Genomic DNA, 61,163 nt, shown 5'->3' with positions numbered 1-61,163 from the left:
TTTTCAACAAATTACATTTACATTATCTAGTTTTTTATACGCCCACATTGAAATGTGGTCGTATATTGTCGTCACCCCCGTCCGTCCGGCGTCCACAATTGCTTGTGGACGCTCTAGAGGCTAAAGTTAATATCTGATTGACTTTAAATTTATACACAGTGTTTAAGGTCTTGAGACAAAGAAGCCTATTGATTTTCAGCGATTTCCGATAATTACTGCCAGAGTTATGGCCCTTGATCACTTCAAAAAATCTTGTGGATGCTCTAATGGCCAAAGTTAATATCCATTTGACGTTAAATTTATACACAATGTTTAAGGTCATGAGACGAAGAAACCTATTGATTTTCAACGATTTCCGATAATTACTGCCAGAGTTATGGCCCTTGATCACTTCAAAAAATCTTGTGGATGCTCTAGAGGCTAAAGTTAACATCCGATTGACATTAAATTTGTACACAGTGTTTAAGGTCATAAGATGATGAAGACTATTGGTTTTCAGCGATTTCTGATAATTACTGCCAGAGTTATGGCCCTTGATCACCCTGAAAAATCTTGTGGATGCTCTAGAAGCGAAAGTTAATATTCGATTGACTTTAAATTTATACACAGTGTTTAAGGTCATGAGACGAAGAAGCCTATTGATTTTCAGCGATTTCCAATATTTGCTGCCAGAGTTATGGCCCTTGATCACTTTGAAAAATCTTGTGGATGCTCTAGAGGCCAAAGTTAATATCCGATTGACTTTCAATTTATACACAGTGTTAAAGGTCATGAGACGAAGAAGCCTATTGATTTTCAGCGATTTCCGATAATTACTGCCAGAGTTATGGCCCTTGATCACTGCAAAAAATCTTGTGATGCTCTTGAGGCTCAAGTTAATATCCGATTGAGTTTAAATTTATACACAGTGTTTGAGGTCATGAGACGAAGATTCCTATTGATTTTCAACGATTTCCGATAATTACTGCCAAAGTTATGGCCCTTAAGTTATCATCCGATTGACTTCAGATTGATACACAGAGTTTAAGATCTTGAGACGAACAAGTATATTGATTTTCAATGAATTTTTATAACTTGAACAGTTAAATCTATGATATTAAAAGCTTTGCATACAAAACGTTAGCATGAGGCAGAACTTTATAAAAACCAAACAAATTCTAATAGTTTTCTGATAATTACTTCGTGAGTTGTTGCTCTTAATCAGATTTTAGTGTATTATAAATGTTTCATTACCGAAAAAAGTAAAAATATGTGACAACCCTTGTTGACTGCCCGGACGATTTAGTTGCTGTGGGCATATGTTTCGTTGCCTGGCAACCTATCTTAACTATTATAGCGAGAACTGTCAGCTCTTTATCTAATCTCCCATAATGTATCTTTAATATATGCGTTGTGACCCATTTGTGTCAATTTCTAGGTCCCAATATTAATGTCCTGATGCACCAGGCATCACTTCGAATATTGTGAACGGTGAATCTCTAAAGCCAGGCCCATACCGCTACGACTACACACAAGCCGACAGGACTCGGCGTCTTGGGTAGTTGTAAAAAAAAAAAATCGGGTCGCGCCATTACTTCACTTGTCTACGACGGTACCAGTCCACACAGGCCCGACTCTCACAGATTATGCGTCGTGAGTTACGCCACTTCCCTCTAGCGAGTGATTCCAAAAGTAAACCGGAAGCATAAAAGTGACATTATATTTTGCCATTTTGCCATATTTTGCCAGTTAAACTAGGAGCACATGACCTGCACAGTCACATGACTAAATGCTACTCTCTGATTGGCTAAACATCAGTAAGACAATCGATCGTGTCGTGTGAGTGTCCACACAAACACGATAAGTTATGACTGCAACCAACTGCATCCGACTACGATTGAACATGTTCAATCGGGTCTACGGGCCACGACGCGACGGAAATCGATTGAATCGTGGTCGTGGGACTGTCCACACTGCACTGATTATCTGAGACAAGACGTTGCGTTGGGTAGAGTCTGTATATATCAGATTCCTATCAAAAATATTCAGCTGTTGGTTTTGCCAAGAAATTGAAATATATAAATATTTACTGATGAACAAATATAATTACATTCTGATATTATGATTGTTGTATCTGTAACTATTTACTGTAAGAACCCTGGTAAAATATTTAGGAAATGAAATGAAATGAGGTTTAACGTCCTAATGTTCTGCTCCAACTGGGCTAATGAAGACAGGCATACGCCATACAGTGTGCTATGAGGGAAATTTTGCCTGGGCAGCGGCGCTACGGCCTACTCTTATATCGAATTCCAACTGCCAAGGGATCTTTTACGTGCACGTTAATTTGTACAAGGAACCTTGGTTTTTCGTCCCATCCGAACGACAAGACAACTGTCCTTGTCAGGCCCTCCATCCTGCGTCACTGACAAGGGGAAACCACGCTGGAAAATCTGAATGAACTTTCTCAGCCAATGCAGGGATCGAACACCAAATATTTAGGAACCCTGATGTGCTTCTTTGAGTGGCATTTCGCAGACAATTACTATTTTAATTAGAGAACACTCAACATTACCTGGTTTTAATTAAAATAGTAAATGTGTTTCATATTATGATTTTGTAACATCCACGCGACCCAAACTAGGTCATTTTGGGACTAACATATGGTTCAATTTTATTTCAATAATTTGCTTGCACGTAGGGATATATAGCAGTGGGAGGAACCCGGAGAAAACCCACGAGTTTGGACAGACGTCCTTGTCACGTATAACTGGAGATTCGAAAATACTCCAGGTGGCTCAATAACAGACCTTATGATATAACGCGCACGTGCTAACCATTCGGACACTGATGTTGACTTTAAACGAATATTAATGTATTCGTCAGGATTCCCCAGTTGTATGTGACAAGACAAGGAGTAGGGTCGTGGGTTTTCTACGGGTCGTCCGGTTTCCTCCCACTGCTAAAGACCCCTAAGGACAAGCGAAAAATTGAAATTAAATTGAACCATATGTTAGTCCCAAAATGACCAGTTTATGTCAAGTGAACGTTAAACCCCATTTCTCTCCCTGTATTCTTGAGGTGATTTATCTTATACATATATGCCAGTCGTAACAGCTTATGTTAAAAATGGACAGATGTGTTTATCTCCTAATAGAATAATAAAGTTAATTGAGAATCTTATCCAATGACCAGAATAGGTCCATTGTTTTGTTATTCTGTATTTGAACACCCTTGTATTCTCATTTTCTAGAACAAAGTGTATACAGAGAGAGAAATGGGGTTTAACATTCATTCAACACAAACTAGGTCATTTCGGGACTAACATTTGGTTCAATTTTATTTCAATAACTCGCTTGTGCATTAGGGGTCTTTAGCAGTGGCAGGAGTCTGGGCAGGACCCGGAGAAAACCCATGAGATTTGACAGGCGACCCTACTCTTTGTGACATACAAACAGGAAATAAAGTGTATAAAAGAGATTAATTTGATTTAGGGATAAGAATTACTACTTGTCGACTCAACTATGGTATCAAGATAACTTAAAGACAAAATAATGGGAGATAACCCCATTTTTTGCTGGCTACCTGCACTCCTCACATTTATTCCTCCTTATAAAATGAAATCAAATTGAACTTCCTCCTTTTCTGAACCAACTTGGCTAATCACGAGGGGCATACAGTGTGTCGGGAGGTAAATTTTGTCCAAGTAGCGGCACAATGGTCTACTCTTATTTTGAATTCCAACTGTCAAAGATTCTTTTAAGACTAGATGTTGACCTTCGTCTTGCATCCTGGGAACCAGGCTGGAAAATCTTGAGGAACTTTCTAGGTCAACTCCAGGATCGCTCCTGTTTAGTGAGCCAGCGACTTACTCACACAAACCACATCCGTGGTCGTATATTGCTGTCCGCCCGTCTGTCGGTCGGTCCGTCGTCCACAATTTCTTGTGAACACTCTACAGACCACATTTATCATCTGATTGTTTTGAAATTGATATATGTTGTTTGCATTAGTGAGATGAAAATGCCTATTTAATTTCAATAATTTCCGTTAATTACATCTAGAGTTATGGCCCTTGTTTCACTTTGTTGAATCTTGTGAATGCTCTAATGATAACAGTTATCATCCGATCTGTTTGAAATCTATATGCATCATTTAAATTAGTGCAACGAAGAAGCCTATTGAATTTCAGCAATTTCCGTTAATTACATCTAGAGTTATGGCCCTTGTTTCACTTTGTTGAATCTTGTGAATGCTCTAACGACAAAAGTTATTATCCGATCTGTTTGAAATTTATATGTATCGTTTGAATTAGTATATCAAACAAGCCCACTGAGTTTCAGCAAATTTCCGTTCCTTACATCTAGAGGTATGGCCCATGTTTCACCTTGTTGCGTCTTGTGAACGCTTGAATGACAAAAGTCACCCAATCTGTATGAAATTCATATGCATGATTTAAATTAGTGGAATGAAGAATCCTATTGAATATCAGCAATTTCCGTCAATTACTTCTAGAGTTATGGCCCTTGTTTTACTTTGTTGAACCTTGTGAATGTTCGAATGACAAAAGTTATCATCCAATCTGTATGAAATTTAGTTGCATTATTTGAATTTGTAAAACGAAAAAGCCTGTCAAATTTCAACAATTTCTGTATATTACTTTCAAAGTTAAAGCCCTTGTTTTAGTTTTTAGAACCTTGTGAACCTTCAAACGATGAAAAAATCATGTCATCTGTATGAAATTGTCTATTAAATGCCCCTAATTACCTACAAAAGAATAAATATGCGACAACCCTTGTCGACCGCTCGGACAATTTAGCTGCTGTGGGTGTATGTTTTGTTGCCTGGCAACCTATCTTTGAAGGAATTCTAATTGGCTACAATCTGTAATCACGCCCATGCAAGGGCCGTGAAGACTCATAACTTGTCAGGGGTATTGTCTAGTCGTTTGTTGGAGGCAATAAAACAAGGTCAGTGAGTACACACTGCATGTATAACAGCCCTAGACAGTTGGAATTCGATAAAAAAAAAAATCGGTGGAAACATTTATGTACTGTGTTGACAAGACCGGATTCCATTCCCATTATGTCGGAGATATAAATATTGTATAATTATTCTGATGAGAGAGAAGGAGAGAGAAATGGGATATAACATCCAATCGACACATACTTGGTAATTTTGTGTAGGTGTCTTTAGCAGTGGGTGGAAACCGGTGGACCTGGAGAAAACCCACGAGGTTGGAAAGGCGACCCTACTCCTAGTCATGTGAAACTGGGGAATCGAAACTATGTCAGTTGACTCAATGACAGACCTTATGATACAGTGCGCACGCGCTAACCATTTGGCCATCCAACCTCTAATGAAATAACTCCAACACAAATTGAAGATAAAATATTTTTATTTTATAGAAATTTGTTTTGTATTTTTTTGTTTAATGTCATCAATAGAAATGCAACTATTTTACACAAAATATATACAATGTTTGTTTCAACTTCTAGTACACAATTACACTGGTGGGTTGATGTAACAAGGTATTATATAGATAGATAGATGTCACCCACAGCCATATATAGACAGAGTCTGTCAACACAGCCATATATAGACAGAGTAATATATAGACAGGTGTCACCATAGCGATATATAAATAGGTGTCACCATAACCATATATTGACAGTGCCATATATAGGATACCACAACCATATATAGACACTATACAGTGTCTGGGGCCTAAATCACCAATACTTCAAGCCAATTATTTTAAGAATGCAATCATTTTATTGGTTGAGACTTAAGATCCTGACCAATAAAATTATTGAATTCTTAAAAAAAAAAAAAATTTTGTGAATAATGTCTAAGACTGTGATGAATTAACTCCTTACTGCGGGTACAGATGATGGAAGGAAGAATCTATTGATTAGCTAACAAAATAGGCTGTTTTGGTCTGGGCTCTGTTTCTCGAAATCTTAACTAAAGATAAAATCCAAATTTTAGTAGATACTTCAATTTTGTATGGCTAATCACTAAAATCAATCTAATATTATCCAATCAAATTACTAAAATTTGTATTTTATCTTAGTTAAAATTTTGTGAAACAGGACCCAGATCTATATTTCGTTTCATTTTTTTTTATACTTTTGATGGCCTACACTACATGAAGATCTGACCGGTTGTAGTGGAAAGTCATGTCAGGGGTTGCACAAGTGGCTTTTGACCCTATGATGTCAGACATTGATTAATCAATCAGCGTTGAGGTTTCTATTTGTTTACCCACAGTTATGTGCAATCGCACACCAAGAACTCACCGTAATAGACCGTTTTACTGGCTAATCACTCATTTCAACCAGAATGCCGATAAAATAACAACTCTTGCAGATCCTAGGTGCAGTAAAGAAAAGTAAAATGAAATTTTGAACTATAAAAAACGAATCGAAATAGGATCTGTGTTTTAATCAGCTTGATACAAAACTATCATTTATATAGTTCTAATGTTGATGTATTAGAACTACACACCAACAGAATGGCGACCATGACTGAAATTGGCCATACTCTCTTTATATATGGCTGTGAATGTCACAAGTGTGATGAAATAAAACTTACAACTAATTCAAGTCGTACACAAAAGGTGAAAAAGTGGAAGTGAAATTTTTTTATAAATCGGGAGGTACCGATGTGGGTGGGGAGGGAGCCTGGTGTACCAAGCTTCCAAAAAGGGTGGGGGAGGGAGCCTAGTGTACCAAGCTTCTAAAACGTGTTGCAAGTGAGCTGAAGAGACATAAAAAAAAATATCTATCTAAAATGGGGTACATGATTTGATAGGGGCTGGGGAGAGTCAACAACCTTCCAAAAGTGTGATACATTGTAACTGCGATGTTCAAACATATCATTATGGAAGGGCAAGCACTCGTGTGGTATATTGTAACTTGGATGTTCAAGTCTATAATTATGGAAGGGCAAGCCTTCAGTGTGGTACATGTATATTATAACTTGGATGTTCACGTCTATCATTATGAAAGAATAAGCACTCAGTATGGTTTATTGTAACTTGGACGTTCAAGTCTATAATTATGAAAGAGTAAGCACTCAGTGTGGTATATTGTAAATTGGATGTTCAAGTCTATCATTATGAAACAGTAAGCACTCAGTGTGATACATTGTAACTTGGATGTTCAAGTCTATCATTATAAAAGGGCAAGTACTCTGTCTCAAAAAGATGTCTGCGATATCACTTTAGTGGAAGCTGATGTTAAATAAAGCTATTTCACAGGTCTCAAAAAGTGATGCTCCCAAAGTCAAAGGAGTAGGAGAGATAATTCATGTCTCAAGGCAAGCAATGAAATTCTTGTGTTTAATTATGGGGAGCTTGTTTGTTTATACATTTATAGGGTCCAGTTGGTTACTCTTATGTAGGCAGTTACATATGGGGACCGTTTTTTTATACATTTATAGGATCCATTTGGTAAAACTTTAACTAAGTATAAATAAAACATTAAATGCTATTCTTCATTCACATGCATCACAATAATAAAATGCATAAATTCCATCACAAGTTTCACAATAGTCACAAAAATAAATTCTGATCAAAAGACAATTTATGTTTAAAGAATTTAAAGAATGATATCAGATTAATGTGAGAAATACTAATATTCTCAACAACATTGTGCTTATTTCCAGGTCAATTTCACAAAATTCCATCCATAAAAAATCAAGAGCTATACCATGTGTGTATCCTTTGAACAATTCATACATTATTTGTCAAATGACTGGTTGCATTCGTCTTTTAATACCCAAGTCAAGATCACCAGGCCTCATTAAAACAGCAAATCGGAACAAGCGTATCACATAGATGTAAATCAAGACAAACACTAATGGCAACTGCCACAGATCACATGTGCAGAACCAATCATTCTAGCGATATTATAAGGTTTCGCAAGTCACAGATGCGGAACCAATCATGTCCAAGTTATTATAAGGTTCCGTAAGTCACAGATGTGGAACCAATCATATCCGAGATATTATAAGGTTCCGCAAGTCACAGATGCGGAACCAATCATGTCCCAGATATTATAAGGTTCCACAAGTCACAGATGTAGATCCAATCACATCTGAGATATTATAAGGTTTTGCAAGTCACAGATGTGGATCCAATCACGTCTGAGATATTATAAGGTAACAGATGTGGAACAAATCCTGACAACAGAAATGTCATGAATTTTACAATGGCTACCCTATAAAACAGCCCTGGTTTATGATGATGGATAATTTTGCGATGATTATCAACTAGAATGAAATAATTGTTTTTGCCATACAAACAAATTGTATAGAAGATATAATATCCATGGTTTCAAAGAGAGCTATAGTAAATTTATTATAATTAAATTTCAAATTAATTTAGCAATGACTTTATAGATTCTGGAGCTGCCCTGACAAAATTCTTTCCCACTATTATATATATATGTTTTGATGGAACATGTTTTAATCCACTTTGCGTATATAAAAATACAAAGTAAAAATCCGAGACTAACAGATCTCTACCAACAAGCAATCTACACGAACATCTAACACCAACAAATCGTGACACGGGGGAAAGGGGAGACAACCAGTTGATCACTCACTGTCTCACCTTCCTTTATATAAAACCTAACACTATAACCTGGGTATCATTTCATCTTGCGTATTTAGTCCTAATTTCTTTCACATTCATTCAATTTCAAATCTTGTAAAAATCATCATAAATCACCCAATTAACCAGTCAGCTTTAATCTAGATGATTTTACAAAGATTTGACAAATGAAAAAATGTTATGCTCCGACTGGGCATTTTGTCTTATATTGAATTCAAACTGCCAAGGGATCTTTAACGTGTATGCTAATGTGTAAACGGGATCTCGGTTTTTCGTCAAACCGTATAACTAGACATTGTCCCTTGTCAGGCCCTCTATCCTGCACCACTGACAGAAAATCCCAATGAACTTTCTGGGCCAAAGTTGGGATCGAACACGGGACCTCCAGGTTAGCGAGCCACCGTCATACCCACTGAGCCACAATGGCTCTACAACGATTTGATTAAATGATACCCAGGTTAAAGTGTAATATCCTTAAATGACATTTAGAAGTAGAGATATAACATTTACAATAACACAACTTTCTGGATTTACTACTTCTTGGTTTATTACATGCAACGTTTCAATTTCAAATTGAATACTCGTACAAAGATACAAGTACCTGTTACAGTACTGAAACGTTAATCCATTTCAAATCCATAAACTTGTGTTATTATTAATATATAACATCTACATCAAAGAGAAAGTCTGTTTGTGGGTTCTCTATCGGAAATCAAATGCTTGAACTTATAAAAGATAACTTTATAGTAACCATTTCTTTACAAGGACTATAATGGTGCTATTTATTTTATATTTGGTGCTGTTTTTCCACGATGAAATTGACAATTAATGATTATATAACATGGACATTAAAAATATTCTAGAACATATTTTTCTTTACTGACCTATTATCTTCTAGCAAATTCTGAACTCCAAATCAAAATTATATAAAGCAGACACAAAAGTTCAACAGCAGGGCCCTGTTTCTCGAAATCTTAACTAAAGATAAGATCCCAATTTTAGTAGATACTTCAATTTTGATTGGCTAAGTACTAAAATCAATCTAATATTATCCAATCAAACTACTAAAATTTGGATTTTATCTTAGTTATAATTTCGTGAAACAGGCCCCTGGTAATTAAGCCAGGTACATGTACACAAAAATAGTGCAATAAGGCCGGTGGGTAAGATTACCAAAGGTAAAATCATTTGTTATTATTTTATTCCTCAATGAAATTTCATCAACATGGTAGCCATAGTCAATTTGATAATTAATAACTCGGAAGATCACACACACACACAATTCCCACGCCCATTTTAGTGAAGTTGCCAAAGAAGTGATTTAGTTTATGCTACGTTCCCACTGTTGTCCGATGCGTTACGATAGGATTGTCCCGAATGAGTCCAAGATCTGCTACGGGCAGGTACGTTCGGATACGTTCAACGCGAGTGCTACGACTGACCTCAATATATAAGACATGATAGGATCACCACGATTACTTCATGATTTCAATCATATCACGAATCGTGATAGTGGAAGCCTAGCATTAAGTAGGACAGAAATGGAGTTAAATGTCTCCTCAACGAAATAGTTCCATCATTTTCAGACTAAACAAAAAGTTAAAATAGCATTATGAAAAATTTAGATATAAAGCTGGCCATTCTTGCTATAATAGTTCCAAAATAGGTCATTCAAAATTAATATATTGAAAATTTAATTCTAATTACTTTATTTTGAGCGATGTTATCACTGTTTGAAGTTTACATCTGCGCCATCCGATGGCCTAAAGGGTTGATTATAGGTTGTCATGTTAATAAATGTCGAAATAATAATTTATATAACATTTGAAGTCAAAATAAAACCCTGTAATAGACAGATTTAGCTCTTACAGATTTATGCATCTTTAATTTTTTTCTACCTTCAAGTGTGTAATGCTAGGAAGGAGAAATTTGCCAAGGCAGCAAGTGGACCACGAATTTCTATCCCTTCCCAATGATTAGGCAACACCATCCGAATTTGCTTTCCTTATCAGGCCCCCAGTCGCTTTCCTTAGCAGGCCTGCAGTCCCTTTCATTATCAGGCCAGCAGTAGCTTTCCCGCACAAGTGGGAACTTGGCTTGAAAAATCCCAATTCTAATGAATAATTCAGTGTCTAAACAATCAACTATCACAGTATCATGTTCATCTCATGTATCTATCAAGAGTTGTCTTTTCATTCTTTATCTTACGAAACAAAAGTTGTCTTTCCGTGGAAACGGTTCCAACCCATAAAAGTATGTCTGATAAAATGGTTGACCCATCCGGGTGGAAAAGGCTTCATTAAAAACCGCCATTTTGATTTTTATCTCACTGTCGCATTCCAGTGAACCAGGAAAAGTTTATAAAAGCCGTCTTATGACGGCAGACGCATAAAGTTTATCTAAGGATGAGGTCAGAATCACACACAATATAAAACATTAAAAAAAAAAAAAAAAAAAAAAAATCAAAATAATTTACAAGACGTCACAACGATAAAGCTGCTTCTGGTGAGACCTGACATATATTTCGTTACATGAACAGAAAATGGCGTAGCATAACGTCGCCGTTAGATGAATGATTTTCACAAGGATGATTACTATATAACATAATGAACAACATTATAATCAAATAAAGAAACCAAAATCACCATGACAACCAGATATAGTCGCGCTAGATTTATACAGTTTATAGCTGATACCGTTATTTATCTTCTCAAAATAATCTGAACAAAGTCGACACCGCTGGAGGACATATTGCTTAATGATTTTTCAGTTAGAATTGACTAAACTTTTCCAGATATTTCAAGCAGCTATTGGCATTTGCTTGACTTAGATTTGATATCGGCAATTTGTGCTCTTAGAGAAATGGGGTTTAACGTCCACTCGACACAAACTAGGTCATATCAGGACTAACATATGGTTCAATTTTATTTCAATATTTCACTTGCGCGTAGGGGTCTTTAGCAGTGCGACCCTACCCCTTGTCTCGTACAACCGGACAATCAAAACTACGCCAGTTGACTCAATGACAGACCTTATGATACAGCGCGCGCACGTGCTAACCATTCAGTCATCCGTGCTCTCACAGATCTCGGCAAATTTATGTGTTGGTTGTTTTTTTGTTCTGTATTTGTGTCTTTTGGGGTGAAGTTCTATATCGTTTAATTCTTAAAATAATTATGTTTACACAACATGATCTCCAGCGGTGACGCCACCGACAGTTAAATGCACTCATGAGTACCTTTTTTGGCAGTTGTTAAAAAAAATAACAAAAACAACATCAAACAGATTATTTTGAAGTGATAAATAAAAAGATAAGCTATAATGAAATAAATCTCTTTTTTCTGTACATATAAACATGTGGACCTATTATTCAGACATAGGGTCAAAGGTCACTCTCTACTGTATATATATATATATCAGATTGTCTTTAAGCTTATAGATAAACACACATCAGTTATTAAAATTAAACAAGGGGCAGAACTGTAGGTAGTCATGGTTTCTATCTTTATAACAATTAATTTGATTGGTTGACTTGACGACCATTCTGTACATCTTGGTGATATGAGAGATAACTCTAATTTAAGCCCACATCCTGAAAGTAATTAAACAAAAAGGTGTTTAAAATTATCGCCTAATCTTTTGGTTGTATTACGCCATTTCTCGCTTCCAACAGATTCACTTTTCTGTGAAAGGATATTCAATTACCAGTACTTCACGTTAAAGATGCGCTTTTGCTCCTGTTCCTTTCAACACACCTTCGCGGGATAGTCAGGGCTATTAAAATACTGAATGTTGAGCTTTATACAAATCTTCTCCAGCTATACAAATGAAATGAAATGGGGTTTAACGTCCTACTGGTCTGACGGAACTCGGCAAATAAAGAGGGGCATACGCCATACAGTGTGCTATGAGGGAAACTTTGCCCTGACAGCGGCACTACAGTCTACTCTTATATTGACTTCCAACTGCCAAGGGATCTTTTATGTGCACGCCAATCTGTACACAGGGCCTTGGGGTTTTCTTCCCGTCCTATCCGAACAATTAGACAGCTGTTCTTGTCAGGCCCTCTGTCCTGCATCACTGACAAGGGGTAACTTTGTCAACCAATGCAGGGATCGAACACCCGACATCCAGGCTAGCGAGCCAGTGTCTTACCCACTTAGCCACCGTGATCCCCTCAGCGTTATAGAATACGATTATTATTATTATAGATCTCATACAGAAGGAAGAGTTAGTGCAGGAAGTGGCAGAGAGTTTTGTAAAGACTTGACAATGAAGCCAATATGCCAATTCTAGATTAACCAGACCTTTTAGATACAAAATGCTTGTCAATAAAGAAACGAAACTCTCTACCACATTCTGCATTAACCTACCTGATTAAAATATAGATTGATATTTCGTTTTGTTTTTTCATACTTTCGATGGCCTACACTACATGAAGATCTGACCAGTTGTACTGGAATGTCGTGTCGGGTCATACGAGTTGCGCTTGACCCTATGACGTCAGACATTGATTAATCAATCAGCGCTGACGTTTCTAGTGGTTTACCCACAGTTCCCTGCATAGCATGCCAAGAAGTCGCTATAACAGACCGTTTCATTGGCTAATCCCTCACTTCAACCAGAACGCCGGTAATATGTTATAGATCATAGTGTAGTAAAGACAAGTAAAACGAAATTTTGAATTATAAAAAAACAAAACTAAATAGGATCTGTGTTTTAATCAGATTAGTCCCGAAATGAGTGGACATTAAACTTTCTCTCTCTGAAATTTAAACTTACTCCAATTTATTTACACGATGAGATCTGTATTGACTGTTATCTCAGTGAACACTATTCTCACTAGTAGTACGACTACGAGTTGTTTCCACTACTTCCTCGTCTCCTTCTCGTCTTTCACGTGGTTTCCCTACACCAAATATACTAGAATTACGCTCACTATGTACCACTTCGTTAATAGGAGCGGGTTTACTTCTTGGTAATAATTTAAGTTTAGGTCGAGCCGCTGCAGATTCTGTAATAAACCATCAAAATGTTAAAGATACATTATGGGAGATTCGATAACGAGTTGGCAGTTCTCACTATAATAGTTAAAGATAGGTTGCCAGGCAACGAAACATACGCCCACAGCAACTAAATCGTCCGGGCAGTCAACAAGGGTTGTCGCATATTTTTACTTTTTTCGGTAATGAAACATTTATAATACACTAAAATCTGATTAAGAGCAACAACTCACGAAGTAATTCTCAGAAAACTATTAGAATTTGTTTGGTTTTATAAAGTTCTGCCCCATGCTAACGTTTTGTATGCAAAGCTTTTAATATCATGGATTTAACTGTTTAAGTCATAAAAATTCATTGAAAATCAATATACTTGTTCGTCTACAGATCTTAAACTCTGTGTATCAATCTGAAGTCAATCGGATTATAACTTCAGCCTTTAGCGCATCACAAGATTTTGCAAAGTGATCAAGGCAGTAATTATCGGAAATCGTTGAAAAACAATAGGAATCGACCTCAAACACTGTGTATAAATTTAAACTCAATCGGATATTAACTTTAGCCTCTAGAGCATCCACAAGATTCTTTGAAGTCATCAAGGGCCGTAACTCTGGCAGTAATTATCGGAAATCACTGAAAATCAATAGGCTTCTTCATCTCATGACCTTAAACACTGTGTATAAATTAAAAGTCAATCAGATATTAACTTTGGCCTCTAGAGCGTCCACAAGATTTTTCAAAGTGATCAAGGGCCATAACTCTGGCAGTAATTATCGGAAATCGCTGAAAATCAATAGGCTTCTTCGTCTCATGACCTTAAACACTGTGTATAAATTTAAAGTCAATCGGATATTAACTTTGGCCTCTAGAGCGTCCACAAGATTTTTCAAAGTGATCAAGGGCCATAACTCTGGCAGTAATTATCGGAAATCGTTGAAAATCAATAGGCTTCTTCATCTCGTGACCTCAAACACTGTGTACAAATCTATGGTCAATTGGATATTAACTTTGGCCTCTAGAGCATCCACAAGATTTTTCAAAGTGATCAAGGGCCATAACTCTGGCAGTAATTATCGGAAATCGCTGAAAATCAATAGGCTTCTTCGTCTCAAGACCTTAAATACTGTGTATAAATTTAAAGTCAATCAGATATTAACTTTAGCCTCTAGAGCGTCCACAAGCATTTGTGGACGCCGGCCGGACGGACGGACGGGGGCGACGACAATATACGACCACATTTCAATGTGGGCATATAAAAACTAGATAACGTAAAGGCAATTTACTGAAAATTTCATTCAAATTAATCCACTATGAACCGAAAACTAAGCGAATGAAATTTCTGCCTAGCCTCGGTCATCATTACTAAAGTCAGTACGATGAACAGCATAGTCTCGATTATCTATTTAATCATTTAATCGAGAAGGAAAGTTATGCAGTAAATCGGCTCACAATCCACTTAAGATCGCAGGCTAGCGAGGCCATCTAGAGTTGATTATGGTCTGGATAAGTTAATTAATGTCTAATTAATAATTTAGATAACATTTCAGGCCTAAAGAAAGACCTACAATAGACAGATTTAGCTCTTGCATAATGTATGTTTAAATGAAATGAAATGGGGTTTAACGTCCAACTGGGCGAATGAAACGGGTATACGACATAGAGTGTGATATGAGGTAAATTTTGCCTGGACAACGGCGCTACAGCATACTCTTATATAGAATTCCATCTGGCGAGTGTTCTTTTACACGAACGCCAAGGTGTACAGAGGACCATGTTTTTTTTTGTCCCATCAGAACTTCTAGACAGCAGTGCTTATCAGACCTCCGTACAAACAAATTTATTTTACACCCACAGTTCTGTATGTCATCTCGTCAAATTATTCTTATGAAAGTTTTAGGCTACAAAAGTTTTTATTTAATTTGTGGGGATTGTTTACATGGCCTGAAGAACAAACACCATATAAATCCAGATTTAAAGATACATCATGTAAGATTTAGATAAAGAGCTAACATTTCTCGGAAAAATAGCTTAAAAATCAATAATGAAAAAGAAATATATTGAAAATTTCAGTCAAATTACTTCATTCTGAGCGAAGTTATCAATGTTTGAAGGATATCATAATCTTGATTTTCATTGCCACTGTTATTACGATAATAAACACAGTCTTGATTAACCATTTCTAAATTAAAATTTCAATGGCGACCATGTTTCAATCCTTTCCAAATCACAACCATCTAATATCTAGGGAGTTGATTATGGGCTTGGCATGCCAATAAATGTCAATTAATAATTTATATATGACATTTGAGGCCAAAAGAAAGACAGATTTAGCTCTTACATAATGCACATTTAAGTAACACTGAAAGGAATTCTTAAAATTGTTTTACTGAAGTTAAAGGCTCAATACCACTCTTGTTGTAACTGAATAATATGTCCCAATCTTTATTCTAGTCAACAAATTGTACTATTTTACAATATTCCAATTAATTGATGATACAAATTTCATCTTAACACACCTAATTTAAAAAATTGGAAAAATTCAACTAAATGATTTGAAAAGCCTGACGTAAAGCTTTTCAAATGTGACTTGGATTTAAAAATATTTTTGAACCCTCTGGACTAGTAAAATAGGATTTAGTGGATAATTTACACAACAGGTAGGACACTAACATATCTAGTACTTAGAATAAGGCTATTTTTTATTTTCTGGAGCTGTCAAGCCAGCAAGAGTGTTATTGTCCCTTTAAACAACATTCTTCTGGTTTTAAATTTGTTTTAATCTTAAAAAAAAGATAACTAACCTGCTGTCGGTTCCACTAATTCAGGATCGTTAAAACTATCATGTCTAGGTCTGGAATCTCTTCCTCCTCCTCGGCCTCCATAACTACCTCCTCCTCTACTATCATATCTATCGTCTCCTCTTCCCCCTCTATATCCCCCTCCACCTCGTCTTCCGCCAAAATTGTCATAATCTCTGTAATCACCACGGTTACCACCGCCTCGACCACCTCCACCTCGACCACCACGGAATCCTGTTGGTAAAGCAATATGAAGGTATGGTTGGTGGTAATGAAAAGTTAGGGCATGGACTTTTGGTCAGACATAAGCCTGTGCACAATGTACTACTGTTCTGCTCCGAAACTGGGCTAATGAAGACGGGCATATGCCATACAGTGTGCTATGAGGGAAATTTTGCCCAGACAGCAGCACTACGGCCTACTCTTTTACGTAGGGATCTTTTACGTGCACGCCAATGTGTACACGGGACCTCGGTTTTGAATATAAATGAAATGAATTTAACATCCTACTGAGTTTATATTTCGGGACAACAAGGTTGTTCTTAGTATTTCATCTAAAGATTTTTTTTATGGCATGTAAGGCACCAAAAGTTCTCTTAGATAGGATGGCATTACACAGTATCGAGGACATGCAAATGATGTGTAAGAGGCAGCGATTGGAAGTCATTTCTCACTTGCACTGGAAGACAGTAAAGTGAACTAAGTATAAGGGTGATATTTTCTCTCAAAGGAGTTTGTGTTACGAGCCATGCTTCCTTGTTTTGCATGCACTGCAGTTCATATATTGATGTTTTATTAATTCCGGCAAGTAAACTATTGCAGTAGTATAAACGGGAAAATACAAGAGAACGGACTAGTGTTGTGAATTGAAACGAGAGAAGTGGTATCAAGTGTTACATACCTCCACCACCACGATTATTATCTTTCTTTCTACCTTCCGCTACGTCCACTCGTAAATTTTTATCTTCAAATAACTATAAAATAATAACAGACATTTTAATTAATAATAAGCCTACTAATCAAGATTAATGGAAACATCTTCAAAAATTTACAAAAAGAAAAAACAACTAAGCAGATCTTATAGACAAACAAGCAAAAGCCGAATTACGGGTGAACACATGATCAAACTTGAGACAATATATTTACACCCTTCTGTTAGCAGTTACAAAGAGTACCAGCAGGAACCCATTGTTTCGAAGTCTGCCTCTGTGTTGATCGGCTAGCCGGCCTGGAATTAAGGCACATGTCACACAAATTGTCAGAACAAATTAAAACTTTTTGTCTGGCACAATTCCTGGAGATTGTCATTTTGTCAGTCACAGATTTCTTTTTAGTAGTATATTTTTAATCCTTGTCCGACACAATTCTAAAGATATCATGTACATGTACAAGTTAAAAAGTAGTGCTGAGTAATGCCACGACAGTCACGATATGATACATATTCTGATTCAGGTGCTACAATACAGGATAAATGAATAATAGATATTTTTAGTCTTGGTGATGTCGTAGAAATAAAGCTGTTTTATATCAAGATATTGATAAGGACCAAAACAATATAATATGTGATATGGAGAGAGAGAGAGAGAGAAATGGGGTTTAACGTCCACTCGACCCTACTCCTTGTCACGTACAACCGGGGATTCGAAACCACGCCAGTTAACTCAATGACACAGGCCTTATGATACAACACGCGTGTGCTAACCATTCGGCCATCCAACACCCCCCATATGATATGGATAATGTGTGACACGGATAATATGTGATATGGATAATAAGATTGACAGTACATTCTGAAGCGACAAAAAAAACCCTTTAAAAGATAGCTTGCCAGGCAACGAAACATACACCCACAGCAGCTAAATCGTCTGAGCGGTCGACAAGGGTTGTCACATATTTATTCTTTTAAAGGTAATTGGGAGCATTTACAAGACAATTTCATACAGATCAGATTAAAATTTTCGTCATTTGAGGGTTCACAAGGTTCTACAAACTGAAACAAGGACTTTGTGATTGAAAACACGAATCGTGCCAAGGTAAATCGTGGTACATTGATTTAATGATATATCGTGCCAGTGCCTGGCATCTATTTGCAGGCCTCTAGACTTACAATCTGTTTGATATGTTTTAAAAGTCAACTTACCGCACCATCAAACGTTAATGCTTCTTTTAAAGAATCTAAATCATCAAACTCTACATACGCAAAACCTGAAAATATACAAAATATCAATATAGTCTTTACTGACGCCTCCATTTTTCTTGTGCCAGGGATGAAATAAATATACATATGTCAATTAGGGACTGGACTAATGAAAACGCACGTACACCATACAGTGTGCTTATGGGAAATTTTGTCTGGGTAGCGGCGCTACTGTCTATTCATTACATCGAATTCCAAATGTCAATAATGTGTACACGGGACCTTGGTTTTCTGTCCCATCCGAACAACTAGACATCTGTCCTTGTCAGCCCTCCATCCTGCACCACTGACAAAGGGAAACCACGAGGGAAAATCCAGATAACCTTTTCGACCAACACCAGGATCGAACACACGACCTCCAGATTACCGATCCAAGGTCTTACTCAGTGAGCCACTGTGACTCCCTTGAAATAATGAAGAGCAAGAAATGTGATTGGTAATAAAGTCCTGAGTGGCATCAGGTGTTCTAGAAAGAAACAGCATATGCCAGCAATTAAGACTTGGATTTCAGAAACCAACCCTTCATGTAATTGGTAGAAAATTATATAACTTACCCTTAAATTCGTCTGTGTCTCTGTCTCTGACCAGTCTAACACTATGTACCTGTATTAAAAAAAAACACATCTAGAATATAAATCATGGCACTGGCTCACTGGGTTCGAACCAAGTGTTGGGTGAAAAAAAGCTCCTTAGGTTTTGTCCAACGAAGACCATTGACATGGAAAATTAAATGAAATATAACGTCCTACTGTTTTGCTCTGACTAGGCTAATGAAGACTGGACTATGCCATAAAGTGTGCTATGAAGGACATTTTGCCTGGACAGCGGCGCTACAGCCTACGCATATATCAAATTCTAACTGCCAAGGGATCTTTTACGTGTGCATCCATGCGACAAGGAAAAGTGTTTAGTCATTCGGATTGTATGAAACAACATATAACACTGTAACCCAGGTATCATTTAATCTTGTGTATCCAGCACTAATTTCTTTCATATTCTTTTAATATCAAATCTTTGTTTAAAAATTTGTAAAAACTGTTTAAAATCACCATAAATCGTTTAATTTGTACTTGTGTCCAGTTTAAAGATGACCATTCAATTTTGATAATGAGTGTCCAATTTACAAGTGTTTAATTTCTCAATCATTGTTAAAAAATAAACAACCCAATTGATTAATGATGTATAATGATTAATTTTTTAACAGTGATCAGGAAATTAAATACTTGTAAATTGGACACACATTATCAAAATTAATCAGTCAGCTTTAAACTGGACACTTGTACAAATTAGATGATTTTTGGTGATTTTAAACAATTTTTACAAATTTTTAAACAAAGATTGGATATTAAACGAATGTGAAAGAAATTAGTTCTAGATACACAAGATTAAACGATACCTGGGTTACAGTGCAAGGTCCTGTGTATACTATTGGCATTGGAAGTTGGCGTAAGAATTAAAAAAAAGTCATCGCATTGGATATTAAACGAATGTGAAAGAAATTAGTGCTAGATACACAAGATTAAATGATACCTGGGTTACAGTGTATTGTTCCCACAGTAACTGTGTTTAAGATTAAGCTAAAGTAGTAAAACAAATCAGGTATTCCAGTCACACAAGAAATAAATTTACCTTTAAATCTTTAAATATAACTTCTAAATCACCCTGTACAACCCCTTTCGGTAAATTCCCAATATAACATGTGTAGGGGGGTTCTGTTGGTAAAGGTTTTCTTCCTCCTCCTCCACCTCGGGATCCTCCATCTCTACCACCATATCCTCCTCCTCCCCCATAGCCCCCTCGTCCTCCCCCACCATAACCTCTGTCATTTCTTCCTCCATAACCTCCACTGCGGCCATAAGATCTGTCATCCCTGCAAAATAAAAAAAATTTGACATCAATTTCCAAACAAGTAATAATAATAATAATAATTGTCTTATATAGCGCTACATTATGTCCAATGGTCATTTGTAAGCGCTGTTCAGCCACATTGTATATTATATAGAAAGTATCCCTAGAGTATATTTATAATCACACCTTATTAAATAGATGAGTTTTTAAAACAGATTTAAATTCTGTAAATGTAGGTAGTTCCCGCATTATTTTTGGAAGATCATTCCAGAGAATTGCACCATTAACAGGGAAAGAATATTTTCCACGTAGCTTTTTATATTTCGATACAGATAGTAATGTGTTATCATTCGAGGATCTGAGGTTGCAGCGTATCTGTACATCACTATACAGTGTAAACATCTGTTTCATATAGCTGGGAGCGGATATAGAGAAGAGACTTTTATATACAGTCGTTGGGATTTTATATTCAATTCGCGATCTAACTGGTAGCCAATGTAATTCCTTTAGTTTGTCACTGATTTATGTTTTATGTAAAGTAAGGATTCCCCAACAAGTAGTTTTATGTAAAGTGAGGATTCCCCAACATGTAGTTTTTTGTAAAGTAGGGCAATTCCAAGCCAACGTATGCAATTAGGTGAAAAATTCAATTAGTTGATAAGTGGACAAAAAGAGTATCTTATGGTGGGAAATAATCCACATTTTGAAGAAAAATCTCAATTTGGGCGGAAACTCTCCCGATTTTTTTTTTATTTGGTCTTGTGTCAAGGTTTATGTTGTAAATGTTGAATTTATAATTCTATTGTATTTTCTTACTTTGTGTTTGTTTGATTATTCTGACTCATATGAATGATTTGGCATTAGTTATCTGACAATGTATATAAACATAATATTTAAACATTAAAATAATATATTTTTATGAAGGTACCCAACATTTAAAAAATATCACTATGAGAATGTACGTCTGTTGCCAAATATTTACATTTTTTTCTCTCTCATTCATATTTTTATATGGAATTATTTAAAACTTCATATCTAAACCTAGAATAACCCATTCTTACTATAATGACCGTAAAAAGAAAAGATTTGCAAAAATTCTTACAATAACTTGGGTTTTCATACATGTAAGTCTGTTACTTTCCACATTATTTCACGTTACCAAATATTTCCATTTTATCTCTCGCATTCATATTTATTTATGGAACTGTTCAAAAACTCATATTTAAAGCTAACATCAACCATTCTTGATATTATGAGCATAAAAAGAAATAATTTGCCAAAATTCTCTGAATTACTTAGGGTTTCATAGATGTATGTACGTCCGTTACCAAAATTTTAGGGTAAAAATGTACGTCTGTTACCAAAATTTTATTCAAGGAGTAATGTTTTTAGCAAAGTAACTGCTCCATTAAATCAAATGAGTTAACTATTATTATTATCTATAATCCCATTATTTGAAAGTTTACATATTTCATGTAATGGGTTAGCAATTTGCACTCGTACTTCCGTTATCAGAAAATATGTACGTCCGTTACCACAATAATTTCTAATATACTGGGTTACGAGAATCCAAATGTAAGAAGTGATTATGCAGTACACATGTACATTGTAGTATTAAAACTTTTAATTTCCACAAGACAATTTACAGAGTTTTGAAACTATGTTCATGCAGGCAAATCATGGTGTTCATTTCTGTATGTCCGTTACCTATACTTTGAGGAGCGAATATTTATTAATTTCCAGTGTTCATGAACAAATAAAATCATGTCAATTGATACTTAAATCATATGTCTTTAATGCTATATAAAACTCAAACAGTTAATTATTCATGGTTAGATAATATTGGAAGTAATATAAGCGAATTCAAAATGTACGTCCGTTACCGTGGAAATGCCCAGTAAGGATTCCCCAACATGTAGTTTTTTGTAAAGTGAGGATTTCCCAACATGTAGTTTTACTTTTATGCAAAGTGAGGATTCCCCAACATGTCGTTTTATGCAACGTGCTTTGGGAATGCACAGAGAGCTAATTATCTCTAACTTCTAAAGTAGTTTGGGCTAAAGTCCTGTATCCTGTCTTAAAATAACTGGGTTATACCGTAAATGTATGTGTGAACACTATCCCGTCTTAAAATCACTGGCGATAATTGCCTGAATGGACTATTTGTGACAGATTTACAGTGTTCTTTATTAACATACTTGTACATCTCAATACCGTTTCACCCACTTGGCTGCTTCATCTCAATATCATTTCAACCCCCTAGGCGGTTTCATCCCAAAACTGTTTTCCCCCTCAATCTATTTTTTGATCTAGGGGGAAGTAACAACAGTGATGAACAGATCATTTCTATTTCTATCTAATGACAAATGTTTGATTTTGAGAATAAAACCATCAGATCGGATGGGAAGTGAATTTAAAATGAAAGAATCACTAGTTCTTGTACGTGTGCATGAAACAGGAGAAATTACAACTTGTAATCTTTATGGTGTAGTCAACAGATTTGTGCTGATCTTAAATCATGGTTTTGTTGCTTTTTTCTTCATTCACCATTCTCCTTCTTCAACTGGACATAGAATAATTTTCTTCGGGCATTTTGACATGATACGGCTTCATTTCGAACTTACTTAGAAGCCAAAATCCAACCATGGCTTTCCTTCTAAGAACATGTACTAAAAATCCCCATTTCCGTCAGTGCCCACGCTTTTCGTCTTCTGTGGCCTGAAGATTGTACAGGAGAGTGCCGAAAAGAAAGCATGCACCGCTGTTCACTCCCAGGTTGTTGCCGATTCGAGGGGATACACTTGTGTCATGGTCGTAATTTTGGTTGCATTTGAAGGAGTCTGAGTTATGGGTAAAATACATATCAAATTTTTTCGTAAATGATATATTACCCATCAAAGCCACCACGATTTCTGTCGCCGTATCCTCGATTATTAGACTCGTAGTCCGCCATATTGAAATGGTAAAGACTTCCTGTGGCGCATGCGTACTGGAATGTAATCAACATGGCAGTGGAGCACATGGCTGCTGAAAATAATAAACCCACAGCTATTAAAACTAAAACAGATGAATATGTCCTCAAATTATTCTGGACTTTATCAGAAGGACAGGATAATGCCAGGATCAAGGCATCCAATGAACTCGTGAAACATCTAACCAAGAAGCAAGAGAATTCTGAAGAATCTGTAAGGCCCTGACAAAACTGATAAAAATCTTTTTTTTTCAAAAACAAAACTGCTGAATAACAAGCCACATCATTTAGGCTGCTTTATTTCAGTAGTCTTTTAATCTCTGTGTAAAGCAGACATTTTATAAGTTGATCCTTGGCGTAATGGTTATCAAAAGGAGGGGTAAACATGATGGGCTGTCATTGTTCAGAATGTGGCAAGCAAGTGATTTCCATTCTCAGTTGAGGTCAGAAACATTAGATCTATCCCAGGCCTCTGATCACATTTTATAATGGATATCGGTTAAAAGGGTGTCAGAAAATGTTGACTTTGTTTATTGGGGTAAAATAGGCCTTTCAACCTTATTGATCAAGTCACGCAGGCTTTTGCAGTTTCCAAAGATCACGAATAGTCATTTTATAGATTCTAGTGCTGTTAAACAAAAGCATCACTTCAGTAGTTGAATTAAATGGGTCACAAAGTCTGTTACTCCATTGTGCAGAGAGATATTGTTAACACGTAACCTCTCTGGGTCTCAAGCAGATTTACATGTCTACGTTGAAGTCGAGGGTGGTAATGTTAAAAGGCTAAAGAGGTCTAGTCATTTTATGGCTACTCAGGGGGATGGATGGCCGAATGGTTAGCACAGATGCGTTGTATCATGCGGTCTGTCATTGAGTCAACTGGCAAGGTTTCGATTCCCCAGTTGTACGTGACAAGGAGTATGGTCACCTGTCCAACCTCGTGGGTTTTCTCCGGGTCCTCCAGTTTCCTCCCACTGCTAAAGACCCCCCAACGCGCAAGCGAATTATTGAAATAAAATTGAACCATATGTTAGTCCTGAAATGACCTAGTTTGTGTCGATTAGAGCAAGGGTTCCAGATGCAAAATGTTGGATAATTACGAATAAAACACATATATATAATGGTGTCACCTGAGGAATTTCATGTTGATCTGAAATTAATTTTCTCTTATTTTTTTACAGAAAACAGATGAATTATGTCCGACCTTGGTGTATACGTTAGAGAGGTTGATTAAAGGGCTATCATCAGGAAGAAAATGGTCAAGATTGGGTTTCTCGTTGGCTTTAACTCAGATATTACGAAATCTCGACGTCCCTGTAAAACAAGTTTTAGATTTAACAGAAAAACATCTTCACTTCTCATCACACGACCAAAAACAGGTCAGTTGTAATAGTTTTTCTGTACAGCATCTTCTCGTTATTATTTTGGTCATTCCGTTTCTTAGGGCTCGCAAGTTTGATTTTTTTTTTGTGATAAGAAATGTATTGTTAACGTATTCGTGTAATGATTTTCACAAAATACTAATTGGCTTATAAAATAGCTAAAACATCGCAACAAATTAACAGAAGATACAGAGAGAGAGAGGGAAATGGGGTTTAACGTCCACTCGACACAAACTAGGTCATTTCGGGACTAACATATGGTTCAATTTTATTTCAATAATTCGCTTGCGCGTAGGGGTCTTTAGCAGTGGGAGGAAACCGGAGGACCCGGAGAAAACCCACGAGGTTGGACAGGCGACCCTACTCCTTGTCACGTACAACCGGGGATTCGAAACCACGCCAGTTGACTCAATAACAGGCTTTTTGATACAGCACGCACGTGCTAACCATTCGGCCATCCAACCCCCCAGAAGATACACAATTTTATGGATACACAATTGCTCGATTTATTACTATACAGCATTTCGATGTGGATTCTCCCATCTTTATCAAGCTGAACTGGGCTAATGAAGACCGGCATATGCCATACAGTGTGCTATGAGGGAAATTTTGCCCGTATAGCAGCACTACGGTCTACTCTTATATCGAATTCTAACAATCAAGGGATCTTTTATGTGCACGCCAATGTGTACACAGGACCTCGGTTTTTCGTCCCATCCGAACGACTAGACAGCTGTCCTTGTCAGGCCCTCCGTCCTGCATCACTGACTAGAAGGAACAATGCCGGAAAATCTGGATGAACTTTCTCTGCCAATGCAGATATCTAACACCTGACCTCCAGGGTAATGATTAGCTACCTTGACCCCCACGTTTATCAAGCAAATGTCCACAAATTATATATAACTATTATAAGTGTGTATTACGTAATATTTCATAGAAATGTTTATAAATATGTGGGGGGGTTGGATGGCTTAGTGGTTAGCACGTGCGCGCTGTATCATTAAGTCTGTCATTGAGTCAACCTGAGTCAACTGGCGCGGTTTCGAATCCCCGGTTGTACTTGACAAGGAGTAGGGTCGCCTGTCCAACCTCCGGTTTCCTCCCACTGCTAAAGACCCCTACGCGCAAGCGAATTACGGAAATAAAATTGAACCATGTGTTAGTCCCGAAATGACCTAGTTTGTGTCGAGTGGACGTTAAACCCCATTTCTCTCTCTCTCTTTATAAATATGTATTATATTGTTTTATATTGTAGGAATGTGGAGGGTTGATGTTAGGTCAGGCTTTTGTTTATCTCAGTTTGATTCAGTCACATAGATTGATAAAGGTAAGAAGGGGAGATAATTAATCTTTTAAAAACATTCTCTAGTCTAATAATAAGTGCAAGAGGACTGCACTACAGAAAAATAAACACCTTACGACCAACTAGCGGACAACAAACACTGTAAGACCAACCCGCGGACAAGACAGATAGCATACACAGACATTAGAACAATGTCAGATTAAAATGAAGATCAAAACTTCCAACAAGGGAGATAATCCACAAATGCAAAAAATAAAACCCAGAAGACAAGACACACCACAAATGGTTGTTACAAGCAGTAAAAAATAATAGTATTAGTATTATAAACTGCAGCTGTATTCTATAGATATGACAGAAGATGAAATTTTTTGCTAAATCCTGGAAAATGGGGGGACTTCTAGTCTCTGCCACAGGTTTGAATTCCTGACTGGGTTGAGTAGAAACTTTCAGAGTTTTCATTCCTGGTTCTCACTTGTCAGGAGTGGTGCCTGCTAGACTGAGAAGGAAAGTGTTGTAGCAAATTTCTCCCCATTTTATTGCACACATAACCACAATCTGTTTCACAGAACTAATGCGAAAGCCTTTGTTCTAACTCTGTTACTCTGTGTAAGATGTCGTAGATCATTGGCACGATAGCGCATGTATTGTTTACATAAGATGTAACGTAAACTGGTTAGGTAGAATTTCCCATAAATTTACCATAACATGTTACTCTCAAAATGACCAAAGTATTGTGTTAAATATGATGACTGATACATTTACGACTAACTGTAATTGGATTTCATTTTTAGCATGCATTTATTCTTTGTTGTTCTTCTAATCAACATTTCTTTTCATTGAGGGGGGTGGGGGGTGGATGTCAGAATAGTTAGCTTGGTATCATATGGTCTGTCATTGAGTCAACTGGCGTGGTATTGATTCCATGGTTGTATGTGCCAGGGTCGCCTGTCCAACCTCGTGGGTATTCTCTGGGTCCTCCGGTTTCCTCCAACTGTTAAAGACCCCTAACAGCTAGTGAATTAATGAAAGAGTTGATGTTAAACACTCTCTCTCTCTCTCTTTCTCTCTCTCTCTTTTCACTTTTCATTGAGATTGTTAAAGTGTTTTGATTCATTCATGTATACATGGTAAGGAGCTTAGGGGGAAGTTATTAAAATATTTGATATTTTTAATTATAGGGAGATGGTAAAGAGTATGGGGGAGAAGTTATTAAAACTTTATTTAAACTTTGTAAAGAGAAGATGTATTTACAGTCGATCTGTTCACAAGGTCTAACATTACTGATACAGCAGGTAGAGTAACCTCCCTTTTCTCACTGTTACCGCTTATATTGCGCTCTCAATCACTAGGTTTATCACTACCAAACAGGTAGAGTAATCTCCCTTCCTCTTTGAGTTATAAATCTATAGAATACAGTGAAAATTTCCTTAAAAATTGATAATTACCATTTGTTTTTATCATTATTTGTACGTTTTTGTGAAAATAGTCCATACAGCGCTATAAATCATAAGATTGTTGACATGGATTCCTATATGATCTTAAACTAGTTGATAAATTGAAATAACAGTCTATCCTGTATTTAAACAAAAATAGTCTCATATTGGATTCGGTCTCCTGACAGAGCTCTCATTAAACCTTATAAAATTCAATCATTATACAGTTGTCAGCCATACATTATACAGGCTTAGGCTAGTAATTACCTCCCCTGTTTTCATGATGGACGTATATAGCGCCTCTATTTATAGCAATTCTCTCTTCCCCCCCCCCCCCTCTTGCATGGCAGTTTGTTTTGACGTTTTCGTCTAGAATCAAAGAAGAGTGATTGGATTTCCATTGTCTGACAGGGTTAATTATCAGGAAGTAAACAGGCATGAAGGGGAGTTGGGTGGCCGAATGGTTAATGCGTGCGTGTTGTATCATAAGGTATCGCATTAAGTCAGATGGTGTGGCTACGATTCCCAGATGGTACATGACAAGGAGTAGCTTCGCCTATCCTACATCATGAGTTTTCTCTGGGTCCTCCGGTTTCCTCTCACAGCTAAAGACCTCTATGCGCACGCGAATTATTGAAATAAAATTGAACCATATTAATCCCTAACTGACCTAGTTTTTGTCGAGTGGAGTATAATGTTAAGATATTTATTGTATTACAGGCCAGTAGTAAAATATTTAAGAAGAGATTATTACCATGTTTACAAGATGAGTTAGATAAAGGATGGAAAGGCTGTACTATAAATAGATTATTGATAGCTCTAGTATCTACTATACATCATGAGGTAAGTTGGGGGGATCTTTAACGTGTTCTAGTATCTGTTATACATCCATCAGGTAAGTGTGGTAGTGCTGGTGGGAGCCATGGTGGGTAAGATGCTGGCTCGCTAGCCTGGAGGTCGCGTCTTCGATCCCTGCATTGGCTGAGAAAGTTCATCGGATTTTCCAACTTGGTTTACCCTTGTCAGTGATGCTGTCTAGTCATTCAGATGTGACGATACACCAAGGTCCCATGTACACATAGGCGTGTAGCACTAGTAAGTGTGTGGGGATCTTTAACGTGCTCTTGTTGTCAATAGACTTATAGGCCATGTTGAAAATGTAAGTTTTTTTTATATGGTTGCGTTTTTATGTTTCTAGGATTGTATGGAAGAAATATTAGAAGAACATTGGACAAATCCGATTGTCAGTAAAAAGAGTTTCACATTTATTGTAGAAGTTTTAAGGGTTAGTATGATGCATGAATTACATAGCCTCCTCTAAAATTATATTACCTATTTCTCTAAAACCATGGCAACACTTATATAACCCCCTCTAATATTATGTTTCCTATTTTATAACAATATTACTATATACAATATTATAACATCGCTAAAATTATATAACCTATTTTACTAATTTTAAAATAGTTCAGCTTTAATATTTATAATGTTTATGTAAATTATGATTTATTTATTTGTTGTGAGCATGTTGGGTGGCCGAATGGTTATCGCATGCACGTTGCATCATAGGGTCTGTCATTGAGTCAAGTGGCATGGTTTCGATTCCCCGCTTGTAGGTGACAAGCAGTACAGTCGCCTGTCCAACCTCATGAGTTTTCTCCAGGTCCTCTGGTTTCCTCCCACAGCTAATTAAAGACTGCTATGCGCATACAAATTATTGAAATAAAATTGAACTATATGTTATTCCAGAAATGATCTAGTTTGTGTCGAGTAGACTTGACCTCTCTCTCTCTCTCTCTCTCTCTCTCTCTCTAAAACCATGGCAACACATATATATATAACCCCCTCTCATATTATGTTTCCTTTTTATACGCCCACTTTGTTGAAGCTTGTGAACACTCTAACAACTTTACAATTTAAATTTCTTTATTATAGATTGAAAAGTTATTTTATTTCTTTGTGTTTGCCATGTTTACATTTATAATTTTTACATAAATAGTTATTTATTTATTGTGTTTTAAACAGATTGTATTTTGTAGAAATGTCCAGTTTATATTTGAATATTTTGTATTATTTTACAGAATTGTAGCGTAGAGAGTAAAGTTTATGTTCAAGTTTGTGAATTATTGGCCAAACTATCGGAAACATCTGTTGATAGAACATGGCATGGTGTAGGAGGTACGTGTGTCTTGTTTATATTTATATTACATACGGCCAGGTGTGTTGCTGAGACACATTATACTTCATTCCTCAAGAATATATCTCTGCCCTAAATGGCTGCCATATCCAAAAATTAGTATATTGTTTCTACTCCGTTTCACATTTGTCATAAACACAAAGACTAAATAAACAATTTTATTAAATGGAAGCACAATAATTACTCAACAAATTATTTAAATTCTAAGTAAATTATTATGTAATATTTATATTGTTTTATTTACAGCAAGAATTTTAGAGGGTAATCAACAACAAAAACAGATCGCAGGGTGTTTATTAAATAAATTACTAATAGTTACGTCGTCGCCTGAACAGGTAGGTCTTGTAATCTTGCTGTAGTTCATACGTCTTTACATTTTCACCTCGGTTGTCTGGTCAACTTTTTTCCCTTTGTTTTGATTAAATTCAAATTATTACTTGGGTCAACAGACATTTATTTTCTCAGTTTATTTGATAGAAAACCTGTGACATTCAAAGACGGCTGGGGATCACGGTAGCTAAGTGGGTAAGACGCTGGCTCGCTAGCCTGGAGGTCAGTTGTTCTATCCCTACATTGGTTCTCCCTTGTCAAATGTCAGTGATGCAGGACGGAGAGCCTGACAAAGACAGCTGTCTGGTTGTTCGGATGGGATGAAAAACCGAGGTCCCATGTACACATTGGCGAGCATGTAAAAGATCGCTTGACAGTTGGAATTCGATCTAAGAGTAGGCCATGTGCCGCTATCCGAGCAAAATTTCCCTCATAGCACACTGTATGGCGTATGCCCGTCTTCATTAGCCTAGTTCGGAGCAGAACAGTAGAACGTTAAACCCCATTTCATTTTATTTCTTTTCAAAGATCAATGGTGGAAATACCACTGTATGGTTAAAATACTTATTGTTGTATTAACAAATGTAATATAAGAACGAATTTAGATATGTTTACCTTCTTTAAAAGTACATCTGTCTAAAAATGTGACATCACCCTTTTTTAAAGCTGGATCATATTACTTAAAGGGGCTAAATCGCTAATATTTTGGACCTAGAAATTGACACAAATGGGTTGCAACGCATATAATATTGTAATATGAATGTATACATTCAATCGTTTCCGTTTTTACTCTAATTTCAAATCAGTTATTTTCGGCGAAATACGCCAGAAGTCTCAACCGAATGGCAACCTCTAGCGTCTGGTTATTCCAGTCTACATCGATAGTATTTATTGCGCATGCTCTCCAGATAAGAATATGACGTCATCGTTTGACATGGCTTGTGGAATATGTCTAGCCGGGGTCTGCGAGGCCATTGTTACAAATGGCACTGAAACGTATTATGGTACACGATTCGTGTACCAATTGTGTTACAGACTTAGCTCCTTTAATTCAATGCATTAAGAAGATAAAGATTTTTATTACTTTAATGGATAATTATTTGTATATTGAGTTATATTATTTCTATGTTGTAGATTAAAGAGTTATTATATTGATATATTCACTGTAACCCAAGTATCATTTAATCTTGTGTATCTAGCACTAATTTCAATCACATTCGTTTAAAATCAAATCCCTGTTTAAAAATTCGTAAAAATATTTTAAAATCACCAAAAATCATCTAATTTGTACTTGTGTCCAGTTTAAAGCTGACAGGTTATTATGATTAAGAGTGTCCAATTTATAAGTATTTAATTTCCTGACCACTGTTCAAAATTTAATCATTATACAACATTAATCAATTGGGTTGTTTATATTTTAATAGTGCTTGAGAAATTAAACACTTGTAAATTGGACAGTCATTATCAAAATTGAATGGTCAGCTTTCAACTGGACACAAGTACAAATTAAACAATTTATGGTTATTTTAAACAATTTTTACAAATTTTTAAACAAAGATTGGATATTAAACGAATGTGAAAGAAATTAGTGCTAGATTAAATGATACCCAGGTTACAGTCATAGATTTAGTTGTATTATTTACATATTGAGTTATGTTATTTCTATATTATAGATTGAAGAGTTATTAAATCGAAAAGTTCGGGAGTTTTTGATTCTGTTTCCAGGCAGTATTCATGTTAAACAGACTAAAGATGAGGTCAGTTGATCATATATCATCACAACATTATTAAACCCCATTTCTCTCTCCCTCTTTACGAGTGCACAGAAGTTTAGGGTTTTCACCCCACCCATAAAAATAGACACTGTACCTTATGAGGCCCTTTGTCCTGCACTACCGACAAACAGAAATGACACTGAAACATCCTAAAAAAAAAAAAAGAAAAGTAGTACGCTAAACCCCATTTCATCTTATTTTTGGCACAATTAAAGTCTACCATTTATACTGATGTATTTGCTTACATATTTTTAGATTCTTAAAGCAATTGTGGATAAAATCCGAACTTGTCAAGATGTTGATATAGAGATGGCCTTAGTTAGATCGTTACTCCGGGATCCAGGTGGACCAGCGATTGACAGATCAACTAAATCACAGACGTTGTCACAGGCTATTAAATCGGTGAGATATTCAACAATTTCTAATTTATTTAATCCATTTAAAGGAGCATCTTTTGTTCCTCATTTGATTCATTAAAAAGAACATTTCTCGATCCTTATTTAATTCATTTAAAGGAACATCTTTTGTTCATTATTCGATTAATTTAAAGGAACATCTTTTGTTCATGATTTAATTCATTTATTTTAAAGGAACATTTCTTGATCCTTATTTAATTCAATTAAAGGAACATCTCAAATCAAATAGATGCGATTCCCCGTGAATCCCCCCGTCGGAGCAGAACAGTAGGATGTTAAACCCCATTTCCCTTGAATCCATGGCACATTGTTTATATTTTGACTGTTGTTTATGTTTTGACTGTTGTTTATATTTTGACTTTTGTTTATATTTTGACTGTTGTTTATCTTTTGACTTGTTTATATTTTGACTGTTGTTAATGTTTTGTTTGTATTTTTAGTTATCAGAAGAGGGTTTTGATCAGTATTTTAAAATGGTACAGCAAATTTTTATGGAAGAGACAGTGGAAGGGTCAGTATCATGAATCTTGTTGTATATATATATATATATACTCAGATCACTTGCTTCAATATAAATGTGTAAAATGGTTGTAAAAATAGTTTGGTTCATAGATGAGGTGCATTACACAATGTCATTAGAAAAAAAAATTACAGATAAAAGCTAGAAAGTATTAGCTTTTTAGGTTGGGATAATGAAGAGAGCATGCTCCTTGCAGTGTGCTATGAAGGAAGGGGACGATGGGTGGCTGACTGATCTAACGCGGGAATGTTTGATCATATGATCTGTCATTGAGTCAAGTGGCGTGGTTTCGATTCCTCGCTTGCATGTGACAAGGAATAGAGTCGCCTGTCCAATCTCATGGGTTTTCTCCAGGTACTCCGGTTACCTGCCACAGCTAAAAAAACTCTACACGCAAGTGAATTATTGAAATAAATTTTAACCATATAGCAGTCCTGAAATGAACCAGTTTGTGCCGAGTGGACATTAAACCCACTCTCGCTATAAGGAAACTGTGCACCATATTGTGATGGTTCTTCTTTCTCTTCATTAAAGGGGGGTGGGGGGTGTGGATGGCTGAATGGTCAGCACGTGCGCGCTGCGCTGTATCATGGTCTGTTATTGAGTCAACTGGAGGTGTTTCGAATCCCTGGTTGTACGTGACAAAGAGTAGGGTCGCCTGTCCAACACCATGGGTTTACTCCGGGTCCTACGGTTCTTCCCACTGCTTATGCGCAAGCGAATTATTGAAATAAAATTGAACCATGTGTTAGTCCCGAAATGACCTAGTTTGTGTCTAGTGGACGTTCACCCCATTTCTCTCTCTCTTCATTAAAGTGTTTTATTTCCTTTCGAAGGCCACATCTGTCAGGGAAAGTTTCTGCCGTAGTACACTGCCTGGCTTATGCTCTTCACCCTTTAATTGTAATGTTTAATTGTAATTGATGCTCCCTGGGAAAATCTGAGGTTTTCTATAATCGATGTTGTCTAGGTATATAAAGAATTGTAATTACAAGGCTATGCTTTAGATTAAAATTGTATAAAATTTTAAAAAAAAAATTTTTTTTGTTTAGTTTTACGCCAACTGAGTGTTTACGAATTAAAAAGAAGGCTGTGTTTTTATTACGACAGAAAACTTTAATGGGTGAACATCAGACTGCGTTAATAAAACAGCTGTTTGTACAGGGTTATTTTAACGTAATAACTCCTTCAACTAAAATATTATATGTAAGTTAAAAACATTTCATCGTCCATATGCAGAGGCGGATTGGGCCATCGGGCTGGTCGGTCAAAAAATGAAAAAATTAATTTTGTCCAATTCGTCTAAAAAACCCTTTTCTGCTGAACATTATATGGGGGGGGGGGTATTGGACCGGCCATGGAGCGATGATGATCATGTTGTATATATTCCTACTTATTCAATATTCCTTACTGGTTAATCAAATGGTCAAAATTTTCTCAACTAGTCTTGACGATACAATGATAATACGTTAATTAATAATATGACGATATGATAAATTCATAGGTTGATGGTTATAAATTACTTGCAGGCCGGGGTTTTGGCCTAAATTAATCGATTTATGAGATATATTATTTGACAGAGATTATAATCAGATATGCCACTAAATCACACATTTGGGGTTCATTTTTCAAAATTTTCCCGTGGGAGAGCCCACCCCCCCTGGTCCGGGCTCTGCGGTCAGTAAAAGGGGCCGCTCCGACACGGGAGCCCGGGCCAATCCAACCCTGTCCATATGTGCAATTTAATTAAAATACAAATCTATATTTTGTTTCGTTTTTCTTATGCTTTTGACGGCCTACACTACATGAAGATCTGACCGGTTGTAGTGGAAGGTTGCGTCAGATGTCATACAAGCGACTTTTGACCCTATGGGTTACCCACATTTCCGTGCACCAAACGCCAAAAACTTGCTCTAACAGACCATTTCATTGCTCACTTCAACCAGAACGCAGATTATGTAACAAGAGATCCTAGTGTTGTGAAGACAAGTGAAACTAAATTTTAAACCAGAAAAGACGAAACTAAATAGGATCTGTGCTTTAATCAGATTGCATTAATAATATAGAGTTTCATCTGGTGGCAATGGTTTTTTTGTTTTGTTTTTTTTTTTGCTTTAATTTATATTATTTGTAAGTTAATAAAACAGCTGTTTGTAAAGGGTTATTTTAACTCCTTCAAATAAAGAGGGGGGGGGGGGTTGCATGGCCGAATGGTTAGCACGTGCGTGTTGCATCATAAGATGTGTCATTAAGTCAACTGGCATGGTTTTGATTTCCTGGTTGTACGTGTCAAGTAGGGTTACCTGTCCAACCTCGTGAGTTTTCTACAGGTCTACTGGTTTCTTCCCACTGATAAAGACCCCTACGTGCAAGCAAATTATTGAATAAAAAATTGAACCATATGTTAGTCCCGAAATGACCTGTTTTGTGTCAAGTGCACATTAAACCCCATTTCTCATTATATATTTCTAGTGCAAGAATAAAGTTTCCTACGATGAAGAAGAGTTAAAGATGATGCAGAATGGTTATTTAAATTGTGTAGCTAACTTTCATTCTGGTATGTAGCAGATTTCACATCTTTTTATACTTGAACATAATCTTTATATTAAAACACTAAATATTACATAATAATAACAGACTTTATGTTAAAATACTAAATATTACATAATAACAACAGACTTTTATATTAAAACACTAAATATTACATAATAATAACAAACTTTATGTTGAAATACTAAAAATTACATAATAACAACAGACTTTTATGTTAAAACACTACATATTACATAATAACAACAGTCTTTATAATAAAATACTAAATATTACATTATAACAAGTCTTTTATGTTAAAACACTACATATTACATAATGTCAACAGTCTTTATATTAAAACACTAATTACTCAACACCGCCCAGGAAAGTAAACTGCTAAACACGACACTTGTTATCTAATCTAGACAGACCATTTTAAACTACGTAAGTCGGAACCCAATAATCTTTGATGATTCTACAAATTTAAACAATTTGCCAAAAACAATGGTTTGCAACTAAACATTAAATACAGAAACTCCCAATAAAACAGCACAATACCTGAGTTGTAGTATTAAGTATTAAGTGGTTTATTTTATTCACAATATTGAATATTGTACATTTTTTTTTTAGAAAGGTTTCATTGTATTTACTGTTTTAGGTTCCATGGTTCAAAGTACACACAGAAAGAAATATTTACAATTGTTGATAGAAGTTTTTAATTATGCACAGGTAAGTCGTAATTATGCACAGGTAGTCGTAGTACCTCAGTAAGACGTTGGCTCATTAATCTGGAGGTCCGTTGTTCAATCGCATTGTTGGTCGAGAAAGTTCATCCAAATTACCCTGTTTTTCCCCCGTGTCAGTCGTTCATTTCATTTCAGGTCTTGTCTTATTAATTATTGTGAGGGGCTGATTTTCATCTTGATCAACGCTTAAACATACATTATGCAAGAGCTAAATCTGATTATTGCAAGTCTTTATTTAGGCTTCAGATGTCATAGAAATTATAAATTAGATCTTTATTTACACAACAAGCACAAAATCAATTCTGTAGACCCATGGATGGCTTGGATTCAGCTTGGATTTAAACGGGATTTGGTTGACTGATTAAATTTTAAATGGCGTCGTGAGCGGAGATTAACCGTTAATTTGACGTCATACTCCCGGATCGAGGCTAAATGATAGAGTGTACGAAGCGAGGCCGCTGTTGAGCGATGCCTTAACAAATGATATCTAAACTATTTAAAGTGCAATAAACTAAACACAGATAATGACAAATTATACAATTCCTGGAGACCATGTGATGACTAATACAGACGGACAGGTCTTCTGTCTTAATAATATCAATAAAAATATTTTTATTTCCCCAATAGGCACGACGCCACTGGTGACAGTGGTGTATACCTATAGATTTATCATAATTGTATTATAATATTATGTCCTATATTCAATTTATTTAATGCATGCCCAAAATACAAGTAAGAATGAAAATTTACCCTCTCACTCATTTTGTCCAATCGTTATAAAAATCCAAAAAGGTAAAACACATAATAGGATATTATGACAGCAGACAAAAGACAGCAGAGATTATGTAGGTGGAGTTAACGCCTGTCAATCAAACGATCGGCCATACTAAGAATCGGTGAAGATGGAATTCAATCCCATTTCTAGTCAAAAACTACACTGGTGATAACAATGTTCAGAATAAAGTAATTTGACTGAAATTTTCAATATATTCTTCTTTCATCATCTATTTTTGAACTGTTATAGCAAGAATGGCTAACTCCTTACAAAAATCTCCCATAATGTATCTTTGAGCGAATTAATGAAATGAAATGGAACCATATGTTAGTCCCGAAATGACCTAGTTTTTGCCAAGTGGACATTAAACCCCATCTCGAACATACTGAATTGAAATCAAGTGATATGGAATCGATTTCTGTCACAGTTTGCCTATCACAAAAAAAAATTTGGCATGAACAGAATCCTAACATTATGATCAGGCCTTAATGCAATGCCGATTAGTCAAGGCATTCAGATGGCACATGCCTCGTCTCCGGATTGGTCGAGGTATTCAGATGGCACATGCCTCGTCTCCGGAAATTCTGCTGTTTACACAACTGACACTTTTTGAGGGATTGTGAGGATTCACTTCTGGAACATCCAATCAACTATACCTGAAGTGTATGCAAGTCTGGACATAAGGCACCAGTCACAGACTTTGTCCGACACGAAATGGAATGAAATGAAATTAAATGGAGTTTAACATCCTTCTATTCTGCTCCGACTGGGCTGATGAAGACGGGCATATGTCATACAGTGTGCTATGATGGAAATTATGCCCAGACTGCGGTGCTACGGCCTACTCTTGTATCAAATTCCGACTGTCAGGGGACCTCATTTTTTTTTTAATACCATCCTAATGACTAGACAGCTGTCCTTGCCAGGCGCTCTGTCCTGCATCACTGACATGGGGGAACCACGCCCGAAAATCCTGATGAACTTTCTCTGCCAATGCAGGGATCGAACACCTGACCTCAAGCTCCCTTTGTCAGACATAAATTATCATACAATAAATGTATTATAATATAAGGGGGGGATCACATGGCTAAGTGGGTAAGACGCTAACTCGCTAGCCTGGAGGTCGGGTGTTCGATCCCTGCATTGGCCGAGAAAGTTCATCCAGATTTTCCGGCGTGGTTCTCCCTTGTCAGTGATGCAGGACGGAGGGGCTGACAAGGTAAGCTGTCTAGTCGTTCGGATGGGATGAAAAACCGAGGTCCTGTGTACACATTGGCGTGCACGTAAAAGATCCCTTGGCAGTTGGAATTCGATATAAGAGTAGGCCGTAGTGCCGCTGTCCGGGCAAAATATCCCTCATAGCACACTGTATGGCGTATGCCCGTCTTCATTAGCCCTGGTTAGGAGCAGAACAGTAGGAACAGTTAAACCCCATTTCATTTCATTTCCTATAATATAAGGGTGTGATAATTTATGTCTGAAAAAGTCTATGACATGTGCCTTATGTGTCCAGGCCTGGCCCCGAGCTCACAAAGCATTCTCAGACTTAAGTTGAGAATTTACTCAAAATTGTTCGCCTTATTTTAACTAAAATATAGCCCTTTTTAATAATTTTGTAGTTTTAATGTATCAGATATACCAATAAGAAACTATATGCAAAGTTTTGTGCTTCTGGATCAAAGATATTTCTCATAAACAGTGATTGAATGCTTTGTGAACTCGGTGCCAGGTTATTGTAAGGTGAATTATAATAAAAATTGAACAAGGAAATGGGATAACTCTTATCTTTACTATTTTCAGGAATTAATGTCTAATACAAAGATAGTTACAACCAAGAAGAAATTATCACAGAAAGAACGAGATGCTTGGAATAAAGTTGTAGTTGTTGTTAAAGAAATCACTGATAAGGTCCGTGCAAATTACTTATTTTTGTGAGTTTGTACTGGATGTTAAAATTTATGAAATATTCAGAACTAAATTCAATGAGGTCTCACAGTGTGTTCTGAGGATTGTTTGACTTTTGTTAATTTCAAATTGACGTATTAATCAGTGGATGCCAAACCCTGAGTCTCTCTATATATTTTATGACTATTTTTAAACATACATCATGCAAGAGCTCAATCTGCCTATTGCAGGTCTTTCTTTAGGCCTGAAATGTTATCTAAATTATTAATTAGACATTAATTAACTTATCCAGACCAAAATCAACTCTCGATGACATCGCTAGCCTGCAATATTTACTCGATTAGGATCCGACTTGCTCCCCAACTTTCATTCATGATTTAATCATGAAATGGATAATCGAGAGTATGTTTTTATCGTACCGACTTGAGTAATGGTGATCGAGGCTAGACCGAAAATTCAATCGCTCAAATCTTGGTTCAGAGTGAGAACTGCCAGCTCTTTATCTAATCCCTCATAATGTATCTTTTATTATAAGTATGAACCATGACTTTACTTAATTGCTACAGTAAGAATCCACTGGTTATACCTTCATCAATAATTGTCCTGCTGTTCAGATCATTGCAAAGATCGACAGTACTTTGAAAATGTTTTCCCGAAGATTTCAGAAAATAAGAAAAACATTTTTTTTCTATTTTGACCCATTTTTAAATTGACAAATTCCTTTTATTTGAACGTTGTATGAAAAAATGTTATAACAATTTCCATAAGAGTATTTTATTGAATTAATTTCAGGTGGAAGATAAAAAGAAAGTAGAAGATGACGCCTTCCTGTTTTTATTTATACATTTTGCTCTACAAATTTTAACAGATTCAACTAAATTAGATCTTTCATTATTGGAGGTAAACATCTTTCTCTTCTTGGAAGGAAGCTGGGGAGGGTCGTATTGAGTTTGTTTTTATTCCACGGGGGAAGCTTGTGAGGCTGCGGTGGGTAGAAATTGAATTTGTTTTTATTCCACCTGGGAAGTTTGTGAGGCTGGGGTGGGTAGAATTGGATTTGTTTTTATTCCACGGGGGAAGTTTGTGGGTGTGGATGTTCGATTGAGAAAAAAAATATTACAATGCCAGTTGATAATCAGATAATGATACCCCGCCTCGAAACACAAAACTTGGTCATTTCGGACTAAAATATGGTTTATTTTTATTTCAATAAATCGCCTGTGAGTAGGAGTCTTTAGTAGTGGGAGGAAACCGGAGGAGCCGTAGAAAACCCATGGGGTTGGACAGGTGACCCTACTCCTTGTCACGTACAACTGGGGAATTGAAACCACTCCAGTTGACTCAATGACAGATCTTATGATACAACACCCATGCGCTAACCTGATACATATTGATCACTAAGATATTATATTATATTCAGGATGTACAGAGTTGTTATAAGAAAGCTTTCTTAAAGAAGAAACCTGGTGATAAAAATACTTCAGATGGTGAGTGATCCTTTACAATAGATTAGAAGGGAATTATGGGAGATTAGATAAAGAGTTGGCAGTTAAAAAATAGATAATGGAAATTGAATATGCTGAAAATTTCAGTCAGATTGCTCCACTATGAACCGAGATATTAGCATTTGAATTTTAGGCTATCCTCGATCATCTTCACTAAAGTCAGTACAATAAAAAAAAAAGTCTTGAAGATCTATTTTTATGTTTAATTATTTTTCAAAAATATATTCCAATCCACTAAATATCCACTGCATCAAGAGTTGATTATGGTCTGGATAAGTTAATTAATGTCCAATTAATAATTTAGATAACATTTCAGGCCCAAAGAAAGACCTGCACTAGGCAGATTTAGCTTTTGCATAATGTATGTTTAAATGATTTCAAATTGTTTTGGCTGTTCTCATTGTGTACATTCGGCGGTCTGTGATCTGCTCGTTGGGGTGTAGGAGGCCAAATGATTTAACACATGCGTGTTAGATTATATAAGGTCTTTTTAGTAATGATTATTCCTACACTATAACAATATTTATTTGATATTAACCCATGAAATTATTTGTTACAGAACCTGAATGGATAGAAGTAATGACAGAAGTGTTATTAAATATGATGTCCCATTCGTATCAACTAGCACGTGTCATGTCAAGCACCGCATTTAAACTTTTGGTTGATCATGTGACACCTGAAACAGTCGAACAAATTATTACAGTAAGTTAATAATAAACTTGTATCCCAAGGGTTTTCCAGGGTGGTTTCCCTTTGATAGGGGTGCAGGACGTAGAGCGTATATAGAAACTTTGAAATAAGATTAGACTGCTGCAACATTTTACTCGTAGCACACTGCATGGCATATGCGTGTCTTTATTAGCCAGTACATGCAGAAAAGTATGATGTTAAACAACATTTCATTTAATAAACTGGTCTCTTGTATCTCAGAGGAAGTTAATATGTGGTGTGATTGCGTTCTGGGAACAACTAGATCTATCTGTCCTATTTTTCCATGAGCTGACCGGAGTTGAAATGCATATAACCCATGGAACGTGGGGGTTGTCTAGTGGTTTAATATGTGTGTAAGAAACCATAAACTCTGTCAGGTGGCGTGCTTTTGATTCCCCGCTTGTGTGTGACGAGGAATAGTGTCACCTGTCCTACCTTGTGGGTTTTCTCCGACCGCTTCAGTTTCCTCCCACTGTTAAATTATTGAAAAAAACTCCATTTCTCTCTCTCTCCCTTGGAAATGTTTGAAATAGTCTTTTAGTCTGAAAATGATTAATCTTTTAACAGGTTATGTTCTCCAAGATGGGTGATGATGCTGTTAACTTTATTGATGATGAAGACAAGAATGATGATGATGATGATGATGAGGAAGGAGAAGAAGATGAGAGTGGAGATGATGATGATGATGATGATGATAGTGATGAAGAGAGCAGTGAGGAGACGGATGAAGATGAAGAAGATACAAAGCCAAATGGTAAAAAAGTAGAAAAGCCATCTAAGAAACTGAAAATAGATGTTAAAGGTTGGTTATGTTCTTTTGTTCATTAGACTTCTTTCTCTTCAATGAGTATAGAGGTGACTCACTCACCAGGGGGTGTTGGTCGAGAAAGTTCCTCTGGATTTTCTAACCCAGTTTCCCCCTTGTCAGTTGTGCTGAAAGGAGTGGTGTCCCCTTGTCAGTTGTGCTGGAAAGACTGGTGTCCCCTTGTCAGTTGTGCTGGAAAGACTGGTGTCCCCTTGTCAGTTGTGCTGGAAAGACTGGTGTCCCCTTGTCAGTTGTGCTGGAAAGACTGGTGTCCCCTTGTCAGTTGTGCTGGAAAGACTGGTGTCCCCTTGTCAGTTGTGCTGGAAAGACTGGTGTCCCCTTGTCAGTTGTGCTGGAAAGACTGGTGTCCCCTTGTCAGTTGTGCTGGAAAGACTGGTGTCCCCGGGTCAGTTGTGCTGGAAGGAGTGGTGTCTCCGGGTCAGTTGTGCTGGAAGGAGTGGTGTCCCCTTGTCAGTTGTGGATGTTAATAACAACATACATGACATCAGTTATCAGGGCTGATGGAACTGTGACAAGATGAAATTCTGTTTCATGTGGTTGCAATTCTGTCAGTTTGAAATGTTTCTGACTTATATCAATTTGAAATGTTTCTGACTTATATCAAAATGTTTCTGACTTATATCAATATTTCTGACTTATATCAATTTGAAATATTTCTGACTTATATCAGTTTGAAATCTTTCTGGGGATCACGTGGCTAAGTGGGTAAGACGCTGGCTCGCTAGCCTGGAGGTCGGGTGTTTGATCCCTGCATTGGTCGAGAAAGTTCATTCAGATTTTCCGGCGTGGTTCCCCCTTGTCAGTGATGCCAAGATCCCTTGGCAGTTGGAATTCGATATAAGAGTAGGCGATGGTGCCGCTGCCTGGGGAAAATTTCCCTTGTAGCACACTGTATGGTGTATGCCCGTCTTCATTAGCCCAGCATAGGAGCAGAACAGCAGGACGTTAAACCCCATTTCATTTCATTTCTTGAAATCTTTCTGACTTATATATATTTAAATGTTAATGTATACTTCTAGTGTTCATTATTATTATTAGATTGCATTTCGAAGCATGTCTATATTATGTTATTTTCCTGTTTCGCATTTCAATGAACTTGTTTGTTTTGCATGGTTTTTTTTAGATTCTAAAGAAAAGAGTCTAAAATCTGAAAACGCTGTTAAGAAGAAGAGTGGAAAACGAGAGGATGACGACGATGAAATGGAAGAAGCTGAAGATTTTAATGAAGGATTTCGTCAGACAGTCAAGGCAGCTCTTGGGGTGGCTGCTGCTGATTCTGATGATGAGGTAATCTGATTCAGAACAGTATGGGCTCAAATCAATGATCTCATTTGGATAATTAGAACCCTATTTTTAACAATGCCTTCCAGCGTACCGACGTAGTGATTTGATGATTTATTTGGACCAAAAACATGCTTAAACTGATTTATCTGTCAATAGTTTTCTTCAAATCTCTCTCAAAACATTTTAATAGCAAGAAACTACTCCAAGACGTAAAATCTATTGTAGGCAGCCTTATGTTTCATGTGACTTGATTGAGCAAGGGTACATTTATAGCTTGTATTTGTTGTTACTCGCTATCCAGTAAAGTCTTGGATTATCCTCTGTCAACTTTTTTTCCCCACTGTTTATTTAATCGCAAGTCTGTTGTATGATTAAGTCTCTCGCTGTTCGGAGGGTTGGATGGCTGAATGGTTAGCATGTGCGCGTTGTATCATAAGGCCTGTCATTGAGTCAACTGGCGTGGTTTCGAATCCCCGGTTGTACGTGACAAGGGTGACAAGGGGGAGGGTCGCCTGTCCTGGACATTAAACCCCATCTCTCTCTCTCTCTCTCTCTCTCTCTCTTCCACAACACCAAGCCATACGATCAAGCAGACAAAGCAGACGGGTTGCCAGTTAGTGACTCACTGACATTCCTGTCATGTGTGCGCCCTCTGTGTGTTTCTCAAGGAATGCAGTATTTATCTAGAAAGATTCACTGTCTCTACTTTCCATATATACCAAATTTTCCATACTTTTATTGGAGATACGGGATCCACGGTGGCTAATTGGGGTTTAAAGTCCTACTGTTCTGCTCCGAACTGGGCTAATGAAGACGGCATACGCCATAAAGTGTGCTATGAGGGAAATTTTACCTGGACAGCGGCACTATGGCCTACTCGAATTCCAACAATCAAGGGATCTTTTACTTGCACGCCAATGTGTACACGGGACCTTGGTTTTTTGTCACATCTGAACAACTAGACAGCTGTCCTTGTCAGGCCTTCCATCCTGCATCACTGACATGGGGGAACCACGCCAATGCAGGGATCGAACATGCTACCTCCGGGCTAGCGAGCCATCGTCTTACCCTCTTAGCCACTGTGACCCCTGTTTAGTTTAATAAATTGTGGATGGACTGGGTTATATCTGTGGAAACAGTGTTGTATTCAATCTTAATATGTTGGGGACTCGCTGTAAGATGGACCCCAATTCCCTTATAGTGTATAAATATTGTAAATAATTCGACCACCCATTTATTTTTCAGGAATCAGATTCAGATTTAAATGATAGCGATATGGAGAAGATGGATGATAAATTAGCCGAGGCCTTCAGAAGTATGCGAAAAACATCGAGAAAAAAAGTTGGTGTTGAAGCAGAGAAACAGTTTATAGCTTTTAAAACAAGGTACAAACACATTCTATAGATTGCCAAAAGTCTGTCATCAGAATAAAGCCAATCTCAAAAAGAGAGTGAGAGAAATGGGGTTTAACGTTCACTCGACACAAACTAGGTCATTTCTGGACTAATATATCAGTGTTTCAATAATTGGCTTGCACGTAGAAGTCTTTAGCAGTGGGAGAAAACCGGAGGACCTGGAGAAAACCCACAAGGTTTGGACTGACGATCCAACTCGTTGTCCTGTTCGGAATCGAAAGCAGGCCATTTGTCTCAAGGCCAAACCTTCTGATTTCAAGAACACGCTTTAAACACTAGACCCCCCCCCCCCCCTTGCTTTTTCAGAGTGTAAAAGCTTGTAGTTCTGTGTATACATTGGCGTGCAGGTAAAAGATCCCTTGGCAGTTGGAATTTGATACAAGAATAGGCCTTAGCACCGCTGTCCAGGCTAAATTTCCGTCATTGCAACAGTATGGCTATGTCCATCTTCATTAGCCCAGTCGGAGCAGAACACTAGGACGTTAAACCCAGTTTTATTTCGTTTAATTTTGTAACTTGAAATCACCCTTTTCACTTGATTTGTAACTATTTCACTTGATTTGTAACTATTTTACTTGATTTGTAACTATTTTACTTGATTTGTAACTATTTTATTTCACTTGATTTGTAACTATTTTACTTCCAGAGTAGTAGATTTAATACAGATATTAGTCAAGAGTGATATACAAGCTCAAATTGCTGTGGTAAGTTTATTATTTAATACAATATTAGTTATTATCAATTTCCTGAAAATATCTTATAAACCGCTCAAGGTATCATTCATGTCAACCATCTAAAGTAGTTGCTAATTTTTGGTTTTTGACTTAGTATATATTATATTGTGGTTATTTAACATTTAATTGTTTTATTGTAGAGTTTGGTTTTACCGTTGTTAAGAATTATGGATAAATCAAATCTTAAAGATGGACAGAGAGAACTTCACGTAAAAACGAAAAAATCGTTTGATATTCTCTACAACCAAAAACATGTAAGTATACAATTTATATTAATTTCAATACATCTCTAACAATATAATATATCTTTAATAATTTCAATATGTCTCTAACAATTTCAATACATTTGTAACAATTTCAATACGTCTCTAATAATCTTTAATACATCTAATAATCTTTAATAATCTACGGGTTTATTGGGGGTTTCTGTAGCTGGCGTGGTTTTGATTCCCAGGTTGTACGTGACGGTAGGTCGCCTGTCCAACCTCGTGGGTTTTCTCCAAGTCCTCCGGTTTCCTCCCACTGCTAAAGACCCCTATGCGTAAGCGAATTATTGAAATAAAATTGAACCATGTGTTGGTCGTGAAGTGACCTAGTTTCTGTCACCTTAACCCCCATTTCTCTCTCTCTCTCTCTCTCTCTCTGTTGTGATGATACAATGTATAGTTGTTGTAGCAAATAAAAATAAAAAAAATAGAAAAACAAAAAATTAATGTTATTGGGACTTATCCTTTATTTAGATGAAGGGAGCAAGTGAAGTAGATAAAGACTGGTTATTCAAGACTTTACAAGAGATTGTCCAGTTCAGTACAAAAGGTAACAAATGCTATGAGATTCATTTTATCAGGACCAATTTATTGTACATCATTTATCGAGGGAATTGTGATGTATCTGGGGGGGTTGGATGGCCGAATGGTTAGAATGGTTAGCAGGTGTGCGCTGTATCGTAAGGCCTGTCATTGAGTCAGCTGGTGTTGTTTTGAATCCCCGGTTGTACGTGACAAGGAATAGGGTTGCCTGTCCAACCTCGTGGGTTTTCTCCGGGTCCTCCGGTTTCCTCCCACTGCTAAAGACCACTACGCACAAGCGAATGATTGAAATATAATTAAACCATATGTTAGTCCCGAAATGACCTAGTCTGTGTCGAGTTGACGTTAAACCCCATTTCTCTCCCCCTCTCTCTGTGATGTATCTGAAATAACTGCTGAATAGAATGTTATTAAATACTTGACCTTGAGTCGGGTTTCCTGTAGGTAAGATGGATGTAGTTATCACAAACTGCAAGTCAAGAATTCGATTCCACAGGGTATTCTCCTGGTTATCCAGTTTCCTCCCATTTCTAAGACCACTGTGTGAAAGCAAATTAGGGAGCCACAGTGACTCAGTGAGTAAGAAGTTGGGTCACTGATCTAGAGGTCCAGTGTTTGATCCTTGCATTGGTTCCTCTATGTCAGTGTTGCAGGAAAGGGGCCTGGCAAGGGACAGCGTATAGTCGTTTGGATGGCATGAAAGAACGAGATCTCAAGATCCCTTGAAAGTTGGAATTTGGTGTAAGATAAGACTGTATCTTCGCTGTCTGGGACAAAATTTCCGTTATAGCATAAGCCAGTCTGGATTATCCCAGTTGGATGTTAAATCCCATTTCATTTCATTATCTTGCAAGCGAATTATAATATACCATGGTAGTCCCAAATTGACTAGAAAGGCTAGGCCGATATCTTGCTTTCCTCTTTCCTTGGCAATTTAAGACCGGGCTTAAAACTTAGGGATTTTAACCTCGGACCCAAAGTTATTTTATAGGTTTAACCTAAACTGATTTGTTTAAATTTTTGATTTTATTTTTTCAGCTACAGATTTGGTTTTAGTCAAAGAAATATCCAATGCTTGTTTATATATTGTAAGTTTTGACTGATAGATTCTAGATAATTAATATCCACTCATCGTAATCAGGATTGACCCCACACTTGATAGTAATCTATTATCAGTGATGATTCGCGCTATTATAGATAGACAAATGATTTCAACATGAATTATATACAAGTATTTTGTTTATTTGTAGATGAAGTTGTTGTTGTTAGATGATGAAACGCTGAACCCGACGAAACGTGATGATACAAAATCTAAGAAAAAGGTAGATAACTCTCCTGACCATTGTTGTTTTTATTATGTAAACTGTACATCATTTGTTTTACAAAACTTACGTAACATTTGTTATTGGATACAAGTAAACTTTAACATGACGATACAATATGGAAATAAAGGGTAGCCAACACTGTAACCTGGATATCATTTAATCTTGTGTATTTAGCACTAATTTCTTTCACATTCGTTTAATATCAAATCTTTGTTTACAGAAATCAGAAAATTACAGAGAAAAGGTTGTTGATTTTCTGAAAGAGAATTTATCATTTTTCCTGTATAATAAAAAGTAAGTTATAATTGAGTGAGGTTATATTATAGAACTATAGGTTTTATATCTGTATAGTTATCAGTTAGTGATGTTATTTTATAGAACTATAGGTTTTATACCTGTATAGTTATCAATTAGTGATGATATTTTATAGACTGAAATTTATTTTACAGATATGCCATGTTATTTATGAAACATTCTCATGAAGTCTGTGATAAAGAACAGATAAATGAGATTATAGAGTATTTATGTACAAAATAACACAATTTAATTTAATTAAACATATGTATTTATGAAACTGTAAATAATTGTAAAATTAATGAATTTAAGAATCCCCGCTCAACAGAAAACCACAACAGACTTGTAGAAGTAGAGGATCGTTTGATAAATCAACGTTTCGGGTGTGGTACCCTTTATCAAGATTCTGTAAAATAATTGTAAAATTATTGTAAATTTTATTATTAGTATTACTAACATTATTATTTTTATCACATCTGTATGTATACCTTTGTGTATGAAATAAATATATTATTATTAACCACATATGACATATTCAACTTGAATTGCAATTATATATCTGAGAAACGATAAGCTTTGTGTATGTATTTATATATTTGTATTTTCCAGAGATTATCGTTTCCATCCAGGATTTTTTAACAACATGTTAGAGAAATTTCCGGTAAATATTCAAGTTTGGTTCTTTAGTTATTTAGTGATGTATACCCATGATATGACTATATTTTATTATGCCCAATACCCATATATATTTAGTGATATGATATGACTGTATAATTTATTGTCATTTTACTTGTTATGTTATCTGCACATGTTTTGCTAAGTATAAATCTAAAACTTGTATAGCCCCAAGCAAATTTGATCCTTAAAGTCTGGGCCCTGTTTCACAAAATTTTAGTAGATACTTCAATTTTGATTGGCTAAGCACTAAAATCAATCTAATATTATCCAATGAAATTACTAAAATTTGGATTTTATCTTAGTTAAAATTTTGTGAAACAGGCCCCTAGACATAAGGCACCTGTCACAGACTTTGTCAAGTACAAATTATCACACGTTTATATTATATATGGCGAGTGGTAATTTGCATCTGACAATGTCTGTTACAGGTACCTTATGTCGTCACTTGTATATGTACATTAGAGACTTTTGGCAAGGGGAATTTTTCCCATCCGTATCCGTATCGTCATGTGATACATTGCGTCAATGTAGTATTAGATTTTCGCGCTGTGTACGTATGAGTAGCTGAGCTGAGCTGAGCTTAGTTCTATTATAACATGATGGCAGTTATCTACCAAGATTAACATCAGTACTAGTATACATATTACTGGAGGGAGTGGAGTCGCTCAACAGTCGCTGAGCTATTAAAAAAATTTAATGTCGAATCTTATTAAAAATCTTCGACTTCATCTCAGCAGCAATGGTTGGTTTCACTAATGTATCATGTCAGGAAGTTTTTACCCCTTTACCATAGAATCACATCATTTACAAATTTGCAAGGTCCCACCTCCCTAAATTTAGCGTGTATATCAACCAGCATGCGGACACAGGAAAAATATGAAAATTCTGAGAAAACCTCATCATAAATAATGATTAAATTCCAGTCTTTATCATAAACCACATCAAATATATACCTTCGTGTTCTAGTATACACATAGATTCATAAAAATGCTATGACAACAGTTCAGCGTCTAAAAGTAGCAAAAGAGACGGTAAAAAGACGACGATGTTATACAGACCTTTTCGGTGTGAAAGCTGTTCGATACGAGCTGCCGTATCCATGTGCCATATCACGTATGAGAAATACACACACATTGATAATGTTACACGCAAAGTTGATACGGATACACAATAGAGACCAGGAATTAACGCTTGCCAAATGTCCCTATTGTGTTATAATTTGTACTTAGCATAGACTGTGACTGATGACTTGTCTCTTGAAGTAAATGAAATTTTTGATGACAGTTAACTGTATATTTGTATATTTATTTTTCAGAAATTATTTTGGTTTTTAAATGTTACATTGTTGGATGTTCTGCAGAATGAAAGAATAAAAGTCTATAATAAGGTAGGTTGATGAGACAAAAGATGTTAGTTGACTAACCTGGAGGTCCCCCATGTTCAATCCAGGTGTAGTTCGAAAAAGTTCATTAGGATTTTCCGGCAGGACGGAGGATCTGGCAAAATGTGTACAGATTGGCGTGTACATAACAGAACCTTTGACAGTTGGAATTTGATATAAATAATTTCCCTCATATTATATCATTCGGCCGGCCAGTCAGAGGAGAACAGTAGGATGTTCAAACCCCTATTTCATTTTGTTTTGGTTTAATATGTTGACCAAAATAGCTTATCCCAATATTGACTATATCAATGGACGTGGACAGATTATCAACCCACAATCTGATTAAAACACAGATCCTATTTCGTTTCGTTTTACTTGTTTTTACTACACTAGGATCTGGAAGAGTTGTTATATAACCCGCATTCTGGTTGATGCGAGAGATAAGCCAATGAAACAGTTTGTTACAGCGAGTTCTTGGCATACAGTGCTTGGAACTTTGGGTATCCCTCTGGAAGCATCAACGCTGATGGGTTTATCAATGTCTGACGTCATAGGGTCAAAAGCCGATTGTATGACCCCTGATGCGACCTTCCACTATAACTTGTGAGACCTTCATTTAGTGTAGGCCATCGAAAGTATAAAAATCGAAACGAAATATACATCTGTATTTTAACCAGATTGATGAACCCAGAAAAACAAATGAATAGTTTTAATTCAATTGTTTTAATAGTTTATATATTTATTATATTTTACAGACATTAGCATGTGGTTATATGTCAACCTTGTTAGTTAAAAAACCAGTAAGTATCCTTGTAATTTTTCATCCTTTTACAAACATTAATCCAACCTTGTGGGGTTTCTCCGGGGCTTCCGGTTTCCTCCCACTGCTAAAGACCCCTACACACAAGCGAATTATTGAAATAAAATTAAACCATATGTTAGTCCCGAAATGACCTAGTTTGTGTTGAGTGGACGTTAAACCCCATCTTTCTCTCTCTCTCTCTCTCACAAACATTAATAGACGATAAAGGAGAACTGTATACAAAAGGTAGATCGAACATACCATACATTATTGTATGCGATACCTTTAGACCACAAGCTACTGCTACCATAGTGTATGTAAGGAGGGTTGGGTGGCCGAATGGTTAGCATGTGCATGTTGTATCATAAGGCCTGTCATTGAGTCCACTGGCATGGTTTTGATATCCTGGTTGTACGTGACAAAGAGTAGACAGCTGTCTAGTCGCTCGGATGGGACAAAAAACTGAGTCCTGTGTATACATTGGATTGCACATAAAAGATCACTTGGCAGTTGGAATTCGATATAAGAGTAGGCCATAGTGCTGCTGCTCGTGCAAAATTTCCCTTATAGCTCACTGTATGGCGTTGAACCCCATTTCTATTTCATTTTTATTGACCACACTTTATATTTATTTATTTATTCTCACAGCCATACGCCATTACAACGCATTATATTGTCTCTTTGATGTTCAGAAGGCATGATTCACCAGCAACTCATTATTCATATATACAAAGGTCATGAATGATATGTTTTTTTATTACAGTGTTTAGAACTGAAATCTGAAGAATGGAAGAAATTTGAAGATGCAATTTTACCAGTCTTAAAAAAGGTTAGAATAGAAACGATTGCTTCATCATGTTTTTTATTGAGTTAGGGATAACATTAGAACATCACTTCTAATTGTAACCTAGTTACTGCGACAAATTAAAATCAAATGTGGGCTTCAGATATCCTATATATAAGACAAAATTGGCACACGAATCGCGTGCTAGAATGCTTTTGAGCGCCAGTTGTATCAAGCAATTCGATGAACTGCTAAACATATCCCATGTAGGAGAATACTACTGGTGTGGACTGGAATAATAAGATGTCAAAGACTGCCATTCAATTCAGACTCTTCGCTGAACATAACTGATTAGGAATTACAGTAAAAACAGAAACGATTGAATATAAATAAGTTTATATACATTCATATTACAATATTATATGCATGCCAAATAATAGTGATTTAGCTCCTTTTAGCCTGGTTACTAATTTTATCTTTATTATTTTTCAGTTTATTCTATCATTTGATGTGAAAGATAATTATAAACCCAAATTTCTACAGGAAATCTTCAACATTTTGTTTAAAATGATTCAAATTTCACCACAGATTAAAACAGTAAGTGGATATTCAATTTACTCTTGAATTCACATATTTATAACAGCTAGTATTTATCATCAAAATAAAATCTTGGGGTTTGTGTGGATAATAAATAAAGTTGATGGAGATATATATATAGTAAGTGCAGGAGGACCACACTACACACAAAACAAAAATATACAAGATAAACCTGCGGACAAACCAGAAAATAGACATTGCACCAAATAAACAAATATCAAATCAAGTGAATGGATCCGGGGGCCAGCCCACAGAGGGTGGCTGACTTATCTAATGTGGGGGCGTTAGATGGTCGAATGGTTAATGCATATGTGCTGTATCATAAGGTCTGTCATTGAGTCAACTGGCGTGGTTTTGATTCCCCCGTTTTATGTGACAAGGAGTAGGGTCGCCTGTCCAGCCTTGTGGGTTTTCTCCGGGTCCTCCGGTTTCATCCTACTTCTAAAGACCCCAACACGCAAGCGAATTTTAAACCATATGTTATGACTGACCCACTAGCGTTTATGACTGACTCGCTAACATTTATGACTCACCTACCAGCATTTTTAAGGGTTATGTACTTAAACAATATGAACACTTCTAAATTCGAACACTTCTAAATTCACTGGTAAATGTTGAATAGAGTTACCCACCTTTAATGTTAGAAGCATATGAATATGTGATAATCAATAATGTTTCTAGACCTTAGTTTGATCACAAGCTCGGAAATGAAAAGGATTAGGGTTGCCTGCCTAACCTTATGGGCTTTCTTCAGGTCCTACATTTTCCTACCACTGCTAAAGACTATGTATATTGTAAAAAATGATGAGCTCCTTTCTCAACAAATTCTTACAGTGTTGATTCCAATTAAAAATTATATTTATTATTTTTATACGCACACAATTTAATGTGGACGTATATTGTCATCGACCCTGTCCGTCCGTCCACATTTTGCTTGTGGACACTTTACATGTCACAATTTTCATCCGATTTTGATGAAACTTGAACTATAGGTTTATGTGTTGGTTCTTCTCGATATTAACATGTTTTGGACTTTAACTTCATGGATTATTGCCCCTGATTGTATGAAATCGGTCTCTTTTTAGCTTGTTCTCTGTCCATCTCTTGCAAAATCTGAATTGATCTTTTATGGCAACCACTTGTAATATTTATTATTTACATTGAATAATTTAATATTTATTATTTTGTATTGAATAATTTATTATTAATAATTATTTTGTAAAATTTATTATTTAATTATTTATTATTTCAGAAAATAACAGATGATATGAGAGAGAAGATTTCCAGTTTAAAACCTAAATTCTGTAAAAATACACGACAGGCTTTCCATAGATATAAAGGTGTGCTAGATGAGGGTGTAGGAAAACGGTGAGTAGACTATATGCCCCATCATCATGTGATAAGGAGCAAAGATGACTTCCAGCATGGAATCACATGTCCTGTCGATTTTACATTTGCCTCCAGCGAACAACTAATCACGGATATGGGAACATTTTGGATTAAAAAAAACGGCATAATGGAAAAAAAACAATTTAAATATCATGTACTTGTTTTTATTTTTTAAGTAAATTTGGAAAGTTAAAAACTTAAGCCTGATGAGTTAGCATAAGAACAGGGGTGGGGGGTGGATGACCAAATGGTTAGCATGGGCGTGTTGTATGGTCAGGTCTGTCATTGAGAGAGAGAGAGAAAAATGGGGTTTAACGTCCACCCGACACAAACTAGGTCATTTCGGGACTAACATGGGTTAATTTTATTTCAATAATTCGCTTACGTGTAGGGGTCTTTAGCAGTGGGAGGAAACGCCCGTTGACTCAATGACCGGCCTTATGATACAGCGCACATGTGCTGACCATTCGGCCATCCAACCCCCTGTCTGTCATTGAGTCAACTGGCATGGTTTCGATTCCCCGGTTATACGTGACAAGGAGGAGGGTCGCCTGCCCAACCTCTGGTTTCCTCCCACTGCTAAAGACCCCTACATGCAAGCATTGAAGTAAAATTGAACCATGTGTCAGACAGGAAATGACCTAGTTTGTGTCGAATGTATAACGCCACTTATAGATTTCCAACTTTATTGTAAAATTAAATTATTGTTGAATATTCAGTTTACTCTTTTAATATTTCAGATCCAGACGACAGGAGCGACACAACAGTCAAGACCGTAAGCCGAAACCGGTCGATAAAATAAACGGAGGTACGCCGCATGTTAATGGTGATCACGAAGCTGAGGAGATCGTGATGGCAACACCGAAAAGTTCCAAAAAATCCAAGAAAAAACATAAAGAAAGGAATGATTCAGAATCTGATAAACAAAATGAAAACGAGGATGATGAAGTTTCAAAGATGGACGTTGAAGAAGAAAAAAATAAAACTGAAATTAAGAAATTGTCAAAAAAGAAAAGAAAAAGTGACGAATTTGCAATGAATGGTGAATTGTCTCCCTCTAGTGAGAAAAAAACAAAACTTTCCAAATCATTTAACTTTGGTGTTCAAGATGGCGATTCTACGACAAAGAAACTGAATAAAAAAGAAAGAAAGCGTAAAATTTCTTTATAGTTTTATAAAAGATGTTTTATTGCTCAATAGTCGTCAGAGATCAGTGGTTGTTTGTAGTTTGTGAAACCAGTCAATAATCAGGGGGGAATAATTCACAGAATGATTTAAGAATACATCCCTTTCATTGGTTTGGTGTTATTAAACTATGTTGCATGACTTTAGCTCAGCCAATGAAAATGCTGTATCCTTACTCTTAGCCAATGAAAAAGCTGTATTCTGGAAGTATTTCCACCCCAGAGTTCATATTTGAGCAATTTTTTTCCAAAAAGTGTTTTTTCTTGCATTGAGAATGACCAACTGAGAAATCTTTATGTCAGTCAATTTGCATAGAAATAGAAATGTTTGAATTTTTTTTGAAAAGCAAAATGTACAACAGTTTGTATTTTGTTTCTGGTTTTATTTGTTTAAAACTTGAAATAAGGGAATAAAACTAATTTTCTACATTTGTTAATATAAATTTAAGAAGCATAAAAAGTTCTGTCCAGCTAAATTTTTAAATAAAACCCAGTAAATAACAGCAATCAAACCTCATATATGGCAGAAAATTTGAAGTGCCTGAAAAATATTGTAGTAGGACCACACGAAAATAGGCAGAGATAGGCACTCTTCTCAAAATATCTCCATTCATAATTTTTGCCTTGAAACTTAAAAACAACAACATTACTTGCATGTATTTATCAGAATCCTGAACAACTGAAAATCAAGTTGGTTATAACCGATTTACTTTAGGAAATGACATATTATATTGTTTTATATTTAATGAATTATCAGGGAAGGATGTATTAAGTAGTACTAACTGGGTCCATATATAGTAGACAAAACATTCTCACACTTATGGAGAGAATTTACTCAACTTTCAATCACTGTTTATGAGAAATATCTTTGATCCAGAAACACAAAACTGTGCACATAGTTTCTTATTGATGTATTTGGGGGGTTGGATGGCTGAATGGTTAGTGTGCACGCGCTGTATCATAAAGTCTGTCATTGAGTCGACTGGCGTGGTTTCGAATCCCCGGTTGTACGTGACAAGGAGTAGGCTCGCCTGTCCAACCTCGTGGGTTTTCTCCGGTTTCCTCCCACTGCTAAAGACCCCAAGCGAATTATTGAAATAAAATTAAAACCATATGTTAGTCCCGAAATGACCTAGTTGTGTCGAGTGGACGTTAAACCCCATTTCTCTCTCTCTCTCTCTTTATTGATGTATTTGATACATTAAAACAACAAAAGTTTTATAAAGGGCTATATTTTAGTTAAAAAAGGGAAACAATTTTAAGTAAATTCTTAACTGAAGCCTGAGAATGCTTTGTGAACTCGGGGCCATGTCCTTGTTGTAATAAACAAATAAACTTTGTCTAAATATTTCAAAATGTTGTAGACTCACCTCTATCTTGAATAAATGACAATTAATTTTATCATCAGCTGAATAATATTTGTTAATTAAATGAAAATCTGTAAATAAATAGATTGAATAAAATATTATCTTTAGTTTTTCTATTTTTTTTTTTATACAGGTGATGAAATAAAATGAAACAGGGGCCTGTTTCACGAAATTTTAACCAAGATAAAATCCAAATATTAGTAATTTGATTGGATAATATTAGATTGATTTTAGTGCTAAGCCAGTCAAAACTGAAGTATCTACTAAAATTGGATTTTATCTTTAAGATTTCGAGAAATAGGGCCCTGGGTTTTTAACGACCTACTTTTCTGCACCAACTGGGCTAATGGACATGCATCATGCTGTGAGGATATTTTACTCTTATTCCAATTTCCAGCTGTAAAGGCTTCTTTTACATACACATCAAGTGACCAACATGTACACGGGACAGTAGTTTTCCCACTAGGCGCTATTCTTGCCAGACCCTCTCACCGGCACCACTAAAATTCCTGAGGAACTTTCTTGGCCAATACTCATTGTCATTGGATGTAATCCAGGTGGGTGAGAGGGAAAATATCTTTGCTGTGAGATGTAATCAAGCTGGGTCAGAGGGCATATCTTTACTGTGGGATGTGATCAAGGAGGGTGAGAGAAGAGGGCCTTTGCCGTGGGATGTAATCCAGGTGGGTGAGAGGGCATATCATTGTCGTGGAATGTAATCAAGGGTGGGTGAGTGGGCATATCTTTGCTGTGGGATGTAATCCAGGTGGGTGAGAGGGCATATCCTTGCCAGGAGGGGCGAGAGGGAAAATCTTTACCACGGGACATATCTGTATCATAGGAGGGGGGATGTAATCTAGGTGGGCGAGAGGGCATATATTTGCCTTGGAATGTAATCAAGGGTGGGTGAGTAGGCATACCTTTGCTGTGGGATGTAATCAAGATGGGTAAGAGGGCATATCCTTGCCAGGAGATATAATCCAGGTGGGGAGAGGGCAAATCTTTACCATGGGATGTATCTCGCGTATCTGTGACATCGGAAGTAAGGCAATTTGATGGCATATCTTTGCCATGGGATGTAATCAAGGGTTGGTGAGAGGCCATATCTTTGCCATGGGATGTGATCTCAGTGGGCAAGAGGGCATATCCTTGCCAGGAGATATAATCCAGGTGGGCGAGAGAGAAAATCTTTACCACGGTACATATCTGTATCATAGGAGGGGGTGTAATCAAGGTGGGCAAGAGGACATATCTTTGCGTTGAGATGTAATCGAGTCAGGTGAGAGGGCATATCTTTGTCATGGGATGTAATCTAGGTGGGTGAGAGGGCATATCTTTAATGTGAGATGTAATCGAGGTGGGTGAGAGGGCATATCTTTGTCATGGGATGTAATCTAGGTGGGTGAGAGGGCATATCTTTAATGTGAGATGTAATCGAGGTGGGTGAGAGGGCATATCTTTGCCATGGGATGTGATCTAGGTGGGCGAGTGGGCATATCCTTGCCAGGAGATATACACCAGGTGGGCGAGAGGGCAAATCTTTACCACGGGACATATCTGTATCATAGGAGGGGGATGTAATCAAGGTGGGCGAGGGGACATATCTTTGCGGTGAGATGTAATCGAGGTAGGTGAGAGGGCATATCTTTGTCATGGAATGTAATCTAGGTGGGCGAGAGGGCATAGCTTTGCTGTGAGATGTAATCAAGGTGGGCGAGAGGGCATATCATTGCCATGGGATGTGATCTAGGTAGGCGAGTGGGCATATCCTTGCCAGGAGATATACACCAGGTGGGTGAGAGGGCAAATCTTTACCACAGGACATATCTGTATCATAGGAGGGGGATGTAATCAAGGTTGGCGAGGGGACATATCTTTGCGGTGAGATGTAATCGAGGTAGGTGAGAGGGCATATCTTTGTCATTGGATGTAATCTAGGTGGGTGAGAGGGCATATCTTTGCTGTGAGATGTAATCAAGGTGGGCGAGAGGGCATATCTTTGCCATGGGATGTGATCTAGGTGGGCGAGTGGGCATATCCTTGCCAGGAGAACTAATCCAGGTGGGCAAGAGGGCAAATCTTTACCACGGGATATAATCCAGGTGGGGGAGAGGACATATCTTTGCTCTGCGATGTAATCAAGGTGGGTGAGAGGGCATATCTTTACCGGGGGATGTAATCAAGGGTGGGTAAGGTGGCATATCTTTGCGGTGAGATGTAATCGAGGTAGGTGAGAGGGCATATCTTTGTCATGGGATGTAATCTAGATGGGCGAGAGGGCATAGTTTTGCTGTGAGATGTAATCAAGGGGGGTTAGAGGGCATATCTTTGCTGTGTCATGTAATCAAGTTGGGTTAGAGGGCATCTTTGCCATGGGCTGTAATGAAGCCGGGCGATAAGGCACACATTAACTATGAAAACATTACGTTTTCACAGACTCGTTTAAGTCCTGTCAACTTTAAATTATATCTACACACTCATGACCAACAATTTATTTTCCAATCATTTTTATTCTTACCGGTATATACATCAACAAATACATAAATTTCACAATTATAAATAAATAACAATAGTCTTGAACAATCAGAACAACTTTTACTCATAATGACATAAATAGACATATAATTCTTTATTATCCAGCGATCTAAAAAATCCAAAATCTATACATGTAAAAGGGATGTTTATTACAGAAATTACATTCTTCATGATTCACCTGATAAGTAAAATAAAAATAATCAAAAGCTTACAAATACATTAGAACATTTCAAGCGTTCATATTAAGCAATTATTAATTTTAGTTCTGACATTGTGGCTTGAAATCACATTACTAATCAAAATCTTACTAATACATTACAAAATTTCAAGCTGTCAGATTTTAATTTTAGTCAAGGCCTTAAAACCATCTGTTTAAGCTTATAGATATCAGTTTTAACAAGAAGACCGACTTCAAAATCTTACTAATACTGGTACATTAAAAAATGTAAAACCTCTATATAAAGCAAAAGTTCCTTATAAGCAATAAAAGAGCTTTCTTATAGTATTATGTTTTAAGCAGAAGACAAGTGTCAAAATCTCTTTAATCTTCAAATAGTTCATTCACTTATCAATCAATCAATAAATACCAAGGTTATATAACCAACTTTCTGTTGACATTTAAAAGTCAGTAGGACAAGTTAAAGTAGATTGTCAATTTATTTCTATATTTCTAACCATACATTGATAAAATGATTACAAGACTGTGTTCATGATGACATTCACCAATTACCTATATCACTATTAACTATCTTTTCTAGAATAGAAACAAGTCCACCATCCAGGTGGCGGATCAATGTGGAGTAACTAGGTCTAAATATCAAGGCCACCTACAGATTTCATCAAGTGGACCATCCAGGTGGCAGATCAATGTGGGTTGACTAAGTCTAAATATCAAGGCCACCTGCAGGTTTTGTCAAGGTCACGAGATGTACACAGGGCTAGTGCTAACCCTAACGCTTGGCAACAATCAGGTGCCCTAACCCATCCCAAACTTAGGCTGCCTGTCTACAGCTACGAAGTATGACATAGATGGATCGCTGCGTGCAGTATGGCCCTAACCCTGTTTACATCTTGTGACCTTGACAGTATAAAATGTGTAAATTTGAGTTGTGTTGATGTTTTGGGTGATGTAGTGTATGAGATTTTAATACTGACACCACTATTTTTCAATATTGACTTGTGGGCGAGGCCTGTCTTGTGTACATGTTGATTTTCAGGTAAAAGAACCCTCCACAGAGATGGAATTTGAAATAAGAATAGGCCGTAGCGGCCCTCACACACGGTATACATTTAACGTGACTAGTGTAGAATCATTAATGGACCTGGGGCCGAATTCACAAAAAATGTTCAATATTTTAAGGTTTCAGCCATTTCATTGGTTAGAATCCTAGTACAAATTTCAGCTCTTATCCAATGAAAGATCTGAATTATTAAAATTATTTTGTGAATAAGACACCAAGGTATTTTTCATATTGCCACAAAATAGCTTGTTAGTCCAAGTCAATTTGATTTTCAATTCTTTGGCATTTTGATAAATGATGTCTTATGGGAGTTATGTATTTATTTTAAAATTTCAAACGTAAAAAATGGAGCTAGTCGATTGCAGTCTAATGATCATTTAACTAGACTATCTTTAATTTTTAAAACCTAATTTTAAAAGTTTCTCACAAAGAGCTAAAAATAAAATATGTATGGTCTTCTGATTATATATTAAATGCTCTTTATATAATGATCATATGCTTTATGATATGCGAATCTACCCTAAACTATTTTATTTCAAATAAATGATGGACTTTTACATATTATTTATAATATAATCTATGAAATCTACCCTAAAATATTTTATATCAAATAAATGATACTGTCTTACATATTATTTATAATATAACAGAATCTTCCTTAAAATATTTACTTAAAATAAAAGATATGCTCTTACAAATTATTTATAATATAACAGAATCTTCCTTAAAATATTTTACTTAAAATAAAAGATATGCTCTTACAAATTATTTATAATATAACAGAATCTTCCTTAAAATATTTTACTTAAAATAAAAGATATGCTCTTACAAATTATTTGAAGAGCCCCGGGGAAGAACGATCTAAGTCACTTTTTCAACGTACCCCAGTTAATGGCGCCATCTGGTAGCAAATTGTATAAGCTTTCTGTGGAACAATCTATTTCAGGTAAAAACCATCAGAGTCACATCAAACCAATGCCCTTCTGAAATGGCCTCCCGGACAAATACGTCAATCATACCCTTTATTTGACCTTAATTTAGCTGAAACGTGGAAGTCAGTTGTTGTACAGGTAATTATGGTTCGTATCAAACATCATTTTGAAGTTGTAATAAACATTCTCGTCCAAAAGTCTGTTTTGTTTTTTATGCGAAAAGACAAAAATGTGACTTAGATCGTGCTTCCCCTGGTCTCTTCATTTATAATATTACAGAATCTACCCTATAATAAATATAACTCTAAATGTAACATTTCTAACCTATTCAGATATTATGCTGTTACAAATTATTCATAATATAACAGAACCTACCCTATAATAAATATAACATTTCTAACCTATTCAGAGAGACAAATATTATTTTTCAGTACATTATATCGTTATGTTCAAGATGTATTATGTAAGATTTAGATAAAGAGCTGGTCGTTCTTGCTATAATAGTTAAAAAAAAGAAGAGAGAGAGAGAGAGAGAGAGAGAGATGGGGTTTAACGTCCACTCGACACAAACTAGGATCATTTCGAGACTAACATATGGTTTAATTTTATTTCAATAATTCGCTTGTGCATAGGGGTCTTT

The 61,163-nt window shown here is 36.4% G+C and overlaps 2 protein-coding genes across 3 annotated transcripts; one reads left to right on the top strand and one right to left on the bottom strand.

Moving 5' to 3' along the window:
- Positions 1 to 5,359: 5,359 nt before the first annotated feature.
- On the bottom strand, positions 5,360 to 23,404 carry LOC126824956 (eukaryotic translation initiation factor 4H). The gene is made up of 8 exons (XM_050554419.2): positions 23,334 to 23,404; positions 20,224 to 20,464; positions 19,149 to 19,197; positions 18,538 to 18,602; positions 17,299 to 17,371; positions 16,401 to 16,631; positions 13,382 to 13,613; positions 5,360 to 12,191 (listed from the first exon to the last, which is right to left on the bottom strand). Exons 1-7 carry the CDS (start codon positions 23,393 to 23,395, stop codon positions 13,423 to 13,425), a joined length of 912 nt encoding a protein of 303 aa, XP_050410376.1. The 5' UTR covers positions 23,396 to 23,404; the 3' UTR covers positions 5,360 to 12,191; positions 13,382 to 13,422.
- Positions 23,405 to 23,446: 42 nt separating this feature from the next.
- On the top strand, positions 23,447 to 55,922 carry LOC126824912 (myb-binding protein 1A-like protein). Of its 2 annotated transcripts, XM_050554347.2 has the most exons (34): positions 23,447 to 23,627; positions 24,595 to 24,792; positions 26,051 to 26,122; positions 27,277 to 27,390; positions 28,252 to 28,374; positions 28,730 to 28,816; positions 29,613 to 29,709; positions 29,975 to 30,063; positions 31,732 to 31,815; positions 32,089 to 32,235; positions 32,690 to 32,760; positions 33,822 to 33,975; positions 35,242 to 35,326; positions 35,960 to 36,030; positions 38,623 to 38,730; positions 39,520 to 39,627; positions 40,148 to 40,214; positions 40,792 to 40,934; positions 41,511 to 41,745; positions 42,893 to 43,056; positions 44,299 to 44,438; positions 45,115 to 45,172; positions 45,343 to 45,456; positions 45,943 to 46,018; positions 47,050 to 47,099; positions 47,262 to 47,333; positions 47,557 to 47,630; positions 48,240 to 48,291; positions 49,624 to 49,695; positions 50,448 to 50,492; positions 51,258 to 51,323; positions 51,771 to 51,875; positions 53,128 to 53,243; positions 54,005 to 55,922. In XM_050554347.2, the coding sequence occupies exons 1-34, from the start codon at positions 23,448 to 23,450 to the stop codon at positions 54,432 to 54,434; spliced, it is 3,867 nt and encodes a 1,288-aa protein (XP_050410304.2). In that variant the 5' UTR covers position 23,447; the 3' UTR covers positions 54,435 to 55,922. The 2 variants fall into 2 exon arrangements, with proteins under 2 accessions (XP_050410304.2, XP_055957921.1); XM_056101946.1 differs by having other exon boundaries at positions 47,557 to 48,291.
- Positions 55,923 to 61,163: the final 5,241 nt, after the last annotated feature.

The sequence above is a fragment of the Patella vulgata genome, chromosome 6, assembly GCF_932274485.2.
Source record: "Patella vulgata chromosome 6, xgPatVulg1.2, whole genome shotgun sequence".
NCBI lineage: Eukaryota > Metazoa > Mollusca > Gastropoda > Patellidae > Patella > Patella vulgata.
Note: the sequence above shows the minus strand (reverse complement) of the source record. Positions and strands in the feature narration are given on the sequence as shown.

What these genes read in the sequence shown, in the direction of transcription:
- LOC126824912 (XM_050554347.2), top strand. Translation starts at nt 23,448, where the DNA reads ATGGCAGTGGAGCACATGGCTGCTGAAAATAATAAACCCACAGCTATT. An exon ending in TGTCCAGTTCAGTACAAAAG is followed by an intron (nt 46,019 to 47,049) that starts GTAACAAATGCT and finishes TTATTTTTTCAG; the next exon opens with CTACAGATTTGGTTTTAGTC. An exon ending in GAATAAAAGTCTATAATAAG is followed by an intron (nt 49,696 to 50,447) that starts GTAGGTTGATGA and finishes TATATTTTACAG; the next exon opens with ACATTAGCATGTGGTTATAT.
- LOC126824956 (XM_050554419.2), bottom strand. Translation starts at nt 23,395, where the DNA reads ATGGCGGACTACGAGTCTAATAATCGAGGATACGGCGACAGAAATCGT. An exon ending in AGACACAGACGAATTTAAGG is followed by an intron (nt 18,603 to 19,148) that starts GTAAGTTATATA and finishes GTATATTTTCAG; the next exon opens with GTTTTGCGTATGTAGAGTTT. An exon ending in TAATAATCGTGGTGGTGGAG is followed by an intron (nt 16,632 to 17,298) that starts GTATGTAACACT and finishes CTTTACCAACAG; the next exon opens with GATTCCGTGGTGGTCGAGGT.